This window comes from Juglans microcarpa x Juglans regia, chromosome 4S (assembly GCF_004785595.1).
Source record: "Juglans microcarpa x Juglans regia isolate MS1-56 chromosome 4S, Jm3101_v1.0, whole genome shotgun sequence".
Lineage (NCBI taxonomy): Eukaryota > Viridiplantae > Streptophyta > Magnoliopsida > Fagales > Juglandaceae > Juglans > Juglans microcarpa x Juglans regia.
The window spans coordinates 5195775-5267021 of record NC_054601.1 but is presented as its reverse complement, the minus strand read 5'-3'; the positions used below and the strand labels follow the sequence as shown (position 1 = coordinate 5267021).

The 71247-nt window shown below is 35.5% G+C and overlaps 6 protein-coding genes and 1 non-coding gene across 10 annotated transcripts; 3 read left to right on the top strand and 4 right to left on the bottom strand.

Moving 5' to 3' along the window:
- The first annotated feature begins 967 nt into the window (after positions 1 to 967).
- LOC121262885 (growth-regulating factor 6-like) lies at positions 968 to 4815 on the top strand. Of its 2 annotated transcripts, XM_041165562.1 has the most exons (5): positions 968 to 1580; positions 2353 to 2580; positions 3291 to 3675; positions 3848 to 3998; positions 4077 to 4815. In XM_041165562.1, the coding sequence occupies exons 1-5, from the start codon at positions 1217 to 1219 to the stop codon at positions 4680 to 4682; spliced, it is 1734 nt and encodes a 577-aa protein (XP_041021496.1). In that variant the 5' UTR covers positions 968 to 1216; the 3' UTR covers positions 4683 to 4815. The 2 variants fall into 2 exon arrangements, with proteins under 2 accessions (XP_041021496.1, XP_041021495.1); XM_041165561.1 differs by having other exon boundaries at positions 3848 to 4815.
- A 6630-nt stretch (positions 4816 to 11445) lies between these two features.
- Positions 11446 to 11533, bottom strand: LOC121263893. Its single transcript, XR_005940379.1, has one exon. It is a non-coding gene; the product is annotated as a small nucleolar RNA snoR8a (small nucleolar RNA).
- Positions 11534 to 20158: 8625 nt separating this feature from the next.
- On the top strand, positions 20159 to 40271 carry LOC121262813 (pre-mRNA-processing protein 40A-like). The gene is given in 30 exon segments (XM_041165424.1): positions 20159 to 20333; positions 21045 to 21107; positions 22200 to 22265; positions 22364 to 22625; positions 22628 to 22698; positions 22794 to 22991; positions 23387 to 23460; positions 23626 to 23695; positions 29436 to 29488; positions 29626 to 29683; positions 29766 to 30136; positions 30254 to 30326; positions 30675 to 30773; positions 30906 to 30974; positions 31232 to 31309; positions 31480 to 31566; positions 31689 to 31723; positions 31859 to 31964; positions 33419 to 33499; positions 33580 to 33672; positions 33738 to 33791; positions 33907 to 34023; positions 34144 to 34242; positions 35098 to 35145; positions 35221 to 35313; positions 37887 to 37994; positions 38105 to 38169; positions 38355 to 38457; positions 39164 to 39469; positions 39551 to 40271. Coding segments are annotated over 29 exon segments (3108 nt in total). The 5' UTR covers positions 20159 to 20333; positions 21045 to 21074; the 3' UTR covers positions 39689 to 40271.
- Positions 40272 to 43281: 3010 nt separating this feature from the next.
- LOC121262852 (kinesin-like protein KIN-7N) lies at positions 43282 to 48824 on the bottom strand. 2 transcript variants are annotated; one of them, XM_041165510.1, is made up of 17 exons: positions 48586 to 48824; positions 48341 to 48430; positions 47826 to 47944; positions 47616 to 47729; positions 47424 to 47505; positions 47258 to 47325; positions 47103 to 47180; positions 46818 to 46960; positions 46638 to 46740; positions 46430 to 46510; positions 45947 to 46015; positions 45810 to 45869; positions 45555 to 45707; positions 44785 to 45078; positions 44340 to 44426; positions 43960 to 44118; positions 43282 to 43867 (listed from the first exon to the last, which is right to left on the bottom strand). In XM_041165510.1, the coding sequence occupies exons 1-17, from the start codon at positions 48728 to 48730 to the stop codon at positions 43496 to 43498; spliced, it is 2217 nt and encodes a 738-aa protein (XP_041021444.1). In that variant the 5' UTR covers positions 48731 to 48824; the 3' UTR covers positions 43282 to 43495. The 2 variants fall into 2 exon arrangements, with proteins under 2 accessions (XP_041021444.1, XP_041021445.1); XM_041165511.1 differs by having other exon boundaries at positions 48626 to 48763.
- A 3498-nt stretch (positions 48825 to 52322) lies between these two features.
- LOC121262751 (MDIS1-interacting receptor like kinase 2-like) lies at positions 52323 to 55656 on the top strand. The gene is made up of 2 exons (XM_041165343.1): positions 52323 to 55158; positions 55313 to 55656. The coding sequence occupies exons 1-2, from the start codon at positions 52323 to 52325 to the stop codon at positions 55654 to 55656; spliced, it is 3180 nt and encodes a 1059-aa protein (XP_041021277.1).
- A 925-nt stretch (positions 55657 to 56581) lies between these two features.
- On the bottom strand, positions 56582 to 57034 carry LOC121262750 (basic leucine zipper 4-like). The gene has a single exon (XM_041165342.1). The coding sequence runs from the start codon at positions 57032 to 57034 to the stop codon at positions 56582 to 56584; it is 453 nt and encodes a 150-aa protein (XP_041021276.1).
- Positions 57035 to 60216: 3182 nt separating this feature from the next.
- On the bottom strand, positions 60217 to 68199 carry LOC121262980 (uncharacterized protein KIAA0930 homolog). 2 transcript variants are annotated; one of them, XM_041165713.1, is made up of 12 exons: positions 67925 to 68195; positions 67584 to 67785; positions 67420 to 67485; positions 66359 to 66465; positions 65567 to 65627; positions 64905 to 64964; positions 64743 to 64817; positions 63741 to 63920; positions 63207 to 63261; positions 62336 to 62458; positions 60806 to 61038; positions 60217 to 60544 (listed from the first exon to the last, which is right to left on the bottom strand). In XM_041165713.1, the coding sequence occupies exons 1-12, from the start codon at positions 67954 to 67956 to the stop codon at positions 60521 to 60523; spliced, it is 1218 nt and encodes a 405-aa protein (XP_041021647.1). In that variant the 5' UTR covers positions 67957 to 68195; the 3' UTR covers positions 60217 to 60520. The 2 variants fall into 2 exon arrangements, with proteins under 2 accessions (XP_041021647.1, XP_041021648.1); XM_041165714.1 differs by lacking the exons at positions 60217 to 60544; positions 60806 to 61038 and adding an exon at positions 61074 to 61662 and having other exon boundaries at positions 67925 to 68199.
- Between the last annotated feature and the right edge of the window lie 3048 nt (positions 68200 to 71247).

Below are 71247 nucleotides of genomic sequence, written 5' to 3'. Positions count from 1 at the left end.
ATGTGGGCAAGTGTACCTTTTGCCACAAGTTATACCCGAATGGACGGTAATGTAGAGAATAGAGATGGGTCTCTGAGCATAGGAGGAGGCATGGAATCATGCAAATAACCCATTTTTGAATAGAAGAGAAGAGGAGAGTATGTATGTATGAAAGGAAAATAGGTTATTATCTTTCTATTATTTATTTATTATTTGTTTTTTTTAATTTTTTTTATTTAATAGTTAAAAAAGTGATTGTTAGTAAAATTATATATTTTTTTAATTTTTTTAATAGTTAAGGATGTTAAAAAAATATTTAAAAAAAAATAATAAAAAAATAAAACATTTGAAATAAATTATGAATAATAAATAGATAATAATAATAAATAATAATCCTATCCCTACCTGTAGAAATACGTAGTTCGGAAAGGTTTGGGTGAGTAATAGGGACAAAATGAGATGAGGGCAAGAATTTCTGAGTGGCGTTCTATGTCACGTGGCCGGTGCATCTTTGTTCATGCTGTCCACCACTCGTTTGGCCCTTTTACTTTTATTTTAGATGAGTGAGAGATCTAAGAAACCGCCAGCGGACTTTGCAAGGTAACAAGCTCTATTTAGAAATGAAATGAGATGAAATGAGATTAAAATTAAAAAGTTATATAAAATATTATTAGAATATATTTTTTAATATTATTTTTATTTTAAAATTTAAAAAAGTTAAATTATTTATTTTATTTTATGTAAAGATTTGATAAAATTATAATGATAAAGTAAAATAAAATGAGATGAAATATTTCTTAAAAATAAACAAGGTCTAAAAGTTAAAAAAATAAATAAATAAATTTTTGCTATTTACTTATCAATGGTTGAAGACCATAGTCTAGACCGATCAAACATTTCAGTATTATTAAAAAGAAAATTCAGATATTTTTGTTAATCTGCACGAGATATAAAAAGAGTGTTTACTGTTTAGTACGAACACACGGTCAGTTTCTTTCCTCGGCAGCTCTCTCTCTCTCTCTCCCCTCCGCCCCGAATTATTTTATGCTTCTCAAAACATCAACACAAAAATAAAACCGGTCTGGTTTTTGAGTTTCCGTTTAAGCTTATGACTCAACCCTTAAAATGCGCCTCCACCCAACCCTTCGAGTGTCTTTTTTTTTTTTTTTTTTGCAATGACCCAATGTTCCATTTCCTCAGCTTAGTGGTTTCGTAAACTTTTGGTGGGCTTTTCTAGATGGATTTTGGGTGGGTGGGTTTTGATGGATTAATGGGTTCAGACAGTGGTTTTTCTTCTCTTGCGTCAGATCCTGAGACAAAGCAGAAGTGGCACGGAGCTGGATTGCTCAAGCAGCAGAGATCTGGTAACTCTGAAGATGACTTGAGAAGCTCAAAGCTGGCCAAGACTGATGACTTCTCTGCCTCCAAGGCGATGCTACTTCAGCAGAAAAACGCTTTATTGAGATCTAGTTGCACTCTCTTCTCTGATGGTCTGCAACAACAGCAAATGCTAAGCTTCTCTTCTCCCAAATCAGAAGTTCTTGTGGCGGAAAAGAACTCTCAGAATGCCCAGGCATTATCTGCTTACACTAGAAATACAGGTAGATATATTATGCAGTTTTAAGGTTGTATTTAATCATGTGGTGTCCGGGACATCCTTTGGGGAACTGAAAGTTAAATCAATTGTGAATATCGTTTGGAGAGTTAATGGGGAAGTAACTACTTGCATGGATCTGTTGATTTATGTTAGACTGTCGGGTTGCAAGCTTTGGACAGATTGTGTTTAGCTAAAAACCTATGGTCGTTATGTGTTATATGGGTTTTGATTACCCTGTACCGGTGGAGGGTCTTTTCGAGGAAATCTCCTAGTGGTCTTTGTTTTTAGTCTTGTCAAGAAAAAAGAGTGCAACTTTATTTTCTCTTAAAATTCATGTCTTCCTGCTTCAGGGAGATGTGTTTTCCTAATATTCCCACGCAGTAGACTTGGGCACAAAAGAAGTAAATATAAGTGAGCCGGGATAGAAAGAGCCATATCAGCAAGAAAAACCCCATTTTTTTTCGATTGGTCTTTCCCCTTCTTTTTTGGTTTTTCTCATCTTTGTTAGTACTATAACTTTCTTTTTTCGAATTATCAAAGACAAGAAATTCATTATTGTTGCAGCCACCTTAAAATAATGCAGTCAAGAAATAATTTTGTGTTCCCTGTCGCACCCCTTTCCACCCCCCTTTTTTTTTTCTGCTTTCTTTTCTTGTATCATGGAGACAAAACTTTTTCTTTGCATCTTAGTATGAAACGCCTTGATATTTTGGCTTTCTTGACCTTCATACTTCCTTTCTACCACTTATCTGATCTTTTCTGGTTTTCTTTTTCAGGCTATAGCTCCGGGAGCTTGGATGGTTCAAGCGTGCATGGTTTTTTAGCTGGAGCCCGAGGGCCATTCACTCCATCTCAATGGATGGAGCTAGAACACCAGGCGTTGATCTACAAATACATAACGGCAAATATGCCTGTACCATCTAACCTGCTCATCCCAATTAGAAAATCCCTTGATTCTGTTGGGTTCTCTACTTTTCCAGGGGGGCTTCTGAGACCCAGTACATGTAAGTTTTTTCCCTGTTCCTTTTAGCAGCTAAATAAAGCGAGATTTTGTACATTCTCCAGATTTGCATGCGCCTTAGTGTAATTTTCAATTGGCGTTTGATAATGAAAGTTGCTGAACATGGCCCCTCCTCTCTCTCGGATTTAATTAATTTAGCACTGTTCTCACTGTTCAAAATTTCTGCTTTTTAGTTGTAAATTAATTATCAGACGTATTGGTAGTGGCTTCTCCATCTTCATTTTTAAATTTAAAGAATGTCTTTAAATTCATCTATATTGGCTCATGCATCTCTAAATTTTTGCATAGTTATCAATAGTGGCTATTCATTTTTCAAATATTATTTTACTATTTTTTTCTCTCCTATCCATTAAAATTAACTTTGTAGAATTTATATTAAGATGATTTTGATACATAAAATTTGTATTAAGTTGATAATACAAAGTGGATGTTAATTGTAAAATATATAAAAAATAATAATTTTAGGAAACAAATAAAAAATAAAAAAATAATAATATTTTATTATTATTTGGTTTAAAAATGCATAAATTAATGTGAGAGTTTTTTTTCATATGCAAAATCATTTTTTAAATTTTAGATATGGAGATGCATGACTGCCAATGCACAGAAACATCTGCAAATATCTGTGTTAAAGTTCTCGTCACTGTTCTCTTCCTTGATTTTGGATGCTTTTTGCCTTTTGCATGCATCAAGTGGGATGGGGTTCTTTCCATCTGGGATTCTCGAACAACACTGACCCTGAGCCCGGAAGGTGTCGTAGAACTGATGGGAAGAAATGGCGGTGCTCACGAGATGCGGTAGTCGATCAAAAATATTGTGAGCGGCACATGAACAGGGGCCGCCATCGTTCAAGAAAGCCTGTGGAAGGTCAAACTGGCCATGCCATCACCGGGACTACCTCCTCCACCAGCAGTACTAACTCAAAGCTGATGCCTATTGCTTCATCCACATCAGCATCGGCGGTGGTGGTGCCCAGTAGTGGTGGCGGTGGCACGTCCAACAGCCTTGCCACTGCCAATCAACCACTAAAGCACTTGCCGCACGATGCATCTAATCCTTCCGCGGCCACCACCAACAGGTGAATATATAATGATTGGCTCAAGTATCCGTTCTTTCTTATTGAGCAGGGCTGATTTATATTTGCTCGAACTTTATTAGTTATAGCACTATTCCGGCATTTAATTTCTACCCGATGTTGTAGTTCTTTTGGGAGTCCAATGTCAATGATGGTTTGGTAATTTCTGTCGTAGGATGTTCGTCAACAAAGACAATATGGGTGAAAGAATGCAAGATCAACCGGGCCTCTCCATGCTATCTCCGGCCTCCATTGACCAGAAACCGAAAGAAAGCTCGTTCACGATTCAGAAACAGAAAATGACATACGAGCAACCCTCTAGAAATGTGTTTGGGCTAGTCACTTCTGATTCCCTCCTCAATCCTTCTCATAGAAGCTCCAGTCTAATGAACTGTTCATCGCAGGAGGTCAGTGACAGAGGAGCTGAATCACAACAATCTCTTCGTCATTTCATTGATGACTGGCCCAAAGCCCAGGCGGATCGTTCGGCCATTTCTTGGCCTGAGATGGGCATGCGATCAGACAGGACCCAGCTATCAATTTCAATCCCCTTGGCTTCCTCAGACTTGATCTCGTCCACTTGTTCTCCAGCCAATGAGAAACTCACACTTGCTCCACTCAGACTGTCAATGCCCGAATTAGACCCGATAAAGATGGGTTTGGGAGTGGGTAGTAGCGGTGTCCTCAATGAACCAAACCAAAGGCAAGCAAACTGGATTCCTATCTCATGGGAAACTTCCATGGGAGGTCCTCTTGGAGAAGTCGTGCATCATGGTAGTAATAGCAGTGCAACGGACTGCAAGAACTCATCTGCGCTGAACCTTATGACTGCGGGCTGGGACAATAGCCCTCCAGTAGGATCATCTCCAACTGGGGTCCTACAAAAGACAGCTTTTGGGTCTCTTTCTAACAGCAGTGCTGGGAGCAGCCCGAGAGCCGAGAATCACAAGACAGTACTAGAAGGGGCTGGTGGCCAGTGTAATGACCCCCTTGGCTCTCAACTCCTGTGAAATATTCCTCGTCCTTGCCTGCCTTGTAGACTTGACCTTTTCCAACTCAGAAACTGCAAGTAGTTTTAACTGTAATGAGAAACAGATTATGTTAATCTTTATAAATTCATAACCTGTCTTCTTTTTTGGCTCACGATTTGGGTTTGTTTGTGTTACATGAGAATTTGATTTGTTGATCACATCTTATGTTTGGTAACACTATATTTACCGATCCTGGTGCTTTGATAGAGGTGAGTATGAAAATTTCTACGAGTAGAAGGTACTTAGAGTAGAAGGTATTTAAATGCATCCTAATGACGTGTTTTGCACACCAAACTCCGGGCTCGATCACCTGCAACACAAGGAAAGTGGGGGGGTTTGGGGTTGATAAACATCTTGCCTAAATCAGTAATCTATTCCTTAAGAGAATTCTCGAATCTATGAGAACATGGAGAGTAATTTTGACTTCGTATTAGGCATTTATGCTGCTTGGTGAGGGCCTCTTTGTACATTGCGTTAGAAGTGCCCGTCTTTCATGTGGGGTGCCTTCACACCATCATCATTGTTGTGGTGTGGCCTTCTCCGATCACATCCTTGTAGCAGGTTGGTGAGTGCGGCTATCTTCCACGTGCTTTGTTAGATATAGGGATAGTGTTACGCACACTGTCAGGGACAGGGCGTTGCACTGCGATCCCTGCCTGTATTTTGTGTTAATACATAAGGGCGGTGTGGCCCTATCATTACGTGCGTGTGCAAGGCACTGTTAGAAATGTCAGTGCCCTATCACCCCATATCTACTTCCCTCTCATGTGGGCTGTGGGCCTCTTTCTCCTTCCTCTAGTTAGGGGCCCGACTATACTTTGGTCACTGGCCCCCTTTTGGTAAGCCGGGCCCAACTCGGTACAAGTTGAAAACATCATTCCACAACCAATGGCAGATCCTAATTTCTACAGGGTTGCATTGGTTTGACTAGCAGTTTCTACCCAAAAGGAGGCCATTAATTAGTGAATGAGTTTCGAACTTTTAATTCCACAATTTTACTTGTCATATCAACCAACAAAAGTGTTGTAAGTTAATTCAGAACATAATCAAGCCCTTAGATAGTTAGAAACAAATGTATAGTATTGATTTGGTGAACTAATGGCCGATGAATATTCACACGATTAGTCTTTTCTTATATCTAATAAAAAAATAGAGGAAATGGGTGGCATTTGATTGGAATGAAAAGGGAACCGACCTTCATTTTATCTTTGTTTTGTGGCTCTTTGCCTTATGGAACTCCACGGTTTCAGCGAAGTAAACAACTTTACCATCAACATTCAAGAGGAATGATGTTTTTCTTTGCCCTACATTTTGTTATCTTCACCTATATTTTCTATGTAACACATTTTAAGTAAATGTCATTATGCAACTATTTCAAATGTGTTAGATCAATATGTGATTTAAGGCTGATAAGATCTAGAATGAATAATGATATTTCTTGAAAGCAAACGAAGATAGCCCTTTTATAAAACCCGTTGGTCTCTCTTGACACCCCATCTCATCCATACCATAATCAACTAACCTCCCATCTTCCATCTCCTCCTTTGTCCTCTCATTTTTCTTGTCTAAACCTTTTTTCTTCACCCAAAATTTTGAAAATAGCCCTGAAATTTATTCATAATTCCATGTATATAGAAATTCCTCTCCCCTCCCCCCCAAAAAAAAAATTATAATTTCCTTATTTCCATATACTTTCTAAAATTTTGTAAAACTTCAATATACATAGAAATCTCTCTTTCTAATTTTTTTCCTATAGCCCCTAGATTTTGTATAATTTCTATATATTATCTATTTTCAAGGATGTGGTCACACTAAAATTAAATTAAAACTAAGATTAGGAGAAATAATAAACTATTAACATTGACCCTAAAGTTTTTTATTATACAATATTAAGTTTCTTAACATAAAATCTAAAGTGAAAATACAAGAAAAACTATTTAAGATTAATGATTTATATGAAAAGTAGTGGAGATGATTTTTCCTCTAAACTTCATTGAGTAAGAAAAAGTTTATTTAATATTTCAATTGTAGTATTATATACTTAACGTGACAGCAAAATAGATAGATTTTACATGAAATTTGATAAACTAGCTTAAATATTAGAATGAAAGATGACATTCTAAAAGATCACTTGATAGTTTATATGAAAAAAAAATTCTAAATATTTCATATTTACAAAAATAATGATGGATGAATATTATTTTATGAAATATTGTCGTGAAAAATTTGAAACAGGCATCAAGTTGTGTTTTTAAAATTTTATTTCTATGTTATTTGGAAAATTATTGAGATTTAATTTTATATATGCTTTATATTTTTGTAATATTTTTTCATTTTACATAAAAAATTTGTGCGATAGAAAAGTTGGCCCTCCTAAGAAAAATTGTTGGTTCTATATTATTCACAATTGAAATATTTAATTTCCTAGAGATTTCAAACTTTCAAGTTACAATTTTCTTAAATGAAATATATTTTTCATAAACGGACACTAAATATTTTCAGTCATATTTACCTGTTATGTTGTCCTTTAAGTTAGTTAAACCATATGTCTGAATTTATAAAAGTTAAATTGAAAGGTACGCATTAGTAATAAACCATGACTGAAAACTTGCAGATAGGATATTAAATAAATTTATAACAGCTGAATCGAGTTTAAGCAGATTTGACTCGTTTAATAAACCTCCAAATCCAATGGAAGGTAAAAGGAAAGGGAAATGCGAGCTCTGAAAAGCGGATCGCTGAAAGGAAAGCATGCAGAAAACAAAGACGAAAGGAAGGCCATTGCCAACTCTTGTAGCTATCAGACTCGGAGAGTGCGGTTCCAAAGTTCAAATTTTAAATCCACAATAATTGACGCTCCAAGTAGCCTTTGATAGTTGTCTTCTGACACTTGTCCTTCAAAGTCAACGGCTAGAAATTGGGCCTACCCAGCAATTATGCAATATGGAGAGTATAATTTTAATAATTTAAGTTAGTATGGCATTTTTGTCTGCTATAAATAAGCCCATTACTTTTTGATGGGGCAATAGAAATAAGAGACTAGAACTCAATAGATTCTTTGGAAACAAATGGGCAAACCTAAAGGAGGAGATTTGGGATATAGAAACTTTGAGGAGTTTAATTGGCCCTTCTTGCAAAGCAATGGTGGAGAGTCATTCAACAACTATCGTTCTTAGCAATTCGAGTTCTTAAAGCAAAATATTTTTACAGATCGGAATTTTTACACACAAAGGTTGGTAGTAATGCTTCTTATTTGTGAATGAGTTTTATGGAGGCAAGATTAGTCCTACAAGAGGGTATAATTTGAAGAATTGGCAATGATGAATCAATCAATGTTTTGAATACTGTACCGGAAGCCGTACCGGTCAAGACACTAGAACGAAATATTTTGGTACCGGTACCGTTTCGGGATGGTCGATATATGAATAAATTATATATAAATACATATATATAAATTATAAATAGCCTAGTCTGAATTTGAGGTCAAACAATAAGCTTGTAATTTGAAAAAATGAAAAAAAAAATTGAAAGCCGAAATATCAGCCAGTACCGGCCGAAATTTAGACCGAAACAACCGGTTCCTGCCGGTACGAAAGATATAGGATACTTGTATCGGCTCAGCGGCCGGTACGGAAAATTTCGGCCGTACCAGCTGGTACGGTACGAAATTCAAAACACTGGAATCAATGCATATATTGACAGACAAGTGGCTTTCTCGACCCTCTACTTACAAAGTACAATCTCCTCAACATGAGTTTTCAGTTGGGAGGAAAGTGTCTGATCTCATTGACAAGCAAGCATGAAATATGGCTATTTTGAGAGAGGTTTTTGTTGAAGAGGAAGTGAATTTGATTAGTAGGATCCTGGTCAGTGTGAATAATATCCAAGACAAGTTAATCTAGAGGTGCACTACTGAAGAAAGATTTCAAAAGCAATCATATCAAAGTGTGCAGAAGAGTGCTTTTTGGAAAAACATATGGAAGCTAATGGTTCCAAAGGCTACACTTATGTTAATGTGGAGAGCTTGCCATGAATCTTTACCTACAAATCAGAATTTAGTTAAAAGGAAAATCATTGAGTCTCTTATGTGCCCAATCTGTAAACTTGAACTAGAATATGTGACACATGCTCTTTGGTCATGTATTTCTACCCAAGATGTGTGGGGAGCAAGCTTAAAGTGTTTACAGAAAGTCAAGGTAGTGGAGATCCCTTTTGGGAAATTAGTAATGGACATCTCTTTAGTGGTGTGTGCATCTGATCTAGCAGTCTTTGCAGAAACTATATATTGGTTGTGGAAAAGAAGAAACAACTATGTTTTTTAGGGTAAGTTTATGGATCCAAACTCAATTGTGCAGTCTGCTACACAAAAAGTAATCAATTCCCAAGCTGCAAACCTAAAACCAGTGGGAGAAGGGTTGACAACAAGTCAAGATCTTCCTAAGTGGACTGCTCCTCCTTCACAAGTTTATAAGGCCAATTGGGATGCTTATGTGGACCAAGTAAATTGTAGAATTGGTATTGGGGTCATCATTCGAGATTGAACTGGTCATGGGGTTGCCACTCTCAGATCTTAGAAGAAACTTTTCCTAAATCCAACCATGACAGAGGTAGTAGGGGCACTTAAAGCAATAATTCTTTTCCAACAACTACACTTATCCATAATCATACTTGAGGGAGATGGCAAGACAGTGATTGATGATATTAACAGTAACTCAGATAAATGGACTTCAATAGGAATGATCATTCAGGATATCAGAATAAGCTTGGCATGATGCAACAGTGGTCGGTTAAGCACATCTTAAGAAATTTCAATAATGTGGCTCATTTATTAGTTAAGAATGCACTTAAAAGTCTCATTGGAGAGCACTATATTGGAGGGTATTCCTCCTTGTATCCAAGCTCTTATGCTTTAAGATGAATAAGAACTGTTATTCTTCTTTTTTTTTTAAAAAAAAAGAAAAAGTTACTATGTCTTTAACTTTGGAAGATATGAGAAATATGATAGTTTGTTGTTGGAATTTCATTTATCATCTTTTCAGTTCCAAAACAATTCAATTTTAGCACGAGATTTTCAGCTATAATCTACAATCAAGTTATGGGTAATTTAACTCACATATTGGCCAAACATTCTTTAACCCGCACAACTTATCTCATTCAATATTCATAACAAACTAAAAATTAGTAGTGACAATATATGATACAATTCGTGAATTTGATTTGAAGATGGAATAAACATGGTTGACTTTAATATATATAAACTTGAGTCAAAACATATTAACATAATAAGATAAGATTAATAAACGAGTCAACCCGGTATTAATATGAATAAATTCTATTTACAAATTTTATATATATTTAATTTTATATGCCTTATTGTAGTGTTAGAATATAATATTAATATTAGTATTTGACTACTTGACATATTAAACGCTAAACTTATTTTTATTAGGAAAATACTATTCCCACATAAATCTTTTACCGAAAATTGTTACCGAATTGCATTTTATTTTTTTAATTTTTTTACTTAATGATTAAAAAAGTATTTTTAAATGAATTTATGAGGATACTGTGGCTATAGCAGGTTCTTTTTTTTATTTTATTAATATGTGATTTTATTTTATAAAAATATTATTTTATTTTATATATTATTAGTTTGATATTTATAAAAAAGACATGTTGAAACGAATTAAATTGACCAATGTTTGGATTAAAGCAATAAAAGTTAATTATTAAACAGTATAAATAGCTTGTGTTGTATCACCAATTATTTATACGAATCGTGTTAAGATTTTATGGTCTAACCTATTTAATTAAACGAATCATATTTGAATGACCCATATAATCTGATATTCACGAGTTAGACAAAAACAAAATCTAGGATCATAGACACAAATGAAAAATAATACTATGTCTCATAATTTATACTACTCATTTTATCTTTTGACGTGACACTAAGATTTTAATCTTTTTTTAAATATTTTTGCATACTATTTTATTTTAAATATATATTTTAGTTTTTTTAAAAATCACACAGCACTTTACCACGTCAAAGAGTGCCACATTACCATGTCAAAGAGTGACATATAGAGTGCCATATTAACTAGTCAAAGAGGCAAAATAAGTAGCAGTAACATTGTCCAACATGAATTGCAACCCATGCAAAATGGCAAAATGCACAAGTTCAGATTTCATTGAAATACGTTACTGAATAGTGGATCATCGAGTATTAGAATATAAGTAATGTTACATATCACGTTAAACGCTGCACAATCATTTTAAAAGAGTATAATTTATTAATAAATAATTAATTTTTGTATGAGATTCTCGAATTTATTTATATTTTTAAAAAAATTATAATTTAGGAGCGTTGACAATCAACTGCAAAGAAAGTATTTAGGAGCTAGGACTGAGATCAGTGATAAAGCATTAAAAATAAGGAAACGTCAAGTTAAAAAAATAAAAAATAAAGAAATCTAAGTAATATAGAGGTGTGCGTAACCCAAACTTCAAAAAATTATTTGGTGAAATCAGGGCTTTAAACACTACCCAGGTCCCAGACGGATCAAGAAGTTGGATGAGTAAAAAGCAATAATAGAAAACTGCCCTGCGATCAAAGGCATCTCCAGTAAACTGTTCAACAAGAACACCAAAACAGGGAGAAAAACTACTAAGAATCATGAAGAAACTATAACGAAACTAATTCACAAAATTCTGTAATGAAGATAATGAAAATAAAATGGGTGGCGCTCATATTCTATGGGTGTAAACGTGTCTGTCATGCCACGGCAATGGCATTCAGAACGAGGAATTTTTATAATCATCGCAACCAACACCATGATTTTGCATATGCGAGAGAAAAAAAGAATTGAAATTTAATAGATCGCCTGGAGATTTTCATAGATATTTTGCCGTCGGAACCTGTAACTGGGAGTGGAAGCTCTGCGTGGAACGCATCTAGGTAATTCAGCTGAGATAACTCGTTTATTTATAAGAGAAGGAAACAGAGCCAGATTTCGAAACCCTAGCCGCGACCACACACCTCACATGGGGCTGGGCTTTTTAAGCTCAAAGCTTGACCCGATTTGAATATGAATTTTCGGGCCTGGGCCACTGTGAGTTATTTATGTTGGTGGGCTTAGGTTGAAAAACAGAATGTAGCCTTTTTTTTTGCTTTTTTTTTAGGAGAATATAGCAATTGACTATATGTGTGTTTATTAAAAAATATACTTAAAATAAAAGGGTGTCAAAAATATAAAAAGAGGAAAATTAAAATTTTGGGTTCCATCTATCATTTTTGTGTTTATATTTGTTTAAAAAAGCATGCAGTATCATATGATAGTGCCACGTCAAAAGACCACGAGAGTCATCGGAGCGATAAATTTAATATGATTAAGTAGCATTATTATATATATATATATGTAAAAAAAAAAATAGAGACTATAATGAAGCAAAGTAGTGCATAGGTGGATTCTTGCCACTTTAGAAAATACACAATGACGTGTTAGGTAAGCTAATGGGAACGCAACTTGAAAGTAAAGATACAAGAGTCTCGTTTATTTTTACAAATTATCTCATATCATCTCGTTTTATCTTATATAATCATTATAATTTTTTCAAACTCTCACATAAAATATAATAAATAATTCAATTTTTTTAAATTTTAAAATAAAAATAATATTAACAAATGATATTCTAACAATATTTTATTCAACTTTCATCTCATCTGATCATCTTTGTAAACAAACAAGGCCAAAGTCTTTTTCGCGGATTCATGTGCACTTGTGTTTGCACTATTGGAAATGAGAGATTCCTTATGATTTTATGACGAGGTAGTAGAGGAGGCTATAACAATGTTTTGAATATCGTATCGGACGTCGTATTGGTCAATGTACTGGAACGAAATATTTCGGTACTGGTATCGTTTCGGGATAGCGTTTCGGGATAGTCGATATATAAATAAATTATATATATAAATTATATTCTAAAATAATAGTCTATATATAAATAAATTATATATAAATACATATATATATAAATTATAAATAGTCTAGTCTGAATTGGGGGTTAAAAAATAAGGTTGTAGTTTGAAAAAACGAAAAAAAAAAGAGGCCGAAATATCGGCTGGTACAGGCCGAAATTGATGCACTGGCTATTTGGGCCGGTACGAAACGGGTATAGTACCTGTATCGGCCGGACAGCCGGTACGAAAAATATCTATCGTACCGGCCAGTACGGTACGAAATCCAAAACACTGGGCTATAAACAATTGGCTTGCCAATTTGTGTTCGAATTCATGGTGTTCGGGACTTGGTAGACATGCAGTCGTAGAGTCCAACAACAACGAGGGCAGCCAAGGCTTTTATGGTTATTGGATCAGTGGTTAGATATTTTTTGGTCCAACTGTGGAGAAGTTTTCCTTTTGAATAACAACAAAGAGTAGCTATCATGCCCCTTTCGAATAATTCTTCTTGCAGTCCACAAATGTGAACTGCTTTGCAGGCCTAAATGATGAAACATAACGTTTCATCAAGAGAAAAATGATTATGTGCCTATGAAATCTCTTCCTCGATGAGACATATCCCGTCACCCTTTCGTCGTCACAGTCGTCATAGCCATCGCCTACACAACAGCCCATCAGCATTGACATCACCGTCTCCTTCCTCAAGAGAGGACCCTCTTCGTCGAGTACCCAATCAGCCCAAGTTGCAATTCCGGTTGGCTTCAATTAGAGTACCTAGGTTGCAATTCCATCCCCTTCCTCAAGCACCTAATTGCCTTCAAATTCTCTTATCTTCTATTTTCAACAGCTTTGTTTCATTTGTTGGGTTATGATATTTGCAATTCTCTTCGTTTTTTCATTTGTTGTTTCAAATTTGGTATTCATTCTACTTGTTTGTAAAAATTTGTGAATGGGTTTTAATTCACTCAGATAATTGGTGAATTTGCCGGTTGGGCAATTTGCAAAGTTGATGGATTGCTATGTTGTTGGAAGTGCTGGAAGTAAAGAAAATGTGAGTTATATCTATTTGGCAGCTTGCCTAACTCTTAGTTTAACCCCAATCCGTCCTTTATGAAATGGCTGATTTCTTCAATTCTTTTCATAAAACAACTCAATTTTACATACTATGGCTGTGTTTGAGTATACTCAATCTCATATTTCCCTGTCTTATGATTTGGTTTCTTTGAAAATTCAGAGCCAACAAGAGGACTCTTAGAACAACAACATTTTCTTTTGCTTGAATCTTACTTCTTCATAGTCGATCTGATTTCTTTTTTTTTTTTTTTTTTTTTTTTTTTTTTTAAGATTCTATAATTCTTAGTAGTGATTGATAAATTTTAATTTTTTTCTTTACATGGTATGGCCGTATGGTTAAACTTAATGGACCTCAATGCTTACCTAATTTTCTTCACGTGAACTTTGGATGGGAAACATGTGGCATATCAAAGTCCTTGGAATTGGTTTGGGTAGAATATAATATTATTGGTAAGAGTTGTTGTCTCTGCATTGTCTTCCTTTCTCCTTCTCTCTACTCCTCTGTTTTAGCAGAAACTGGTCAGACAAAGTTCAATCTTTTTATTCTCTTTAGATGCTTTCAAATCAGTTGTGCAGGTTGGTTTACTAGTGTGTTGTCATTTTCTCTTCTTTTTAAATTGGATCATAGGGGAAAGAAGAAAAAGGATCTTAATTATCCTATTGTAAATAGAAGAGGCTGGATCTGAGTTATATATAATTATCAATTATATTTGTTAGTGTGACATATTTTTTTAAATAATTGTAAATTTTGTGCTACCAATTTATTGCATGACTTAATCCCACACGGTATCACAATGGAAAATAACTTAGTTATAAAAAGATTACATAAAAGTAAACTCATAAATTGATATGAATTGATGTGATATGTCAAATTATAAAATTAATTTTATTATAAAATATATAGATCTCATGAAATCACGCCAGTTTATTAATATGTTTTTATGTAATCTAGTTGTGTATAATTCTCTGTTACAATACTTACCATCACTACATAATAATCAGGGAGTGAAGGCCGGGAGACCTCTAACTGAATCTCCCCCAGCCCTTAATAAACAAGCAGTTCTATAGTTGAGATTTAAGAACATGTACAAAACGGAAAATGTTTATAAAGGTGATATATACAAATCGAATCCCATTTAATTATGTATCGTGTGTGATACATACAAGTCCTGCACACATACACACACATATATATATATATATATATATGCAAAATTACATACATATATATATTTAACGTGTACTTCAGTGATACTCTTATCTATTAATTTATAATATATAGTTAGAAGAAGGCTGCTCTTGTGATCCGCATTCAACAATCTGATTTATTTACACGTTTTTGGGCTCTATTAAAGGCGTCTATTTGTATGATTAATACAACAAACATCTCATCGATCGTAAAAAAAAACTTTCGAATGCTCTCTAAAACTTTCTCCCTTGTCTCTAAAACTTCATTCACAGATCCGGCTAAAGGGGTGGGAGCTTCGGCTCCCTTCCCCTCCCTCCCTCCCTCCCTCTCCTCCTTCCTCCCTCCCTTCTCTTTTATGTAGTATTTTGTTTTTGTATATTTTCAGGCAAAATAAGAGAGAATCGCAGATCTGGGTCTTCCTGCCGCCCACAGGCCAACACATGCCCCACCATGGTATTGTCCAGCCGCTGATCTTCAAGACCATCAAATGCGGCACCAAACGGAGCGGCGAGTAGCTTGCACGCGTGGGTCAAAGTTCCGATGTCGTTTGGCGCATGGCATTCACGCACCACCGGAGAGCCCTCTGCCAATGCCATGCACGGCGTTTCTGGAGTCTGTGAGTCTGGGATCTCCAAGGTCGACTGTCGGTTCTCTTCCCAGAGTGGCGCGTATACTGTACGCGCCACAGCAGCCTCTGTACACTGTTTTTTTCTTTTTGTGCAGTGTTTTCTTTGTAGTTTCTTTTGTATAATGTAGTTTCTAGATAAATAAAAATCTAAAAAAGTAGTGCCTTCAGACTTTGGTCCAAATGGAGTTGTAGTCTCCCCTCCGCGTTGACGGGTTTTGGTAGGGTTTGGTAATTGGTATACCCTACCCTGCTTAGTCGATGTATGGAGCTTTATAACCTCTGTCGTGGACAGAGATGGTAGTTTCTCTAAGATCTAGGTCTTTAGAGATTTACTGTCTGGACTAGACTATATCAGTCACGATAGTATACTGGAAAGTTACTAATGATTGTAATTAACTTGTTTTTTAAGTCAACTTTATAAGTCATCTCTTAATAAAAGGTAATATCCATTTTATAAAAAAAAAAATACAACAAACATCCTAGTCATATTTGGTCTAGTTGTCTTCGAGTCCTCGGGTCAATGTAATATTATCCTACCAATTCTAGCTACGACAAATCCAGAAGTCTCTTTCTGTGACCGATCGAACGAGTAAAGCTGATACTTGCTACAAATCAGGGTAAGTCCAAATCTCACCTAGGCTTATTGGAGAATATTCCTCCTTTGAAAAAAAAAAAAAAAAAAAAGGCTTGACTTTTGCCTATTTAACTTCCAACATGATTGGTGCATCATATGCATGATGCTCAACCTTTCCACCTCATTTCTGTTAAGAGTATGATACAATAATAAAATTTATATTTTTTTATCGGTTTAAATATTTTAGACAAATGATAATTTAACATAAATCAGAGTATATGTCTTAAATTTGAATTTTGACTTTAAATTTTATCAATTTAATTAAATATTTTACGTATTAGACCCACTCATTAAGAGAGAGTATGACCCACATATGAGAAATTAAGAATGTTAAGAATATAATACAATAAAAAAATTTACATCTTCAAATTAATCTTTTGAGACAAGTGATTTGAAATAATATTATAAATGTAAAATCACCACTTATCCTAAAAGTTTAAACTTGAAAATAGTTATTTTTTTTATTGTATTATATTCTTAGCAATTTCAAGACAGTTCCAAGTTAGATTATGCGAGAAATTGGTGTAATTAGATAATAAAATTCAAGATAAAAAACAATATTTTTCCTATAGATAATTAAGTATGACTGGAGAAGCAATACACTCCGCATTCAATATGAACAAACTAATTTTCAAGAGCGTGTCAAGAAAATTAATTCCAACCTTCGTTGTATCTTAAATCGATCCCTAGTGGACTTGTAAATGTAATTTGGTCCAACTAAATGGTTGTCAGTTTTAGAATAAAAGGATTTATTTATATATTTTATTTTTCCTCATGAAATACGTCTTTGACCCTCTAGACAAACCCAATCACAAAGACCAGCTGGACGACAATACAGAGAGTTGGTACGTATAACATCCATTAATTCAATTCCAGTACCTATATATATATATATACATATATATATACATGGACTCAGTCAGCCATCATCTACAAATTTCTCAGTCTGCCCTTGAACTTCGACCACGACGAGTTAGTTAATTAAGTACCCAAAACTTATTTCCTAACTTTTCTTTGTCAACTAGCTTAATCTTCTTGGCCAACTTTTCGCTTTGATGTAGACACCCATCAAATTTGGTCTCCTTTCCCCACCTTCATTGTCGTTTCCTTTAATTTTGTTTAACACCGCGTTTAGATATTGAGCTGATTTGAACTCTTTATAAATAATAATGAATTAAGATAATAGAGTGAGTTTTATGAGACTTACTTAAGATAAGTTTAGATATATTTAGATATTAAGATGAGTTTATATATATTTATGAAAAATTTGAAAAAAGTTGTGGATCTTGTATGTAAAGAGATGTTGAATTGAAAAAAATTATAGATCTCAAGTATAAAGATGTTTTTAGTTGAGATAAATTTAGTGATTTGAGAATTGAGTGTTTGAATATTAAAAGAAGTCTAAGGCTGTGTTTGGATGTTAAACTGAGTTGAATTGAGTTGAGTTGAGTTGAGTTGAAATGATAAAATATTATTAGAATATTATTTTTTAATATTATTATTATTTTAAAATTTTAAAATTTTAAATTTTTTATTATATTTTATATTAAAATTTAAAAAAATTATAATAATAAGTTGAACTGAGTTTAGATTTTCAATAAAGCTTAAATCTAAACCGAGCTGAATTCGATCAACGAACCAAATGCAGCCTAAAAGTTTTCCCCCACCTGCCAATCTTCACGTTTTATGTGCGTGGCTTAAGTGTTTCATGCCTAACAAGAATTTATAGAGCGTACGTAAGCGGTAAGCCTTCTCTATATATAAGAGCCTAGCAATCATAAATTCTTGTACTCGCACCAAAAAAAAAAGTTAGATGAAGAATTACTCAAAGGTTGATCAGTCGCGAGAGGCCATCCCCTTCTCAGGGGAAAAAAAGCCTGGGGTTTCCATGAGCACAAACAAAGAGTGCCTCACGGAAGGAGACTTTGCGTTTAACCTACCGCCCCCTCCTTATCGATCAGAAACTGCAGCTAGGGTTTTGGCCCATGATTTCCAAATCCCCCTCCCTCCTTGTACTTTTCAACCTCCTTCAAGAAGTTCTTCCAGAAAGGGTCTTCGAAAGCACGATCATGACCCTTTTCTGGCAGCCTACAGGGAGTGCACCAAGAGCAGTAATGGCGGAAATAGTAAGCTGCTTAAAAATGGGGTTAAATCAGGGTTCAGGAAGAATATGCTAATTGCTTTATCTTGTAAGTGGTCATGCAGTGCTCGGGATGGTAATTCAGTCAGGATCTCTCAGCTTCCATATGAGAGAGATGAAGAGAAGTGAGACAAGGTGGCACTGTTATTAACGTGTTTAGCACTTTAGACTTGTTTATAAGATATCAAAGACCAAGTTGTTTAATTTATTGTGTTTTTGGCTCTATTACTTATCTGTGACCTGTTTTGATTTGTTTGTATATATCAAAGACCGTGTTGGCGAAAATTAATTTCAAGATTATGAATTCTCTTATTTTCTCCGCGTTTCAATTCCTCATCATTTAAACACTGACTTTATAATTGATCGGAAGGATAATTTTCTTTTCATTCTCAAACACACCTTTTAATTTTTTTTTCCCCTCTACGAATCGGTCAAGAAAGAAAACTAATTAACTTGAATAGCCCTTCGTCATTCAAAATTCATGGCACAATACTTGATTGGCAACGATTAGCCTTCAAAGTCTGCGATTTTTTATTTTGTACGTTTTTGTTTTTCTTGACAAGATGTTAATACTATTAGCCTGGAATGTCGACAAACATGAATAAAAAAGAACATTGAGAGCACGGGGTAGGAGGAGGAAGGGCTCGGCCTCTAGTTCCTCCCCCGGGCGGCTTGATAGAGTGAAAATTTAAGAATTTATTTACCCGATTTGAGTTGCGACATGTTATGAAAAATAAATGGAAAATTCTATATACCATACTACTATCTTACTTTCATTTTACTAAGTAAGATATGTCATATTTATCATCATTAAATAATTATTTATTGCATATTTTTTTATCATCTAATGGTAATGAATGAGCCACATACTATTTAATATGATCAAAATAAAATATGAATGTAGTATATAGCATTACGCAAAACAAATATATATACGTGAAATACGAAAAATTAAAACAGGTAGATGATGAAATATTAAAGTCTCGTTTAGCTACGCAATTTAAATGGAATATTTTGTTAAAAGTTAAATAAAATATTATTATAATATAATTTTTTAATATAATTTTTATTTTTAGATTTTAAAAAGTTGAATTTTTTATTATATTTTGTATAGAAATTTAAAAAAATTATAATAATTATATGAGATGAGATAAGATAGTTTAATTTTATATAACCAAGCCAGCTAGGTCAAATCCAATCTTATGATGATGAGATGATCTGTATGTTCTGATTTCTGATCTACTACTTGTTTAAAGATGGTTGGAGTCGTTATTCAATCTGACCGGACACTTAATAATGGTTGAGACATTATTCATAATTAATTGTTGGAATTGAATAATCTAATTCAAATAAATAAAGACACATTTAACGTGAATTCACATAATTGTAATTCTCAATTTATATTTTTATTTCTCCATCATGTTAAACCAGAGAGGAATAGAGATTCTCTAGAGTTATTGACCGGGTTAAAATGAGAGATTTATAAAGTAGATCCCATAATATTTATTAATTATTTTAATGTAAATTTTAGTTAAACAATTATAAATATAGTAAATTAAATTAAACTTAAAATTCAATCCAAAACTCTACTAAACTCCAAAGATTCAAACTCAAATTAGAGAATCAGAGAGAAGGAGTGTCCAATTTACAAAACAATAGCCCAACAGGTTGCCCATCCAAAAAAAAAAAAAAAAAAAAAATAGAGCCCAACAGGCTTAATCCTGATGATTTATTATGGTGGCATCTCGAGTGAATTTCGCACTTCGCTAGGGATAGTCTTGGAAAATGATTAATAGAAAGAATACGATGGGCTCCAAGATTTTACACCGTATTTCTTTCCTCTCTCAAGTTTCGCCAATCCCCCAGCTCCCTCTCTTCTGCTACCCCTTAAACCCTAGCACCACCTGAAAGGTCGAGTCTGAGAGATCTAAGCCTTTTCATTCGACAAGGGCCCGTTAAAAACCTTCTGCATACTGTATCTCCTCCTCTGCCCTTGCTGGGAATCGTAAGCTCACTTTTGTTTTCTCTTTCCTTTTCTTATCTCGCATATATCTGTACAGGGAATTTGTTCCATTTGTTTGGTTGATGGGAAAATAGAGGTAAAATATTCGCAAGATCAATTGAAACTAGATGCGTTGGCCGTTGTGTATGTATACTAACGAAACCAAATAACATTTGAGAAATTGTGACTGGTTTCCTTGTTCCGACACAATGTAATAATTATAGACCTTCCATGTTGGGATTAATCATCTTTTCCAATTGGTATGAATTCGTATTATTCCTATTATTTGAAATAAGCACATCCAGACAGATAAATCTTTAACTTTTATTTGTTTTAAAAAAATTTATATATGTTGTTCTGTAGGAGTTTATGTGACACCAGTCATAATGTTATCCTTGAGGCCTTGAACCGATTAAACTAAATAATCTGGAGCCTAATGGCTTGATTGCTATGGAAGACAAGAAAATATGGCTTTCAATTCAATGGAGTAGAGAATTCTATTCTTAGACCGTCAGTCATAAGCATTCATTATTTGTTTGATAAGTAAGTTTGATATCAACAAGTGATTGGTGCAGACTTGTTTTAATTGCTTCTACACAGTTGTTAAGTCAATCACTTGGCTAGATAACTTGACTACTAAAGACCAGATGGATGCACATTGATACTATTGGCATTTGATTGGATGTTATTGCTCATGACTTATTAATTTTGCAGCTGCTTGAGGAGGCGTGCTTATGAGCTGAGATGGCTGGTAATTCTCAGTCCTCTGGTTCACAGGTAGCAAACCTCTAACTTTTGGCATTAGAACTCAAAGTATGACCATAATTCATCCAAATTGTGTGCATGTTATAATCATAGTTTGATGGCATGGTTATCCATGATTCATGAATATGCTCATCATTTAAGATATATGAGTTTATTTAAATCTCAAACAAGTTAACTGTGGCAAAGTTTTCATTGGAAAATTCCAACTGCGGTCCTTTTCACTGAGTATCAAAGTTTTAAATACTGTACTGGAGGCCGTACCGGTCAAGGCACTAGAACGGAATATTTCGGTACCGGTACCGTTTCGTGTACCATTTCGGAATAATATTTCGTAAATTATATATATACAAGCATTAACTGTATTCCAAAATAACAACAAAATAAGCCATAAACTCTATACTTCTCAATACAAGTTTTAAGTTTTAAGTTACAACTAACATAAGTTCTTAAGTTTTGAGTTACAACAAACATCATATATAAAAAAAAAAGTTACAACAAACATACTTTTTCCGAAATAGCCCCTAGATGTTTACTGAAATTGTGAAAATACCATCCAAACGCTGCAGAATGTGTACTGGAAGAAATATTTGTTTCGGCCGGTACGACCAGTATTTGGGACGATACAAAACAGAGATATTACCTATACCAGACTAGTGGCCGGTACAGCATATACCGGCCGTACTGGCCGGTACGGTACAGTATCAAAAACATCGCTGAGTATGTAGGTTTCACAGTCAACTTTATTAGCCTTCCCCAGATTATGAAAATTCTAGTTCCTGCTTGATCAAGATTTACCTTTTTCTCTTCAAATGAAATTAGTTCGAATGTGAACATGATGCTTTCTATTTTTTCATTGTATTGTGGTCAGCTGAATTGTTTATTTTTTATCTGCTCAATTATTTAATTATTTTCAAATGAATATTTGCTCTAAGAAAATCTGTTTTACTTTGTACTTGTAATTTATGGATAAAATAAGATTTTATTTGATCAAGTAAATAGGCAAAGCGCAAATACACAGGAATTTATTTCAAGGCAACTGATTTTTTTATTTTTTTATTATTTTATTATTTATTATTTTCCTTCCTGGATCTCGCTCTGGGTTAGCCCCTTCAGCATCCTGCAGTTGCATCCTTAGGTCCTCAAAGTTTTGGTTCATCTTTATCTATGCAGGTAATTTATTTTCTGGTCTATCTTTGATGACTTCTATTGTCCATTTTTTTTATAAGAGTTTGAACTTAATGTCTTATGGAAAATTGTTTCCACTATAGTTTCGGTCAGTTGTTCCAACGCATCAAGGACAGCAATTCGGTCCGTCTGCATCCCAGCAGTTTCGGCCTTTAGGACAGGGTTTTCCTTCAAATCCTGGGATGCCTGCTGCTCAAAACCAGCCATATCAGTTCTCTCAGCCGATTCAGCAGTTACATTCAAGGCCAAATCAGCCTGGTCATGCTACGCCGCCATCACAGGCTGTGCAAATGCCATATGTTCAGACAAACAGGCCACTTGCATCCGTCCCACTGCAGTCTCAGCAAAGTGCCCCCCTTTAAGCAATCATATGCCTGGCTTAGCTGGATCGGGTATGCCTATCTCTTCGTCATATATGGTAAGTTCTAACCACCAATATTTTTCTGCTCTAGGCATATTGCTTATTTTTTCCCCTACCTTTTGTACTCATATACATTCCTCTGCATTCTTCAGTTTGCACCATCTTCTTTTGGCCAGCCACAAAATAGTATCAACACATTGCCCCAATTCCAGCCAATGTCTCAAATGCATGCACCGGCTGTACCTGTTGCAGGGCAACCTTGGATGTCCTCTGTAAATCAGAGTGTAGCACCTGTCACACCAGTTCAGCAGGCTGGGCAACATCCCTCAGTTAGTTCTTCTACAGATTCTGTAAGTTTCTTTTTTGCTTTTCCTTTTTGGTTCATTCTTAGAATTTAAAATACAAAATTGCCAGGGTCACAGATTTTCTTCATGTTTTCCTTATATTTTTCCTTTTTAATACTTTTATGACGCCGTCTTGCTTTTTTTTTTATATTCTAGAAAAAATCTCTTAAGATATGTTAAATTTTAATGTCATATCAATTTGGAGGTGGCATTTCTTTTCATTAAATCCTTGTTTTCAAATGTCTTGACTCTTGTTGGCATCCGCACAGTAAATCTAACTTTCTCTTTCATCTAAGGCTCTCTATTTTAATCAGATCCTGTGTCAGTCCTCATGCATTTATTTATTTGCTTCTCTCTTTTGTGAAACCTGAAAAGTTAATAGTAATGTTTTGGAATTTCAGGCAGTAAATACTCCTAGCTCCAGTCAGCAGTTATCTTCTGATTGGCAAGAGCATACATCTGGTGATGGGAGAAGGTAGTATCTTGTTATAGCTGCAGGTCTTATTGAATTATTTAAACTTTTGACCCAATTTTTGTCTTGAAAGTTCAACAATTGGACTTTTTTTTAATCCTTGAAATGGTTGATGACATTCTGTCTTTTTATTGGTCGTTTCTCTTACTGATTAATACATTTTGTCAGATATTATTACAACAAGAGAACAAAACAATCTGTTTGGGAGAAGCCGGCAGAATTGATGACCCCTGTTGAGGTGATTCTCATTACCGATTGGTTGCTATTGCTGTATTCACTCTGTCTTCTCCTGTTACCTGTTATACATTTGATTGAAATGTTCAGGAATACTCATAAATGATGCTCTCTTTATAGATGTTGACAATTGTAGCCAGATTAATCATATTTGTTTATGCGAGTTATCCTTTTATTTGCATCTGCTTCCACTGGTTTGTAGATGTCATGGCAAATTTGGAGAAATTTAACGAGTGCTCTATATGCTCACTATGAAGGCGGCGTTTTACTTTCTCAAGGCAGGCAATGATTTTGTTATTTACGTATTGTTTATCATGTAGGATGATTTTAATCCGTAGTGTTGTTGGATGTGTTTGACCAATGTCAAAAGTAATTGTTTCCTTCCTATCACTTTTTCCTTGATTCTCCTTGTGTCATAGGATTAGGGATGTACTTTATATCTATTATTTTCGATATTTACTTCATGTCCTTGCTATTATGGCAATAATTTTTAGCTATTTCTGCTCCATAGCTAGGTGTTCTCTCTTGTATACATCCAGTGTACTTAGCCATGCCTATTGATGTTAATAAATTTTTACGTATAAAAAAAAAAGATGGCAATAGTTTTTAGAGTTATTTTCTTGTATTTCTTAAATTGCTTTCTGAATTTCTTGTATCGATCTCTAGTTCCTAATTAGGTGTATTCTCTTATATACTACCTGTGTACTTGGGCCATGCCTATTTTTGTATTAATAAAATCTTCCTTATAAAAAACTATTTGTTAAATTGCTTTTTTCTCCCTCATCACACAATTCTTTTTTAGATAACTCTGGTTTACGTGTCTGTATGCCCCACAAATTGCGGTATGTTCTACCCATGATTATGTGATATGGAAACACTCATTTTTCCATATTTTATGTTCAAATATCTGATTTGTTTCGCTATATTGATCATTTCTAATTTTGTAACATCATTTTTGCATATTTTCATTTGTTTTTGGCTTCTTTGGTGTCTAGTTTTAATAGGTTGGTTGTGCAAGTACAGTAGGTGCTATTGATTTTGGAGGTATGTGATGTGGGGTCAATGGTACTTGCTGTAACAATGTTTTAATTGTCTGTGGATTTATATGTAATCAAAACATTTATTGAAGAGCACAAAGGCTTAGCTCAAGCACATGTGATGTATACAAGAATTTTTTTTTTTTATAAAAACAGAAAGAGATACAAGAAAATATGAAAACTTAGCCATGAAATCTATAGCAGCTGCCCAAGGAAACGAGGTATTGAAGAAAAATGTTTTAAGCTCATTTATCACCTTCTCACGGTCTTCAAACTATAATATCTTTCCCTCCAAACTCACCACATTTGGTACACAAGAGCCATCTACAATTCAAGGGCTACCATATAACCCTCTCTAGTTTGCAAAGAGGTCTACTATCCTTCTAAACATAACCTAGGCCGACCCTAATCTACCAAAGGCAACAGTCTACAAGGCTCTGGCAACCATACTGTGGAGTAAAATGTGGTCTATATATATCCTGCACTATCTACACATACAACAATCAGCCACAATGACAATGACATTTCCTTAGATTCTCGTGGTGAGGATCTTCCCTAAGGTGGCTGTCCAAGCACAAGAGGCTTCTCTTATGGGTGTTTTAGTCCGCTAAATACTCTTCCAAGGAAAAGAGGTCCTACCCTGAGTTATGAGGACCTGATAGAATGACTGGACAATAAACTTCCCTTTCTTGGAGTTTTTACTATTTGGGCTTTGTAGGTTTCATTATGATGGAGTTGCATGCTGTTTGTGTCCTACGCATGCAAATTGATGTGGCTCATTTTTTTTCCCCATAGAGAGGTAGAGGATGCTATCATAGTTGAGAACCTAATGGTTATTGAGGATAAAACTTACTTATGTTGTTGCAGCATGCCCCCATTTCTGGAAATACAACTTTCACAATTTACACCTTTCATGCTCTGTAATTTTTTTGCATGGTTTAGAAGATCGTTGCGTGACTTAATACATATAGATACTACATGAAATATGGGCATGCTACGATGCATATTTTCCTTTTAATATTTAACTTACTTGCATTTTGGAGGCTATCTCGTATACTTAACTAACAGAAAAATGATACTGTCCATTGATTCCTATTGCAATATAGGAGATGATTTCTGCATATCAACTTGCCCTTGTATTGTCAATTTCCAGATGAAGATGCTGCTATTTTGCCTAAAATATGTTTTGGATTGTGTAGAAATGGTGCTATTTATGGAAATTCTCTAGTTTCTCCTATTTGGTTCATTTTTGTGAGCATAAAACCATATAAGTTGCAGGTGATCCTACTTATAGTAGTAAAAGGTCTTACAGTAACCAATAGTTCCTTCCATTGTAGCATATCTTTCTCTAGATCATAGTATATTTACTTTTTTCATTTTGTTTCTCCTTTTCTAAGACCTGAAGTCATCATAAATGGTCTTGGTTCTATTTATAGCACATTAGTTATTGGAGCTTATTCCCTCAACAACTTATTTTCCCCATCTTCATAGATATCACACATTTGTGTTTGCTAGTTCACAGTCTTGTTCAAATATTTAATAGGTTCTTTTTTACCACATTCTTGCTAGATGAAAACATTTTTGGTGTTGATGCCTTTATGATTCTCTCTTCTAGCATAGTGCTGTCATCTAGGGACTGCTTTAGCAATCTTTTCGGTTGTGTAGTGTTATAGGCCTCCTTATTATCATTAAAAAGGGTTTTTTGATAGATTATTATAATTAAAATAGGTGCAGACTTCTTGTTATGAGGATGCAAAATATGTTGTGAAACTTGGTTTTATTTTTATTTTTATTCTGCATGTTTGCAAACTCTGCCTACTTGCCATGTGTTGGCTGGAGTATAGTGTGAAATCAAAATTGACATCTACTATGTATATGTGAAATCTAAGATGAAGCTTATGACACTAATAGGAACTAGAGGGAGTTTTGAGCTGATGGCTTCATCAAATATGATGATGATCCGCTCAACAGTGATGGGGTGCTATATTAGGGCTTTCGAAGGAATATATTTTGGATATGGATGCACTCATTTGACATACATTCATTGTACATATAGCTTGAAGTTTTGTTTTGTTTTGTTTTTTTTTTTTTTAAAGTTTTGTAAGGAAAAACTATGGAAATCTATATATTTTCTATACCTAGTTTTCTCTCTGTACGAAGCCTAACCCCGTGTGTGAATAGTGATTCGAGAGAAACCCTAACCTTCCTATCCCGTCGCCACCCCGACCCACCATCGATCGGAGAGGGACATCGTAGTCTCAGACGAGGCCGATAGGCCCCAGCGTCCTCACTGAGGGCCGTCAGCGTCGGTTCCTTGCTGGCGAACACTTATTATTATTTTTTTGCTAGCGTCGGTCTTTGTGCACTTTGAATTGTCATAGAACTGATCGACAGACCCAGGCGTCTCTGTCGTGGGGCCTCCGACGTCGGTCCTTCCCCAGCGACTGGTATTTTTCTTCTGCTCTTCCGTTTCCTCCTCCGGCAATCTGCTATCTGAGCTTTTCCATTAGCCACCACTACAGACTGTTTCGACAGACTCCGGCGACCACATTGTGGGCATCCGACGTCATCCTCTGGCGACTGGAAGTTCTCTGTTATCTCAAGGATTTTTTGCAAGAAAATCCGTGAACTCAGGGCCTCCAACAGATCTGGGTTTTACCTTAGGATGAAGTGGAAGGGAGCACCAGGAACAGATTTGCAGTGGGATTTGACAATGACGAGGAAACGCGATGCGGTTTCATCCCAGTTGGAAGGTGAGAGGTGGTTGAAAGTGGAATAAAAAACTTTCGTTTTTACGAAAGAGGGAGGAAATATCTTTTGTATTTCTGAACGTAGCAAAATGATAGCTAAGTTCATGTATCTAGGGAGGACGACAGTTTCGTGGGTGGCTAAGGGGATTGAGGATTGTTTAGACCATGGGTAATAGAGTTTTTAGCATTCAATATCATGTTAATATAAGGGGTAGTTTTCTGCAGCTCTCAGAATTCTGTAGTGGAAGGAGGAAAGGTTTGTTGGTGATTCCGGAGGGCGCAAATGGCATTGGATGGAAAGGCCTTCTGTAGTCCATTCTAAGTGTCACCGAATCCAAAGCCACTTCTCGAAGTGGAGAGTTTGTTGATGGGAAAATAGTGGGAAGGCCTTCCTCAATCAAAGGTGCTTCGTACGCATCGGTGTTAAGGTCACTGGCGGGTAATCAAGCCGAGACCAGCTCAGCGGTAGAAAAAAAGGGCAAGGCACTTGTTGGAGACAAAAGACCTCAATGTGACTTCGGGAGAGTTGGAAGGGGTCTTGTGGGATGTCAAATCTCAATTGAAGAGAGTTATGGATTATGTAAGAGATCTAATGATTAAGGTGGATAAGGGGCTGGACCTAGTCGTGGGTACAAGTGTGCCAGCAAGTGTGCCGGAAAGTGTGCAGGCAAAGGGTGTGTCAACGATAGAGTCGATGGACGCTGACATCTTTGTTCATGCTAGTGTCACTATGCCTTCTGAGGGAGCTGTAGGATCTCATGCACTAGTTACAAATGTAGTTGGTCCTTCTGTCCAGGGTTCATTTGTAGTTAAAGACGGGGTAACAAATGGTAGTGTTTCCCTCTTGAGGAAGCAGTAGGGTCAGACAAAGTGGCACGACAAGGATCGTCGAGGGTGGAGCATATACACAAAATGTTGATGGATGGGAGGAACTTGTAATGGTAACAGATGGAGGGGAAAACAACCATATACCTGTCAAGCAACCATTTGGCGAGAAGGAAATTATCGATTTGTCATTGGTGCCTCGTGTGGGGGAAAGTTTAGAATTGTCATTGGTGCCTCGTGTGGGGGAAGGTTTAGAGTCGGGAGTGCAATCGGGTACTGTGGCTGGGGATAATGTCGTTCCCCTGGTTTCTCTTCCTCCGATTAATGATATAGCGGGTTTAACAGTGGATTGGATTCGGAATAAAGATAATGGGTTTCTACAAACCCTGAGACTTTCATATGGAGAACATGGAGAATATGAAGACCATTTAAAGCACTACTCATTGCAATGAGGCGAGCCACACGCTTGAAACCAAATCTAAGTTTAAGAAAAATAAGGAGTTAAAGAATCTATCTTGGGCAATCAACTTCGATACTAAGGGAGCTAGCTCAAGTCGAGGAAAGGCTAAAGGGAGGGTTTTGTGAAGACGTTCTCGTAGTGGGATGTTTGGGTAGAGGATTTTTTCACGGAATCTGGGGGATGGGGTCGGGGAGGTGTATCGATAGTTTTCCAATTCAGGCTTTGTGTATTTTGGGTAGGTTTTCATGGGCTTTTGGGTCATTAGGGGCTTTCTTGTATGGGCTAGGTGTTTATCTTGTATACATCCAGTTTATTTGGTTACTCCTATTGATATATATATATAATATTATTACTTATAAAAAAATATATATTTTTTTTCTCACAAGTTTATCTGTTCAAGTTATTATTGTAAAGAGGCTCTATGGAATTCTCTGCTTGTTTAATGGAATATGGGGTTCTCTTTATGTTAGTTAGGCAAACTAGTCGAGGAACCATGGTTCCATAACAATTTTATCATGGGCAAGTGAGTCAGTTGGAATTATCTTGTGCACTTGGGGTTTTTAACGATTACTTTTTTGCCTATTGATTTTATTTTATTTTGTGAAAAAACTTCAGCTTCTTTCTTGAATCAATTTCACCTGGCTCACGTAATTAACATTGTCATTGGAACAGAAGGCTGATGCATCGACTGTTTGGAAGGAATATACTTCTCCAGAGGGAAGAAAGTGCGTTTTACCTTCCTTTTTCATTTGCTACATTATTTTATAGTATAAGTATAGTTGGGGTCCTTTTTAATTCATCATTTACTGTTTAATGTTTGATGTATAATTGTTTTGAGCTATAATTGGCGTGGCTTTTGCAGGTATTATTATAATAAGGTTACAAAGGAATCTAAATGGACAATCCCTGAGGAACTGAAGGTTTATCATAAGTTTTTTATTATATTAATATTTTTTGGGGTTGGTTTTAGCATGGTTTTAATTATGAGATGCTTGCTTCTAGTTGGCTCGTGAACAGGCGGAAAAATCAGCTAGCCAGGGAACAAAATCAGAAACAAGTGTGAGTTCTCATGCTCCAGATGCTGCCGCTGTATCGGTTGAAACATCTGTGGCAACTGTCTCAGTTGGCTCCTCAACTACTTTGACATTAGCTGGGGTGGCTTTGAGCCCAGTTCCTGTGACACCTGTTGTTACAGATTCAAATCCTTCTCCTGTGGCGATTTCTGGACCATCAGTCGTTTCTGGTGCACAGCCTGTTCTATCAACAAGTGCAGCTGGTTTTCAACATCAGGTGCTAGCTCCTCCTCCACCTTCCGCTGTTTCAGCAAGTACTGGAGTTCCTGCTGCTTCAATAAATGCCAATTCATCATCGATGTATGGACTTATTTTAGTGCTTTAAATTTTGTATGTGTTATTTTTTTAAAAATGATTTCTTTATTGATTTGGAAAGATGGGGTTGGCTTGAACACTTATTCCTTTCAATTATTGCAGGAGCCACTTTGAAACCACAGCATCTCAAGAATTTCCAGGATCTATAGATGGAGCTTCTGCACAGGATATTGAGGTATGTTTTTATTTTCATGTTTTCTACTATGCCTAAAAAGGTATGTTTTTATTTTTCAGCGTATGTTTCTGGAAGGCTTTGATTGGTTTAGTAATTTTGATCATGTCCAAGGTTTTCCTTCATGCTGGTTGCATAGTTTGGAGAAAAGCACATCTTTTGCTTTTTCTAGAAAGTATTTATCTAAAATGAGTTCAAGACAAAATTTATCTAGCCCGGGTAATTGTTCAAAACCAGGTGCCTCTTGGTCAGCCCATTTAGAAAACACATTTTTCCTCTTGTCAGGAGTATGCTCGAGAACAAATACTCTTTATCTTTTTTCATGACATGTTTCTGTGGCCTTCCTGGCAGGAAGCGAAAAAAGGAATGACGGTTGCTGGAAAAGTTAATGTCACTGCTTTAGAGGAGAAAACTCTTGATGATGAACCTTTGTTATATGCCAGTAAGCTGGTATTGACCTATACTTTTGCTTCTTGAATTGATAATTTAGACTGAATCCACGGTGTGATTGTCATCGTCATGATTCTCAACGCCCATATCTTTCTTCTTTGTTCACTTATTTGCATGTGCTTTTGTATATAGGAGGCTAAAAATGCATTCAAAGCTCTGCTGGAATCCGTTAACGTGCAGTCTGATTGGACTTGGGAACAGGTAGATTGGCTTTAACTTTCTTTTTGACCATTTCAACTCCTAGGGGTTGGTTCAATTGGTAAGAGCCTTGGTCTTGGTGGTATGCTCCTCCAGGTCCTGGTTTTAACCTTTGGGTGCAAACAATCCCGGGTGCCTTGGGATTAGTTGGAACTTTGTTCCGGACAACCAGTGCTAATAAAAAAAAAAAAAAAATTCCCTTTTGACTATTTCTCATCTCTTTCTAAGTGCTTCTCAACGGTGTTGACTTTTAACATCAGGCAATGAAAGAGATAATTAATGACAAAAGATATGGGGCTCTGAAAACACTTGGTGAGCGGAAGCAAGCATTTAATGAGGTAAGTAGAATGTGCAACTTATGCGAATGGCTTTACTGGATTTTTTTATTATACAGAATTGTTTCTGATTTCACCTGGACTTTAGTGATTCAATCTTTACTTGCCTTTTAATTTGCAATATTACAGTATTTTTCATCTTAGTGTGACACAAATTGGTCTGTTATTTTCAGTACTTGGGTCAAAGGAAGAAACTGGAAGCTGAGGAGAGGCGCATGAGGCAGATAAAAGCTCGGGAAGAATTCACAAAGATGTTAGAAGTATGTTGTGTGAAGTTCACAATGTTTTTTTTCACCATTCGTTTATATATTGCTGCTTGATATGATACTTCTTTCCCCTCCATGACTAACATGTATGTTTTGGGGGTGTATTGTCTTTCCAGGAGTCCAAGGAACTCACATCATCCACCAGATGGAGGTTCTTGCCTCATCCTGTACTACTAGCTTTTTTGACTTTATGTATTGCCTATATGTACTGTAGTTTGTTTGTTATTATTTTTTAACTCTTAGTTTGCAAGAAAAATCTTTAAGATCTTATTTTTTCCCTCATTAGCAAAGCTGTTAGTATGTTTGAAAATGATGAACGATTCAAGGCTGTTGAACGAACTAGAGACCGGGAGGATCTTTTTGAAAGCTACATGGTGGAACTTGAGAGGAAGGTAATAAAAGGCTACTTCATTTCATAATTGTCCTTATTCTGTTGGATTTCTGAATATATTTCTTTTCAATATGCTTAATAGGTAATGAATACATGCAAACTCCTAATTCAATATACTTACTTAAAATAAGGCAAAATGATGGGCTTAATTTTAGCCGTTTTCGTAAATCCCATTGTCGTTTGAAGCTTTTGTTCTATCTTTGGGTAGAAAACTTTTAGACTTAGGTTTTTTTGAGTTTTCTGAAAGTGGTGGGACTTGTGGAATATATATTTAGATCGAGAAAATGTTTGAGATATGTTTTTATTTGGGTTTGAGAAAGTGGTGTGAAAGCCTGTATATATGTAGTAAACAGGATAAATGCAATATTCCCTTTTGCTTTGAAATCTTGATATCATTGACGGTTTTAGTGACATCATGACAAGTTTTGGGCCAGAAATCCTTTTAGGTCACAATCTCCTCCAGTTAGACAACATGTTCCGCAGAGGGAGGCTGGTCGAGGACGAGTTTTGAGGCTTTGAGCTACAGCAATAACTTGATTCATCTTAGGCCTTGGCCCAAAAGAATGGTCCATGGCTTTCTATGAATTACATGATCATTATAATCTCGACATTACAGGCTATAGCTTCTCGTTACCATAAATGTATGACATTGTGGCCTACTAACCTACATGTAGGAAGCAAAACTATATTACTAGCAATAGCATCCTCAGCAGAGAGGTTATGTGCGCGGCAGTGTTTTGTGGTGGACAAAACAGGAATTGTAAGGCATGAAAATTGAATGAGGCAAACATTGCGTGTGCATCAATAAGATGTGTTAAGTTTTCCAAATCATTGGTAATGGATATACCATGAACTTGTTTCTTGATGCACACTCTTAGGCTGCGTTTGGATATTGAACTGAGTTGAGATGAAAATTGAATAAAATATTGTTAGAATATTAGTTTTTAATATTATTATTATGTTAGGATTTGAAAAAGTTGAATTGGTTATTATATTTTGTGTTGGAATTTGGAAAAGTTGTAATAATTAGATAAGATGAGTTGAGATAGGTTTGGGATCCAAACTGGCCCTTAAGGTTGTGGTGTTGTTAACTGGTTAGGTCTTATCGTGCTTAGGGACGATAAAGAACTAAAATTTTACCATGTAAGCACTTAATGCTTTTTTTTTTCAAATATTTAAATCTTAATTTATTAGGAGAAATATTTTTTATTCCAAAAAATGTGAAACAAGACATTAAAAGGTTGTGGGTAGAATATTCATATTTGCTGGGTGTATGGGTTAAGAAAGATACTGAAGATAAACTTGCTATCTGTGCTGTCATGAAGAAATGGTTGACTACCTTGGCTTGCTCAGTTGCATTTTCTCTTTCATTCCCTTGTCATGTGGATAGCCGAAGAGTGTTGTATGTCCCAAAGCACACTGTATTTCTGTTTATGTCTCTATTCTTGAATGCAGGAAAAGGAAAAGGCTGCAGAGGAGCATAGGTGGAATGTAGCAGAATACAGGAAATTTCTGGAATCTTGCAATCTCATTAAGGTATGCCATAAAAATATGGCATATGCAAAAAATTTGCGTAGATTCTTCATTCTTCAGGCATTATTTGTTTCTTATTATAGGCACATACCCAATGGAGAAAAGTTCAAGATCGCTTAGAAGATGATGAAAGATGTTCCCGTCTTGAAAAACTGGACCGTTTACTCATTTTCCAGGTATTTTGCCTCATCTGTGCTTGATGATGTCTTCTTGATTTATATGCTGACATAGGTTATGGTAGGACTATATACGTGACTTGGAGAAGGAGGAGGAAGAGCAAAAGAAAATACAGAAGGTAGGATCCCATCTTTCTGGCCGTGAGATCATAATTTATTGATTTTTTCTGGTATATTTATCAGAAAATCATGTTCTGATATATGTTGTCATTTTCATATGCATCCACATATAAGGAGCAATTGAGGCGCGCTGAGCGGAAGAATCGTGATGAGCTTCGCAAGCTGATGGAAGGACATACTGCTGCTGGCATTCTCACGGCTAAAACTCACTGGCGTGATTATTGCTTAAAGGTGCCCTGCCTGGTTCCGTTCTTTGTGAAATAACTGTAAATAGGTTAAATAAGAGAATTTGATTTAATAGGAATTGCTTCCGGATCAGTATTTTGTTTTGTATCTATCCTTTGTATGTAGATTAAGGATTTGCCTCAATATCAAGCGGTTGCATCAAACGTTTCTGGTTCCACACCGAAGGATTTATTTGAGGACATCGCTGAAGAATTAGAGAAACAAGTAAGTTCTCATATTTAATTTTTGAATGCTTATTGTTTATTTGTGGACGTCGCTGTAGAAAATTGTAAAATTGAAATATTCAGGGAGAGTGTAACCTCATTTTGTTCCTGTCAAGAATCTCAAATAAACTCTTTTAGGTTATCATCACAATGTCTCAAAACTAAAGGAGGCTGGCTGCTCACCAAAAACAGTAGGAGTGCAACTCAAGTACACATGCAATTAGGATAACCCAGATTAAACAGAAAAGGAAGTTATCATACCTGGTTTGTGCTTTACCATGAAAGCAACAGGTTCAAAACCACAATAATTTCCTTTTTACGTTCTTTTTTTAGTAACACTTGTGGCCACAAAAAACTTATGGCGTTGATTTTAAGGTATTAAACGTCTGACCAAAGTGTGCGTGCCTTTGTTTCTATCTTGTTGATCTGATCTGGCTGAACAAGATGATTTCTTTGGTGTTATAACTTGGATTGAGCTTTGTGTGTATTGTCATTATTAGTACTGTTCTGGTCTTGATCACATCTTCAGGAATTAGTTATTCATGCTTCATGTTGCGTTGTTGATAATTTTTAGTTTATTATTTACTTGATAATGTGTTCAGCTGCTAGCTGCTCCTCAAAGCTTCAGTGTTTATTGCAATAATTGCTTGATTTAAAAAGAGAATTCATATAATATACGGGATATCTGAAACATATTCTTACAAAAATGAAAAGGAAATGTACTTGATCCGTTCTATTTGTCGCTGATTAGCTTCCTTAACATTTGGTGTTGTATTTTCTGTTTTGCCTGAGGTAACTGTGAGCTGCAATGCTTATTGTTGAATATCTCTAACATCATTTATTTGCATATGGACAGTATCATGATGACAAAACACGTATCAAGGATGCAATGAAGTTGGGAAAGGTAGGACGCCAAAAACTTTTTATTGTATCTTCTCAGGGTATATTTTGATTTCAATTGCATTTTTTTTTTTTTCAGTTTACCTTGTTATCAACATGGACATTTGACGACTTTAAGGCAGCTATTCTTGAAGATGTTGGCTCCCCACTGATATCTGATATCAACTTAAAGGTTTGTTAACAAAAGAAAAAAAATATTTCCTATTAATATCTGTTCCTTCTGATGTTTGTGGTGTCTGAAAAGATCATAATATGCAGTCATATGGTCAGTTTAAATGTATGGTTCAATAGAACTAATTTGTCTTTTAATGGGATAATATTAAATGGAACAAATTCGCATCTAGAGGAGGTTTTCAAGTTCCCTGACAATGTTATCTTTCTTGACTTCGAATTTTTTCTCCAGATGGACATTGTTCCCGTGGCAAAGTTTTTATTTTTCATTTCTACGTATCTAACCAAAAGCTAGCTATGCCTGCTTTGAATTGGAAGAGTCCAATTTCTGTCAAAAAGTTAGTCTCTTGACTTTTATTCTTCTGATAAGCAAATCCTCTAGTCAAAGCTTAAAGGATGTGGATATCTTGTCCCTCCATGAGTAATACTAGGTACAAGCCCCACACATGCCCTTTGTAGAAAAGAATAAACTTTTTTAACTTTTGTTTCATGATATACTAATATATGTGCTGACCCAGGCAAAGATAAGCAATTATATCTTTTTGATAAGTCGCAAGTGATCCTTTATTTAAAAACAAAAAACAAAAATAATATTAAAAGGAGCACATGCAATTTTTTGCTATGTATGTTTGTCTACTGCCTACTTTAAATCTTGAACAACCTGTTTCCAAGCCCCACCCCAAAAGTAATGGTCTGCTTGGATTAATGGTATTTTTTTTCTATAATGGTTCAAATGGTTCTTGTTGTAGCTGATGAATTTTTTTCACCGTGTACTATAAATGGGACTTCCACTTGAGAATTCTGTAATTAGTTGGTTGGTAATTTTTTTATTGTTTAGATTCTTGCTAGATGATACGGATATGTGATATGCCAATTCTAGAAAATCTAAGATATGATATCATGGACTACATAAATTAGATAATTTATAAAATTGTTTAAAATGTATAAATGCTACTTTTTTGTTTATACTGAAACCAGTTTTGACGATAAATTAACAAAAGGTGTCCTTGATTAGTGATCCATGTTCTAAATTCATAAAATTTGGATTCCAAAATATTTAAATTTACCATATTATGGATAAAAAGCAGTGGACAGTGGGTAACCATATATCTGCCCTGTGCATGTTGAAACCCCATTGTTTTTACCTGATAGAATTCTCTCCCCCAATGTATCCATCTTGTATGAATCATTATAGACTAGGGGTGTAATTGGTCTGGTCCATCTCAGGGTCACGGACCAAAATTTTCAGTCCACATTTTTTCCGGACCGGGCTGATTACCCCAAGGACCGGGCCGGACTGGACCGTCGGTCCAATTCAGTCTGATTCGGTCCATATGAGCTAGGAATTTTTTTTCCTCTTTTCCTTTTTTTGATAGATAAATTAATCCAAAAAATTAATTAAATTAGTAAAATCAAAATTTAGTGAGCTCTTTAAGGTGGATTATGTAACTAACTCATTAAAAAAATAATTAATTATATTTATGATGTTAATAGTTACTTACTCAGTACTTTAGTAGAGTATTGATCTACTTATAATAATATATTATCATATGATTTATCGTATGATATATTAGTTAATTGATAATATACATTATTTTACATTTTATATGGTCAATGGTGATAGATTAGAGAAAATTACATAATTAACTTATGCAAATACTATATAAAATAATATATTATATATATAGAAAATATTTAAAAAAATTATATGTAAGTGATTCGGTCCTGTCCGGTCCAAAAAGACCACACCCTGGGACTGGACCGAATTTTGGAGACAACATGGACCGAGACCGGGTAGGGGTGAATTATGTCCTGTCCGGTCTAGACCGAACCATTCAGTCCAATCGATTTTTCTGGTCCGGACCGAAAAATTTTCACCCCTACAAATGATGTCATATCAGGTTTAAAAAAAGGATTTGTCTTTGATTCATATCTTATACACGTCTTTATCAAGTATTATCAAATATGAGTATGGTGGTTATTTGAAGTATCTGTGCTTTCTAGAATTTTACCACATGAGATAATAAGTTTTTGAAGCCAATATCAACTAACTTACTGTGTCATACTGTTTAAAAAAAAAAATATCCACAGCTGCTTCCCTGTCTAGCTTTTATTTTTATTTTTTGTGTACTGATAGTTATTACAATGATTTGTCCTCTCCCATAATCTCCGTTCATTTTAAGGAACTGATGAATATGTCACTTGGTTACTGCTTAAGAACTAACTTGTACTATATTTCTTCCTGGCAATGGATGCAATGCTGTCGTTTTGAATCTGTTGTTTATTTGTGTAGACTTGATCTTAAGTGCTTTACATGAGGCCTTTATTACTGCTGTTTTCACTAATTGATGCTCTGTTATAAGCAACATTGAGTCCATTCCCAGTAAGAGTGGCCGGGGTGTAGAGGCTTTTGTATTGTACAGTTAAATTAGCCCAAGAAACCTTGCTAGTGGTATCTTTTCAAGCTGAATCCTCTTTGGCATCTTTTTGATAGTTAACATGCATGGTATGTAGTCTATGCATGAAATTCGTCTCTACAATGCATTAAACTAAATTTTTAATCACTCTTTGAAGTTTGTGTTTGAGGAGTTATTGGAGAGAGCCAAGGAGAAGGTGGAGAAGGAAGCTAGAAAGCGTCAACGTCTTGCAGATGACTTCACTAAGCTATTGTACACTTTCAAGGTATGGGGAGACTCATTGAATGGGAATTGATTGTTCCACTTTGCATTGCTAGGCTAAGTATATTGCCTTGGCTATCCCATCTAAGTTCTGATCGCTGTGCAACTTTATAGGAAATCACTGCATCTTGTAATTGGGAGGATTGCAAACCACTCTTTGAAGAGAGCGAAGAATATAGGTATCACAACATCACAACAACCCCCCCCCCCCCCCCCCCCCCCCCCCCCCCCCCCCCCCCCCCCCGCGTTTTCTCTGGAACATGTTTTTCAGTTAGTGGATAATGTTATTGTTATGCTAGTATATTTAGTCTTCAGTTTTTTTTTTCTTTTTTTTGTTAACTTCCTTTGACCGTCCCTTCTTCAGATCAATTGGGGAGGAGAGCCTTAAGAGGGAGATTTTTGAGGAATACATTGGACAACTACAGGAAAAGGTTAAAGAGAAGGAGCGCAAACGTGAAGAGGAGAAGGTATGCAAGTCTTGTGTACATGCCTAAGTCGTCGGTGTCATTCTATCTGTTTACTGGATGTGGCTGTTCAGATTACTATGTCCATGCACACAAGCCATCTACATCCATTTGGAATGAATTTTTTTGGAACAAAATTGAAATCTCTTGTATGATCTTTAGTTTTTTTCATTCTTTACGATATGTTATGTATTGGAAAAAGGGAACTGAAACACCAAGTTACATTGAGCAGAGATGCTACAAAGCATTACCTGTTGCAACTGAATATATGACCCTTGCTTTTTAACATTTTGAAAATGTTAATTAGTGACCGTCTCTTTCTAGTGCCTAATCTGAGAAACTGATTGTTGGGGTTTGTTACAAAAAAAAATATATCATGATGTGCATGCAAGTCTTTTGGTGGGTTTTTTTTTTTTTTTTTTTTCATGAATGACTTCTTTCTTCCATCTCTTTTTATAAAAATTCTGCATCAATGTTTGTGTAAGATTCATTATGCTTTTATAGATAAGTAAAATCACATTAAAATTGTAAAGGTTGAGCACCATTTTACCTCTTTACTCTTAAGCTGATTGGGAATCTGATCGTATGTGCCTGCATCCTTGGGCATTTTCTTAGAACTTCACCTTGCAGTGTAAATGATACTCCTTGAAAAACATGTAGTTGTTCAGTGATTTTGAAGCACTTATATGGAGGTTCTAATTCTTTGCAGGCCAAAAAGGAGAAGGAGAGAGAGGAGAAAGAGAAGCGGAAGGAGAAAGAAAGAAAGGAGAAAGATAGGGAACGTGAAAGAGAAAAGGGAAAGGAACGAACTAAGAAGGATGAAACAGATGGTGAAAATGCAGATGTGATTGACAGTCATAGCTATAAAGAGGATAAGAAAAGAGAAAAAGACAGGGATCGGAAACACCGGAAGAGGCATCAAACTGCCACGGATGACGTAAGTTCTGACAAGGATGAGAAAGAAGAGTCTAAGAAATCGCGTAGGCATGGCAGTGACCGCAAAAAATCAAGAAAGGTAAGTGGACTTTAATTTTTAATAATTTTTAGAAAGCATTTATAAATAAGGGTTTTTACAATTCCTGATGTTCCTTGGCAGCACGCATACTCACCTGAATCAGACATTGAAAACAGACATAAAAGACATAAGAGAGAGCACCGGGATGGTTTTCGTAGAAACAGTGGATACGAGGAACTTGAAGATGGCGAGCTTGGTGAGGATGGTGAAATCCAATAAGGCAGTGCCTGATATCTTTGTTTCATTCGAAGAGTGCTAAATTGACTTTCTGATGGTTTATTATGTAATCTGCAAGCACTTTCTGATAGTTATGAATGAAAATAGGGCTAAGCATGCTTCAGCGACAAGCTGTAAAATGCAAATGAAGAAGACGTCGATATCTCGGTTGGATGGTGGATGAAGTCTGTCAAGCAACTTATCCTGGAATTTTTTTAGTTAAAAATGATCCTGTGGACTTTATGAGAGGAATTTGACTGCATGCAAATGTCTTGATGCCGCTTTTGTACAAAAATGTTTATGGGGTTATTTATATATTCATTTTCAATTAGAAGGAAAAAAAAAATTGCAGTGCGGCCTTACAATTCAAATAACGATCATGAAAAACTCAAGGATCATGAAACACCAAGGGTGGTAATTTGTATTAGTTGGTAGGGCTGTACAAAAACCGACGGACCAGCTGAAACCGGAAAAGAACCAGTCGGTGGCAGTATAAAAGTAAGGAAATTGATGTCGGTTCGATTTCAATTTGAACCAAACCCAAACTGCTATACTGGCTTATTATATATATATATATATATATATATATATATATATATTATTTTATATGTATAAAAAAACAACGTTGTTTCATAATTACGAGTTTTATTACCAAAAAAAAAAAAAAGATAAACAGTGTCGCTTGGATAAAAAGCTAGACGACGCTGTTCCATTCTGGGATTAATAACCCCTCCTTTGCCTTCTCTCTGGTTTTCTCCCCTGCAGGTTTGCTTCTTTCCACCAATGACACAGTCCACTGTTCCCCTCCTTCACAAGGACATCGACGAACCGCACCGATTCACACCGAGATCGAGGTTATCGGTTTTCTCTCCCCTAAGTGGTCGATTTTAAGCCTCTCCAAAACTTGTTGGTGCGGTATCAGTTTTGCACCGAAACCGCATTGGCCACGTCGATTTTCAACCCTATTCGTGAGTCTTGTTTGTATTGTCTTAAATCATGAGCATTAGATTATACGGATTAGGGCTGTAAATGAACCAGTCTACTCGATACCCCGCTCGGTACTCGCTCGGTTAAACTCGAATCGAACTCGACTCTTGAAAAAAAAAGCTCGTTCGTTAAAGCAGATAACCGCTCGAATTGTAAATGACACATAACCGACAAAACTCGACTCGACTCGGCTAAAGCTCGTTAAGGCTCGCTCGTTTATACTCGAGTCGACTCGTTAGCCCGACTCGATTAAAACTCATTCATATATTGATAAATATATACATATACATGTATATATACACACACATATATGTAGTAACTAATAATATAACCATACCACTTTTATAATTAAATATATAATATGTAATCTAATTACTTATGTCTATGTAGTGAATATATACTTCATAGGTATATTTTATAATTTGTATAATAATTAGTAGATAAAATTTAATAATTTTATATACTAGTATATGAGAACTATATATGAAATAGATATATGATATCATGTTAAGTGTATGTATTAATAATATATGTAGGCATATAATATATTGTTATTTTAGATAAATATCAACTAGTTAGATATTAATTATTTATAAATTTTTTAAAATTTTATAATTTAATAGAGGTTCTACTTGTTAGTTGTATAAATTCAATATTAAATTTTTATTTATTTATTAATTATTAAATCTTATTAAAAAAAATACATAGTTCGAGCTCAAGTTGAGCGTTTAGCGAACGAAGAATAAAAAAAAATCTCGAACTCGAGTTCGAGTATATTGAGTCGAGCCGAGCTCGGCAAGCCAAAGACCGATTTGGCTCGACTCGTTTACAGCCCTAATATAGATTAACTTAAATAAGATTAATTTAATTAAACGGATCAAGACTCTAACACGATCTATGTAAATGATAGATGATACGATTTAATCCGTTTAGTAAATAATTTTTATTGAATTAATCTGGATAACCTATTTATCCTATTTCAATCAATTTTATATATATATTTTTCCTGTAGAAGAGTGGGGAGGGACGGCCAGTGTAACTTCCTCCTCTAGGTGTGACCACTGACCATAAGGGCTACCACTCGCTACGACACGTGTGGATTGAGCCATAGTTACTAACCCCTAGGATGGGCAGTTTGTCACCACAATCCCACCAAAGTGTCAACATGCAAAAGCTCTAAAGACTTTGGTTTACAAGTTTTATTAACGCAAGTTGTTTTGAACATGTGACCTCGGGCAAAAGAGCGAAGAACGATCCCCTAACGTTTGCCAACAACCAGTTTTATATAAATAAATTGAGTTGATCCGTACATTTATTTTTAACTCATTAAAATTTTATATATAATATAAAGGTAACTATATCAATAATTCGTACTCACAATATCATTCATGATAAAATATTTTATTATCAATATCCAAACTAATAATATATAAGAAAATTAATATTTTCATAAAAGAAAATAACATCAACAAAAAAGCTTAATAGTTTGAGGAATTTAGTCATAGAAATTAATATTACTTATTCTCAGCAACAAAAAATACATAAAACTAAACATTTATAAAATTTAAAAATAGAATGTATTCATACCATATGAGTTAGTTTCATTATTGACTCGTTTATTAATCATGTCATATTGGGTCAACATGTTTTGATTTAAACATATTTGTATCAAATCTAAACTCGCTTATTTCATATCATATTTATGTTGAATTTACCACCCCCTCCGAAACACCTATAGGGTCTAATACATCGAATCCTATGTTAAAATATTTTAAACTAATATATTGAGGGTACTTGAGTTATGCTTATTCATATTAATACAAACATTTTTACTTACAAAAAAAAAAAAAAACTCATATATTGAGTGCTGGAAGCTAAAACCCATGTGATAACGCCCAGTGATTTACTTGTCCTCGATGTTTTCTACTTACATATTACATTAGGACAGCTCTATTTGAATGCATAATAAGCATCCTAAGGTTCATAAAAAAACCTTTTAACGGGGCTCAAATTATACGCCTTTTACAAGCATTAAAGATTTGAAGACTTGTGACCTTTAACATCCAAGCGGTTTGGGTACAGAAACTATATATTGAGCTCTGAGGCGAAAGCTGTACTAAACTGTTTAATTTATTTTTCAGACTTTTTCTTTTCTGTACTTGGGGGTTCAAAACCTTCAAAACATTCTCCTTCTGGTCAGCGACCAGTGCAAGTTTTCCGTAGAAACCATCTGTCGCAAATGATCTCTTTCTTCTTTCAAAAGTTAAAACTCTCTTTCCAAACTATCATATCTTTCCTTAGAAACCACCAGGAGCTGGTTATTGAGATCTAACTTTTTCTCCAACCCACGGTTTCTTCTCCCTGGGTGTGGCCCTCAGACATAGAAATTAGATTTATACACGAGAAAGCAACCTATGATGCTCTCCATAAGTTTTCAGCCAGTAGTAATTCTCTCTCTCTGGCATGAGCTTGATGATATAAGAGTTTTCTTTTTTAAATCATTTAAATCATGCACTAATATCACTCTATACGCTACAAGAAAAACCAGGAAGACAAAAGAGTGGGATGCACACGAAACTAGAAAGATGCACCAAAGAAGCACCCAGAAAGGAAAAAAAGATTTGATCTTTCAATTTTTTCAGATACAAAAATTATCGAAGGGAAACTAAGATGAGACAATGCCCCACTGTATTTCCTGAAATTGAACAAAAATCTAAGCACTTTTCAAACTTGAGTTACTTATTTGCTCATATTCTCATACTATTCCAGAAAGCCACTTATCGTATGACTCAGTCAAAATAAATAGAACACATAATTAAAGAATCAAAATGCTGAAAAATTTAAATAAAAAAGTCCTAACAACATGATGGAGAATAAAATCATAATTAATGCATGAAATCTTGATAATTGTGACCAGGCAACTACCTTATTTTCACAGCTACACTGTTTAGCCTCCAGCTGTTCATTCTCAGCTGTTGGTGTTTGCGATAATACCAGGGATGTAATTGTGCTATTCAACTTCTCATAAAGCACTTTACGTTGCTCTTGAATCAAAGAATTGTTCCCAGTGAAAGGAATATGGTCATCCATTCCCATTGAGAAATGAGTTTCCAAGGTCCTAAAAAGGCACATACCAATTTCACTTGTGCTCGATAGCAATTTTGCACTTGTGGATTTCTCATCAAACACAAAACTCTGTTGAGATCACAAAGAATAAGCTAAAACGTCATTTGAGAGGCAAACCTCATATAAAGTTCAAAGATGCAAATATGAGACATAGATTTGACCTGCATTATTGACAAAACATCCCCATAGATATCCTTGCAATTTGCCACAGATTTACTTAGCCTTTTCGGCATTTCTAGTATAAGTTTTGCTTCTTTTTGGAGCCCGGATATGTCATCCATTAGTCGATGGTTCAACAGTATTTGCTCTGCGTGCTCTCTCTGTAAACAGGTGCATGTAATCAACCATAAAAAATTGCAATGCATGCTTTTCTTGTTGAAGTTTGGACATATCGGCTTACTTTTGACTTCAATGAAGCAAGCAAAAGATGGTACATTGCCACAGAAATTTAAAGAATTTAGGCATTTTCATTGCCAAAAAATGGATTTGAAAATTTTGTAGCAATTAAGAAGAATGCGTCAAAGTAATGGTATATACTAACCTCCAATTCATTCCTCTCTTCAGTGGCAATCAGCAACTGTCTTTTGAGATGTTGGACCTCTTGTCTATAATTCTCAGATGAACGAGCCTAAGACAATGTAACGAGTCAAACCAAAAGATCCATAAAAATATTAGCTTCAAACAGAAATACAAAATCCTACAATCATGAAAGGCATCACTACCGTAGCCATATATTACATAATAATTTGTCCAAGTTTGTAATTATTCAGTATTTCATTATCTCCTTCAACCAAAGAATTGTTTGTTCAAAATCCTCCCAACCATGTTAGATAAATATTATTTATTTACGACGGCTGACAAATAATGAAGCCAATGAGCTTCTAAATATTAAATTTCTGTTTATGCTAAATGAAACAGAATATAGACTATTTACAACCAACATGAATTAATCAATTTTAGGGAAAAATAAAGCAATATAAACTCACAGGAGTAGCATCACTTGAAGGAAACGATTGAACTTTTCTTGCAGGAGTCATTTGAAGTGAATCAAGGTCAACTATGTGACCTTTATTGATTCTCAGCCATGTGTCTTCATCAACCACATTGCTAAATGTATCTGGAAGAGGGCTATAATCAGGGAGCATTAAGTAGCTTGAGCGCTTGACTACAAAGGCTTTAGGAGATGCCTTGAAACAAGGGGTTCTGCAAGTATCTCCATGACACATACTATTGCTGTCATTGCATTCTTGCTTAAGGCTTTGTGTCACAGAATCCTGACCCTACCGGTAGATGGAAATAATGAGATCATCAACAACCAAATCGAAATGTGAAAGTATATAAATTAAGAATGGAAACATTATAAGAGTGTATATAAACACTCTTTTCATGAGCATTTGGGGAGAGGGAATAAGGTTGCACAAATGTTATATCTCAACATGCTAGGCTTTTCATCAGGTTTAGATGTTTTATATCAAACAATCTGGGTGTCTTCTGTGGCTTGCAATTGAGTATCTAAGTCCTTCAAGGAAGACATTGACTTGGTAGATAAAGCAAAATGGTAGAATAGCCAAAATTGGTTAAAAGGTTGAGAAAAGCAAAGTAGAACCTTGGCTTGGAGAATTTGAAAACACTGGGAAATGGAAAAAGCATGTGATTAAAAAGCAGCTACATATTATTGCCTTGTTTTTATGAATAAGAAAATTAGCTGCATATTATTTGGTAAAATCAATATCATGGCCATTATTTGCAATAGTACCTGACCAGATTTCGCGTCAAAGCCTGACGAAGTGACAATATCGCAAAGATCAACAATTTTCATCTGCTGCTCCCAAATGCTTTTATCATGTTCTCTGTGTGATTTCCTCTCGTCTTCCAGTTCCATCTGCAGCTTCTCCCTCTCTAATTCATGCTGAATAATGGAAAATAAGCAAGAAATATATGCCTCTATAGGTATATAGTTTATGCTTCGCTAAGTAATGGTTATCATTTCAGAGATGAAAAGACAACCAACCTTGAGCAAATCATTCCACAAAGTCAAGATCACTTGCTCTAGCACCTCAGCATGAGATCCCTAAAAAAGATCAACTTTTTTAGTTTATTTCTAACCTCTTCTCTGTAACACTAACATGAACAAAAAAGGATCATCACCTGAAGCTTCTTACGAAGATCCTCGATCTCTAGTTTTTGCCGCTTCAACAAGGCTGCATCTGTCAATATCTAGGACAATACATACTTGTCACTAGATTTCTTAGAACCATCCAATTGAAGGGGAAGGACTAAAATTTAAGCTCTGTGATGGGTAATAAAAATGCCAATAGCTGCCCAATGATACTTTTGGACCATATCCTTTTGTTTGATTCATTGGGAATTCAAGGGTTAGCTAAATAATGAAAACTGAAATAATTAGTGCCACAAAAAATAATCATAATGACCTGACAGAGAAAAGACTAAAAACTGGAATGATGTTACATTTATCTCTCTCTTGAAAATAAGGTAAAGGGATCCTAGCTTTTTCCGAGACCATTACGCATACACCAAAGTTTTCTTTCCAACAAGCTTAAAAAAAGGCTCACATTGGCCAGATCACAGATTCATAAACGTAAAATGTACTAAAAAAAATAGAGAACATACTTCGTTCACTTGAACACAATTAGTGATGCACTTGGCTCGACTAGCAAATTGGAGAGTTCCCTTCGTTTCCTCAATGTGTACCTAAATGTGTTGTTACATACTATGTTATGAACCAAAATTGATGAACTAAGATGTACCATGCCAAAAGAGTAATACTGATAAGCAAAATAGATGAACATAAGAAAATAAGAATCAGATAGTTGACCACCTCCTCAGGTGCTATAGTGCATATTATTGAAGTCTTAGCATTGCCACCGAGAGCAGGTTGAAGTATGCGGGTTAGCTTACTATTGCGATAGGGAATATGACCCCTGAAACAAAACATTTCTTCAAAACGACATTGTTGTTGTATAAAGCTAAGATGACTTACTGAAAGAAAAGCAAATACCTCTGTTTTGCACCATCACTTAGTTTGTTGATCACATTACCCAGAACCATTAAGCTCTTGTTAATGTGCTTTCCTTCCTTTAGTCGTACTCCACTGGCTCCAGTTTTAGCAATCCGTTCAGACCCAGCTAAATCTACCAAGTTCTTTGTTTCATGCAGCGAAGAATTAATAAATAAAAGGTAAAAAATAAAAGATCTCAAATTGGAACATCATCCAAAACATGAAAACAGTATATGGAATAATTTTTAAGGAATTATAATGCAGCATAGTGGACAGATTACAAACCAAGACTGAGACACGTATAGCATCACTAGTTGAGTAATCGCGGGAAAAATTGGTGTCCTTCACTTTGCTTTCAATCATCTGCATATACAGAATAAAGTTGAATAAAAATTCCAATTTTTTAAGTGGAGCTCTAGAACAACACGTCAAAAACATACCATCCTGAATATCGTGTGAGATCTACTGCTACGAACATTCATATTAGTCTCCCCAAAGTGCCTATTAACTGGAAGACATGATTTTCAAAATATATATAAGAAATATATTTAACTAAATGAACGTGTAAGAAACCTAAGCCCAAGAATTTAAGCTTTCATGTCAAACCTTCTCCCGAGCGTATGAGCTTTAACACTTGTTCAGTGTTGTTAACAATTTCCTCCCGCAGTCCTGCAACAAATACGCCACGCTAAAAGCCAAGAAAAATTGGTGATCACATACATCAAAACAAACTATAATAAACTGTCTAACTAACAAACTATATTAAACTGTAAACTGTCAATAGCCTACATAGCCTACCTCCAGATTCTCATGTATTTGCAATTTCTTGTTCTCTACAGCAAAAAGATCATTAATTTCTTCATTATAAATTTCCATGTAGGAAACTCGAATAAGAAACTCACGATCAGAGATCTGAAATTATTAAGTACCAACAGAAGGTAAAAGTCGAAAGGTCATATCAGAAATAACAAGCACATCAACTTCAATAACATCCATGGACCTGCTTACCAATTGAATTTTTGCAAATACATCTTTAACTGCCCGGTGAATAATCCCCGGATCAGTTTCAGAGCCACTCATGGTGAAAGTCTTCCCGCTGCTGGTTTGGCCATATGCAAATGCGGTACCTATTGAAATGCTATTGGTCACCTTCAACACGAATATCTATATGAAATGGCTTAAATAAGTAATCAAGATATTCCCCTTTTCATGCATTTCACGTTAAATAGATACAGAAAACACTGCCGGCGATTAGCATTACAGAGAACACCCGCGATACAGCAGTACAACATGAGAAAAGTCAAGGAGGTTTAGAAACATGTGTAACTGACAAATCCCATGGCACGCATCAATTACTTTGATAAGGTACGCCAAACATCAAAATCTCCCTGTATAAAATATTCCAATTGACCGACTAAAGCCTTTGCTGCTGTTAATTTTTCATTATCACGAATCTTAGAAGGAGCGGTATACTATTTTCCCTCATAGCAAATTCCAACAAAACCTTGAAACAAAAGGGATACCATTAAAGCCTTCAACTGCGGCGTGCACGATTTCCTTTGTAAGAAGCTCATAAACCCTAGCATTGGTGCAACTTCCGTCGCATACGTGATCTGCTAAAGAAAAGAAAATCGCTATGATACAAACTCTCAAGAAAATATCAAAGAAACGAAAAGAAAACTAAGCGAGCACGTATACTCCACAGATATCCACAGATACATACGCGAATAAAGGTATAATATCGAGAGATAAAGAAGGGGAGATGTACCGAAAGCGTAAGAGAGGCCAGAGATAGGGGTGCCGTGGACCTTGTGAAGAGAAATGCGATTTTCTTCAACCTTCCAGTATGTTCCATTGGAGAGTTCTGAGGGTACGGTGGGTCTAACTCGGACTCCGACGCAGATATTCTCCATGGATTACGACTCTCTCTTCCTCCGCTCGCTCGCTCTCTCTCGGAGATTTGGGGTTGGTGGTTTTTGTGATGGAGTGGCTCGCGGGCGGGGCAGTCTTCTTGAAAGCATTTCAGATTTTTGAATATGTTCGTAACTTCATATGTTGCCATGTTGGTAACTTGGTTTACGGAATCACCCTCGAAACTAATTTAATGGACAATCATGGATGTGTATTGTGTAGGCCCGTTGTAGACATGGTGGGCTGGAAATTACGAGCCCCGAATCCAAGGTTCCGACCGTAAGGTATTTGATGGACCTAATAATGGGCCTTGAACTGGGCTCTATATTTTTCCAATATTCGAACGTACGAGGGGATCAAAGACTATTTGGACTACAGTATAAGACATAAACGAGAAAAGAGTAATGTTAGATATGGTTATTTTTTTTTTTTGAACCAAAGAACTTCATTCATTATGAAGAAAATATAAGTGCAATACAGAGCACAAAACTAACAACCAGACTTAACAAACAAATACATCAATCCCGTAGGAAAAGTTCAACATCAACATCCAAACTAGCTTTAATAAAATCTGGAGGGTAGTGCCACCATTGAAGAGTGCTCTCCACCACTCGTGCATGCCTAGCCAATTTGTGTGCTATCCCATTTCCCTGCCGTCCAACATGTAAAACATCATAAGATTGGAATTGAGATAACAACAATTTTATCTCCGTAATAATAGGACTGTAGCTAAACTCTTCAATAGAGTTTGACTGAATGGTCTCAACTACAACAAGTGAATCTCTCTCCAAGATCAAGTGAGATATACCCAAGTGGGAAACAAATTGAAGGGCCCGTAAAGCTGCCATAGCTTCAACATACTCTACCAATAGGATACCTTCTTCCAATCTAGACATGGCCATAATCAGGCCTCCCTTATCATCCCTTAATACAGCACCCACGCTAGATCTGACTTCCTGGTAGAAGATTGCTCTGTCAAAGTTTAACTTCAGCTGCCCAAAAGGAGGAGGTTGCCAACACAACTGAGTTTCAGGCTGTACCACTAGCATGCATTGCCAAACCAATAGAAAACAATCAACAAAGGAAAAGCACCCCTTCACAACATCAGTGACTGTTTCTAAAGAATTCTGAAAAATCTTTAGATTCCTAAACTTCCAAACACCCCAGGAAACAATAGCAAAGCAAGAAATAGCATCGGGATCATGTAAGTGTTGTGCAGTTCTTTAAAAAAAAGTGAAATCTATTATTAAAAAATTATTTTTTTTCATATAAATCTCATATTTACTCACTTTTTAAAAAAGAATGTGCTACGTTTGCACACTTTATGATTGCAAAATTTGAGACCAATTGAGTAGCCGATAAATGGGTCAATTTATAAGCAGTTTGGTTGGCAATCTAGGCCTCGAGGAAAAGACTATTGAAAGTCTCAACAGCATGTACCATGAAATGTGGAGGTCATAGTAGGACATACAAAATCTGAATAAATGATAGGGGAGGATTCAAGCCCAATGATAAGTATTCTTAGGATTTGGGCAAGAAGCGGCAGATTTGGACGATGAACGACTAATCCCTAGGTTGGGCGAGACAACTTATCTCTTGGTTGGGCTGGGAGACTTATCTATTGGTTAGACAATGAGATTTATCTCTTGGTTGTGCAATGAGACTTATCTCTTAGTTGGACAAGGAGAAATGAGTGATATTCATATCTTAATTATAATTTTGGCTACAAGTGACAAAATCGTGAATATGACCCCAATCCGGAAATCTCTATTCGGCCCCAAAATCAACCGTCTTTACCTCCAAAGCTTCAATTTTAGTCAACTCTTTTATTTTTGGTTAATTTTCTTTTATGGTAATGTTTATCTTTAGTAACGATTTTATTCCGGATTCTTAGTGTAGATTTTAGACATAGCTATCTTATTCCGTATTATATTGTTTGGTCTTAATTATAGTTTTACCATTTTTCGTTAGCTATTTAAGCCCGACTTGTGGGCTTCAAAGATTATTGATTTATTTTATAGTAAAACCCTAATCTCAGAGTTTATCTCTATTTGTAATTTTTCTCAATCTCAATCTCTAGTTTTTATTGTTTAGCTAGTCATTAGAATAATCTCTTATTCTGATCCGGCGTCAATTAGTTGATTTTTGGGATAAATGTTGAGTTAATTACATGGTATTAGACAATATATTCTCACTTTGAATCATAACTTTACGTTTCACCCCTCTACTTATTAAATAATTATAGTTATTATTTTTTATATATTTTATTATAAATTGTTTGACCAAATCGGCTACATATTTTAATGTTATTATATGGTCAGTCTGCTCAATTATTTGGAGACTGCAGATCGGCTCAAGTTATATACTCCCTCGTGTGGAAGTTTCATAGAAACCCAAACATTTTTGTTTTTCTTTTTAGACGAGCTACGTGGACGTCAATCAGTAGCGACGGCGATGGGTAAGCAAGCGTAGGAGAAGTATACATTAAGGTAGATTTGGACGGTGGATTGAGATAAAAGTTTAAATTAAATAAAATATTATTTTTTAATATTATTATTGTGTTAAAATTTTTAAAAAATAAATTATTTATTATATTTAATATAAAATTTACAAATTTGATAATAATTACATGAATTAAAATGTGATAAACTTTCATTTCAAACTGTACCTAATGGTCAATTGTAGTCTTGGGAAAGACGAGCTAGCAGGCTGCAAGGAAAATAACGGCCAATTAAACTCTTGCTGCTGTCTATTAAAAGAAAAATGGAGGTTGCCTGGAAACATAGATTTAAGGAAATAAATCCGATATATTATGCTGTCATGATCAAACCGTCACTGAATAGAAAATAAATGGAAGAATATTAATAGAAATTAAATTAAAATCAGTACTATGATTTTATCTTCAAATGTGAAACTTTTTAAATTCTTGCCAAAAAGAAATATTTATTCGGTTCAAGACAATGACATTTATCGTTTAATCGGTATATAAATTTAGTTATTATTCCGTATCGAACAGGTTTGCATGCTGACTAATATACCTAGATTGCGATATATTTTACGTACGGAGGAAAAAAGATATATAATAAGTCATGAAATAATTAAGATGATATAAAAAAATACAAAATGCAATTGTCGAACAATAGTTCTTATCATATTATTGGTCAATTCATGTTTTGTCTAACGTGCCGGCCAGGCCTGTCGCGTTAGGGGTTTGCTTATCAATCACATGAAGAAAGACAATAAAAGAAAACAAAAGATCATTAGATCTAATTAAGGACTATGGATCGAGGATGTATATAACGAAACAATTGCTCTAAACTGTTTAACTCCCATGGAGCACTCGCTCTCAGTGATCAGATGTCAATGTCTTATCTGTCTAAATTATTGGACAACGTCCTACGTGCATGCAGCAAGGAAAAAAAGAGGAAAGAAGAAGGAAGTTGTCATTGGGGAATATCCTGTGAACTGGAAATTAGGGACGAAATATATATATATATATATATATATGTATGTATATATAAACTCAATCAATGAAGCCATGAGTAGGATATATATGCTCATCACATGCATCATTCAATGCAACACAAAATCAATATGGGATCATCAAGCAGCTTTGAGAAGGTATGCTCTGATCTGATATTAGTTGTTTGGTTTGTTCTGATCATTGTGGTTTCATCAATGCATGTTGCTTCTTCAACCTCTTCCTCTAATGAAGAAGCTGATGCTCTTCTCGCATGGAAAGCCACCCTGCAATACGAGACCCAGTCTCATCTATCTTCCTGGATTTTCCCTCCCGACAATGCCACGGATTCTTCTTCTACTCGCAATTCAAGCAAAAGTCCGTGTTCTTGGGTTGGCGTTGTTTGCAACTCCAGTACTGGAAGTATCGTCGGAATAAATCTTAGTGATTCAAGCTTAAGTGGTTCACTCAAAGCGTTCTCATTCTCATCTTTCCGTAATCTGGAATATATTGATCTCAGAATGAACTCTCTCCTTGGTAACATTCCACCACAGATCAGTTCTCTTTCCAAACTCATCTATCTCGATCTGTCCGCCAATCAGTTCTCGGGAAAAATCCCACCAGAAATCGGTTTGCTCTCAAACCTTGAGGTTCTGCGTTTGTGTAAAAATAAGCTGAACAACTCGATTCCTCAAGAAATAGGTCAGTTAAGGTCTCTTGGTGAGCTTGCCTTACATAGCAACTCTTTAGAAGGTCCTGTTCCTAGTTCTTTGGGTAATTTAAGCAAATTGGCTTACTTGTATCTCTATAGCAATTCACTGTCTGGTTCCATTCCTTCTGAAATTGGAAACCTTTCGAACTTGCTTGAGCTTTGCATGTATGCAAATAGTTTAACTCGTCCCATACCTCCAACTGTTGGAAACTTACTAAGGTTAACAGTGCTGGACTTGTCTGCCAACCAACTTTCGGGTCCCATCCCTGCAAATATAGGGAATATGGAATCTTTGAAGAATCTGAGTCTTGCAGCAAACAATCTTGTTGGTTCTATCCCAACATCATTATATGAATTAGGAAATCTTAAATTCCTGTATCTCTTCCATAATAACCTTTCTGGCCCCATTTCGGAAGCCATTGGAAACTTGAAGTCTCTTGTCTGTCTCCTGGTGCACGACAATCAGTTCAATGGTTCCTTTCCAGCTACAATTGGTAGCTTAAGCAAGTTAGAGGTTTTATTCATTCGAGACAACCAGCTCTCTGGCTCCATTCCTCGAGAGGTCGAGAATCTCATGAGGTTGACTGTATTTCGAGTAGCAAGAAACCAATTCACTGGTTACTTGCCACAAAATATTTGTCAAGGTAGATTGCTTAAAAGTTTTACTGCAAACGGTAATCACTTGATAGGTCCGATTCCTGAGAGCTTAAGAAACTGCTCAAGTTTGATTAGAATTCGTCTGGATGGCAATCAACTGACTGGAAATATATCAGAAGTTTTTGGAGAATATCCAGACTTGGATTACATAAACATCAGCAACAATAGCTTTTATGGTGAACTTCCACCAAAATGGGGAAGGAACTCACGGCTAACAAGTCTATTGATCAGGGGGAATAATATTACTGGTAGCATACCACCTGAGCTCGGAAACTTAAGTAAACTGCAACACCTCGATCTTTCTTCAAATCACTTGGTTGGAGAGATCCCAAAGGAATTTGGAAGGTTGACTTCTTTGGGGTGTCTTGACTTGAGTCATAATCAACTTTCAGGCGGCATGCCTTCGGAGCTCGGGTCCATGATAAAGCTTGAAAGGTTTGACCTGTCCATGAACAAATTGAGCAACTCAGTTTCAGGATGTGTAGGGAACTTCTCACTACTGTTCCACATGAATTTGAGTAACAACGAGTTCAGCGGTGGAATTCCGACTCAGATGTGCGAGTTAGGTCACCTTTCCGAGCTGGATCTGAGTCATAACCATCTCACAGGAAAGATACCGATGGAGTTCAAGAACTTGCAAAGCTTGCTGACAATGAATATCTCCCACAACAATCTCTCTGGCATCCTTCCTAGGGCTTTTGAGGCACTGAACGGATTGTTAAACGTCAACATATCATACAATCAATTCTGTGGCCCCATTCCCAACAAGACAGCTTTTCTAGATGCTCCGATTGAAGCATTAGAGGGGAACAAAGGATTGTGTGGCAAGGTCAAAGGCCTGCAACCTTGCAGCCAATCACTCAGTGCATGCAAAAATGCTCCACCAAGTGGCCGCAGGATCTTATTGATCAAAATAATATCCTCTTTATTGGGAGTAGTGATACTTCTATTTGTCATGATGGGAACGTGGAGATTTATAAGAAAAAGGAGAAACTTGCAAAAAGCACAAGACGAGACTTTGATATCAACCTTTGACGGGAAAAAAATGTACGAAGAAATCATTGCAGCCACGGGGGATTTTGATGCCATGCATTGCATTGGGAGAGGTAGATGTGGAAGTGTCTACAAAACTCATCTCCCATCGGGTGTTATTATAGCTGTAAAGAGATTCAACTCATCATGTGAGGAAAACTATGTCATAGATCGAAAAGGTTTCTTTAACGAAGTTATGGCATTAACACGAGTACGACACCGAAACATTGTGAAACTGCATGGTTTTTGTTCAAACGCACGACACTCGTTTCTGATTTACGACTACATTGAGAAGGGAAGCTTGGCCGGGATCCTAAGCAAATTAGAAGAAGCTAAAGAATTGAATTGGAGTAGAAGGGTGAATATCGTGAAAGGAGTGGCGCATGCCTTGTCATACATGCACCATGAGTGCTCACCTCCGATTGTTCATAGAGACATAGCCAGCAAGAATGTTTTGCTGGATTCTGATTATGAAGCTCGTCTCTCCGACTTCGACACTGCCAAGCTTTTGAATCTAGACTCATCCAATTGGACGGGCTTTGCCGGCACATATGGATATGCTGCACCAGGTAAAACTATATATATAGCTTACATATATAGCAGTCTATTTTAACATAAGAGCGCATGCAAATTAAGCATATATAAATACAAAATAAGAACGTACGACGTCGGCCTCGATCCACCTGGCGGCCTAACCCCAAAACGTTTTCCAAATTTTGGCAGAACTTGCTTACACATGGAAGGTGACCGAGAAGTGTGACGTTTATAGCTTTGGAGTGTTAGCACTTGAAGTAATCAAAGGAAATCATGTGGGTGATTTCATTTTCTCTGCAAGGTCTCCGCTTGCTAATATACAGCTGAAGAATGTCTTGGACCAAAGACTTCCACCTCCCACTGTTCCAGTTGCGGATGAACTAACAAAGATTGCAAATGTTGCAATTTCTTGCTTACGTGAAAATCCAAAATCTAGGCCAACCATGTACATGGTTTCTCAGGTGTTATCAGCCTCAACGTCTCTGCAGATTTGTGGCCGAGTTACACGTGGGGATCGGGATCAAATTAATTAGAAAGGATACCGTACGTGTCTACTACGGATGTGGTTCAAGGAAAATCCAACTCCCGACCCGATCGGCCCAATCGGCCAGTGCCACTCATCCCCTGCTGGGCAGCTACTAATCAGTTTATAATGCATATGAACATTGAATACTTTTTTCTTTTTTTATGAAATCGTAGTTTATCATCATGAATATGATCATGGCATAAAGTTGTATCGGTCGGACCGAATTGCCCCTTTTTAGGCTTAGCTTTCGTAGATGAGCTTAGAGGGTGGCAGTCGCCAGTCGGTACGTAGATTAATCAATTGCACAAAATATATTATTGTACAAAACGATCAAAATTAAAGTTTTTCTTCTTAAAATGATGGCGCTATTTTTTAGTTGTTAATTTACGCACAATTTTTTATTTATTTTTATTTTGTGTGGATATATGTGATTCTTCTATATATTATTTGTATGTGTGGACATATATTATTTATCTTTAATTTCGATCATTCAAATTATTTGTATAAATACTAGTTTTTAACGAACGACATTATATATATAAGTAAAATAAGAATACTACATGTCTGATATTTCGAAATTAAATACTTAATAACTCCTATCAAACAAAACATGTTATATATATATACACACCACACATTCATGCATGGCTGACAAAATATGATGCTCGTTAGCCTTTTAAGGCTTTAAGCTCCCTACATGTAATATTAGTTGCCTGAACTTTACCATGCATGCAGTGGCAAAACCCTTTAAAAAAGAAGGGGGGATCGAAGACAGAGCGAGAAAGCTCGATCGATGTGTATTTAGCTTTTTTCTTTGCCTTTGGGAGGGAGAGGGAGACACAGTACTAGAAGAGAAAGCTCTAAGCTGATCTGAATATTAATGGAGTTTAAGCTTTAATTTTTATTATTAGGTTATAAACTTTGATTTCTATTCAGGATTTCATGCTTTTATATGGTGTTTGCATGGTAAATAAAATCCTGTATAGATTCGAAAGTTTGTCACGGAGAGTCATGGACTCAAATATTAACTCTTGATTATTCTCCCCTATCGCGTGACTCTGACGTAAAGCTAGGCCCAACTGGTTCTTCAATTCTTGATTCTCCATTTTCAATTGGTTCGCTTTGTCTTTAAGGTCGGCAAGATGCCTCTTCTTTCGCCAGCGTGACCGTTGGGCTGATTCCCGATTCGATTTCATGCGCCGAAGCTTCTTCTCATCATTAGAATAGATAGCTCGGAACGAGTCTTCAGAAGTAGTACTGGAGTTTTGACCGACTGAATGTCTTGAGGGAAAGAAGGACAAGAGTTTTTGGAGTTCATCTGTCGTGAACCCAGTTTCTTTGGAAACTGGATATCGGAATTCGACCGGTTTTCGGGACAAAACCATTGCTAAAGGAGTGAATATAATAGGAGGAAAGGAAGGAAGGGGAAAAGGGAAGGAAAGAGGTGGAGGGGTTGGGTATTTATGCAGGGTGGAAGAGCAAACGTGGGTCCATGTAAACAAAACATTTTGTAGGAGTGGGGCTACTTTTGTCTGCTTAAGAGTTCTTCCCTTCCTCTTCATTACACCACACACGTGTTAAGAAAATTTAAAAAAAAAAAAGATAAAAAATAAAAATATGAATATGATGAATAGAATTTTTCAGTAGAATAATTGCACTACTTTGATGGATTAATGGGAGAGATTAGGTTAACTTAATCACGAAGAATCATAGAAATTAGCAGCAAATTATACACATTAAGAAAGGTTGTCAAGCATATTGCAGCCAAGTTCTTTGTGAGGCCTAATAAGCTTGAAAACTACACGATGGGGTCGGTTACCTAGAGGAAATTAGGACGAAAAGCTATTCATCCGATAATTTGGAAAAATGTGGGGGTGGGGGATGTGTGTAATTAATAACATAGATGTTGCATATGATAAGTGTAGGAACTGTGCAGAGAACTTGGCTAAATAATCCGAAAAATATAATCATCTTCCTTTATTTGATCACTTAGACTTAGCCAAATGCAAATACATCTTTAAAATTTAAAAGAATATAGATAAGATGATCTGTATTGGAGTAGTCAAATAATGAGAACTCTAAATTTGAGCTACGGTATTTCCAAATCTATCTTCATATTTAAAGAAAAATGATATTTTATTCCAAAATATCATATCAACTATTTTATATGAATACATTATGCCTTTTTTTTTTTTTACTTCACATTTCTGGTCCTATAATCTACTCCTCATTCCAGGTGCCCACATGAATTCAAGGCTGCAAATGATTTTGGCTCTCTCTTGATTTTGGCCATATTAATTACATGCTGCAATTAGGTCGAGGAAAAACTTAGTTGGGAAATAATAATTTAAGTAAAAATTAAATGATTAATTAACATATGGTTAGTGTAGTTGTAAAATATGAAAAAAAAAATTAAAAATATGGATTACCGATTACCTTGTTTTTAAGTATTGATTGTTCTAAAGTATCTGGAAAAAATGGCAAATGTTCTGAAATAGCAATTAACATAATGTTTTTTTCATTCCGAGTTTATCATGCATCTTTAATCACGTCGATTTATATAGTATATTTTAAGTAGTTTTTTTTTAATATCAATAACTTAAATATAAATTTAACTGATATGCACCATATCAATCGCCGTATAATTAGAGATTAAAAAAAAATCAATTATAAAAATAGCATTATATATTAGACTTCATAAAGGCATGTGAATTCAATATTCTTAGGGTACATTTGGAAACTAAATCTAACTCAACTCATCATTAAAACTTTTTTAAATTTTGACACAAAATATAATAAAAAATTCAACTTTTTCAAATCCCAAAATAATAATAATATTAAAAAAATAATATTTTAACAATATTTTATCATCTCAACTCAATTCAACATCCAAATGCAGCCTAAAAGTAGTAAAAGCAAATTACATTATTATCCTTAACAAGTCACTTGCAATTGCACAGCGAGAGTAAAAATAAAAAAAAATAAAAAAAATCCAATAACTCAATTATATTTAAATAGGATTCATAGTTTAATGACCAAAATTGCATTTTAAGTTTTAACCTAAGAAAAAAGAAGGAAAATAAAAAGAAAAGGTAAAGTTGTTGCACAAAAAGAAAAGAGATATTAATCAAATGAATGGTTACTTTAGTACTAACATTCTGCATCTTATATAAAGTTCTTTTGCTCTGCGAACTAAAATTGCCCAAAATAATAATGAAAAGAACAATAATACTGGCTTTCATTGAGTTACAGCTAGGGTCCTGTTTGTTCTCTAAAGTAGGTTAGATCTACATGATTTCACTCGCTGTATTTAAAGACCAACTCTTTGGAGAGATTGAAGGCTTTTTCGTGGCTTTGAACATGGCATACACTACTACCATTGTTGTCTTGTAGTTTTATTTGTTTAATAATAAGGAATATTCCTGGTAATTTACTGGGTAGTTTTCTTAGTTGGCAGTTGGTCTTAATTGTCGTTGCACGTTAGCATGCATGCCCGAGGACACAATAAGTGGGGTCTAACATGGACGAGTACTTCTATTATTATTATTATTATTTTTTTTTTGAAAGTCTAATGCGTGGTTAAAGTGAAGTTAGAATCTTGTCTTTCGATCCCTTCTTTCTGTGTGCTACTTTCAGCTGATCAAGGTGAGGTTTTTAATATGGGAAAATGATACACTTACAATCATTTTTTACAACTTTTATACAATCATGTTTTAAATGGCAAATATTTTTATAAAATTACTTCACACAAATACACTTATTTTAACATATTGTTGTATAAAAATTGTAAAAAAGTGTTATGTATTCATGTATCATTACTCTTTTGAATGGGCTGCAAACAAAACTAGCGTAGGAAAAAATGTTGTCATTTATTCTGAATTTTGTACTAACTATGCCCTTGATAAGTTTCGAAAGAAATATAGCATTGCCCTTGATAGTGATGTCTTGTTTATGGTTATCAAACTGCCATTAAAATGCTTTGCAACTCCCATGTTTTGTTTCCTTTGTCAGCCTTCCGCTCCTGAGCGACCACTTTTCACGCAACGTACCTTTCCCTATCTTGGTCTTAAAAAAATATATAATTATTAAGCTGCTGTTTCATGTTTGCTTTGTTTGTGCATCTTTGTAACGAGGAAAAGCATTGCTGCTAGTAACTATCTAAATGTTTGACGCTTTATCACAATCATTAACTCAGGTGGCATTTGAGTAAGAGGGTTTGAACCTCAAAACTTCTCGACCAACCATGTGATGTGGGGGAACATACCGACTTGCCAATCTAGGTAGTTCGAGGGCTTCCTTTGTGTTTTCTTGTTGCTGGACTTGTGGCGTCCGTTGCAATAGATTAGGATGGCCAACACTTTCAATATAGAAGCACACCGAAATGATAAAATACACAAAATCAACAAGAAACAGGTTGAATACTTGAATCACTTGCCTCCATTTGATAATTCTTTAAAAAGATGCGAATGATAGCCTCGTTTAATGAAAGACAGTGGAAAGTAAATATATATAGCCGGTTTAGATCATCTTAAAAAATATCACCTAGTTTCTCAAACGTTGCATTTTAAAAAATCGTTGAATTTTTATACAGAACACCAATGAACAAAATGCCACCTCAACATCTTATTTGTTTCAAGTCTACAATATCACAAAGCCTGATTTTGGGGACTTGTTCTGATGCTGAATTTGTGGACTTTAAATGGAATGATCGAAAAAAATACTTGAACAAAAGTCCTGTGACAGTCAATCCGGCACCAGATATGCACAACACAAGGAGGGGATAACTCCATGAAAAATACACACATACTTGCCAGCCACGTATAACTTCCATTGCTGTTCAGAATTTTCAGCAACGGGTAAACACAAGGTCCTTACAAGTTCACATGAGGAGTCCCCTGCGTTTGAAATCACAGCATTAGATTAGTGATTCTTCCAGGCATGCAAAGAATGATAGATCGCCACCTTTGAGGAACTCAATCCAAAAGATCAAGATCACACACTGGAATTTTGGGATCTAATATTTCTCGTGATGCTAGGTGATCAGGTAAATACACCGAAGCGTGGGCAAAAACTAAAAACTGCCCCTAACAGGCAAACAAAGAGGATTTGACAGCAACAACGCAGAATAGAAAGCAATTGGAAAACCAAGATTTCACCTTAAACAACAAGTCGCGAGCAATGTACTCCCAGGGCAATGAAATGGACATTAAGCAGCATTTCAGAGGTAGCATTTCTTCGGCAGAACTCAAGTGTGTGGCTGTAGCAGCTGCGTAGGCATGTTTTGCTGCCACTGATGCAACAGTTGCCGCTTTACGAAAAATTGAGCCAATTCCAAATCTTCTACTCGATATAACAGGTGAAAATGGGCCTGAGTCTTGCTTGCTTTGATCTGATATTGTACTTCTGGATTCAGTATATCAAAAAATCTTTGAATAGACCCTTCACTTCATAATATAAATCGTTTGAAAAACACAACACCTACTTCACAAAACCAATCAGGAAACCAAGAATAACATGTGTTCTATGTACGGATTGAAATGGGGTGGATTTGGAATGGGAAGCCTTCCAAGCCTGAACCCCATTAGAATATCTATCTCATTCAGAACCCAAGCCAAACTTGAGTTGGTGTGTAGAGTATGAACTTGAAACAGATCACAATCAATAATGGAAAACAGAAACCCAATCAGCCTGCCCAATAGTCATGCCCAGAACCAAAAAATGAAAACTAGGATCTGCAAATAACATTCCACGTTGAAAATTAAAAAAGAACTCAAGAAATTCAAATTGACAACTCGTGTGGTACCCATGGTTCATTAAAAAAGGCTGCAGCCACCACTACGAAGAAAAGACCCTTCTGCACAAAAGCAATGAATGCTGGGCTGAGAGGAAGGTCAAAAATTGCCCAAATTCCCTGTAAAACTCGCCACAGTTTCCTATAGGCTTGCCACATTTTAAATTAGGTTTCCTCAATGAAACCCATTAGAATCAAGTTGGGTAGCATATCCAGGGACACCCAAAAGGTTTCAACTTTCAATCCTTAGTTCTCTGTAAGAAGCAAAGCATTTAGGACAAATTTCAAAACCATATCTGTCAAACATATGAAAAAGAAGGCAAGAAATGAAGATCTAATTCTATGCTGCTACTATTTTTCTTTCGCACCATCCAATTTTTTACTCACCTTGAAAGTGATAATCAATGTAACAAAAATAATTAGAGTCCCACTGAAAACCTTAATAAAAACATGTACTACTGATGAATGCAACGTTTCTTTCTCAGGAAGAAAAAGAGGTTTGTCAGTGACTTGGTGACCATTACAGGTTGAGAAATGACAAACTACCAACTAATTTACTACTCTTAAACTACTATTGAATAAAATAGTATTTTTTTGAAATTTGATTTTGATTTTGATTTTGATTTGATGTATCTAAAATTTGAAAAAAATATATTTTATGAGGAAGTGGTAGATAAATTGTAGCTGGGTTGTTACCATATCATTGCTCTTAAAGGTTTGCCTGTGTCTCTTGTATAAATCATAGGTACTTGGTTGAGCCTTCTGTGCTTTCTAATTAGGATTTCTTACTTATAAAAAAAATTAAATAAAAACAGAGAGAGAGAGAGAGAGAGAGAGAGAGAATGTAACAGGGTTTTTAACATTATTAGATTTATGCAGAGAAAAAGGTTCATACCTACAACACCAGAAACAGCAACTTCAACTTCCCCACGTCCACCAGGACCTTTCATGTATAGTCTGTCTGTTTTTCCAGGGGAATGTCCAAGTGACAGAAAGTTCCTGAATCGAGACTTTCCAGCTGTATAGGAGAGAATAAAATGTCAAAAACAAAGGCTATTCTGAAAAGTGAAGCCTAATCGGAGATCTAGCTGCATAAGTCAGACAGAATTTTACAACGCTATATTTCACAAATGATTACTCTTGTGCACCAAAGTCTGCAAATTTTTTGATAGTCTCACAATAGAGCCATAGCTGGTAAAAGTGCAAGAATGGATGTATCCACAAAATAATATAGTGACGTGTAAAACAAGCATCTGAATGCATCAACATTACTACTACCAAAGACAACTAGTGCCATCCCAAGTTTTTGGGAATAAAACTTAACCAAAGGAAGAAAAAAAAAAAAAAAAGACATTCCAAGGCAAAATAGTCCATCCTTTCTTCCAACAGTTCCTGGTTGTCCAGATGGATCTTCAATCCAAATAGATTTTATTTAATCTTGGATTAGACTTTAAGCAATGAAAGATGAAATTTCAAATGTAACACCAGAACCAAAGTCGTATCCAGCATACTTACACCGGTTTCCCTATCAATAATTTCCCATGTACAACATTTGAAAACAACACAAATATATGCATGAGCTTCAGCTAAAACTAAAGAACATTATAATTTATAAATAAATAAATGACTAATCTAAAAGGCAAAGTCAGCATACATAAAATCTGAATGAAACTACAGATTCACAGAAAGAAGAATTCTCAATTCAAGTGATTAATCTTTTGAGGGGGGAGAGAGAGAGAGAGATAGTACTTTGCAGGAAGACGTACCATCATATGCGTTGCAAACCATTTTATAGCTCACAAATCCCGAGAAAAGAGTAAGCTGCAATCACTGTGACCATGTTAAATGAGTCTTCCAAGCACCAAAATGAGTGCTTGTGTGTACAAGGCATGCCATCTTTATATATATATATATATATATATATTTAAAGAAAGCTTGTGTGTACAAGGCATGACATCTTTTTTGTCCAATAGCAGTAAGTTGCTGGTTCAGTCCTAAGGAAGGTGAAAGCTTGAACTTCTTAAGAGGAGGTCAACTTTGATTTTGTGAGAAAGGGGGTGAGGGGAAGGGTGGTTGCAAACACTAGTCAATCGCAGTTATGTAGGAGACCAATCCTTCAGCCTCAACATTTGGTGTACATCAGCATTACAGACTATCTTTGGCAGGTCAATAACAGATGTCCATTAGAGAAAAGTTATGCACGGGCAGCAATCAAATATATCCTGAGCAGGAAAAGCATCAGCTCAGCAAGTCGGATCACTGGTGGGGCAAGAAGCTGATAATAATATTAATATGTATACCTTAGTACTTTTGGTTAAAGTCATATCAACTCTCGAAGATGAATTATTGCGGGAACTGCAATCTTGTAGCTCCTTTTCACTAGAAGATGTTGCCGCATGATTTGCATCATTACTAGGAAATGCTGCCCCATCATTAGCATTGAGGAGTACACAAAAGCAGTGGTCTGTCTCTGTCAAGACCTGCATAGATAGCCAAATAAAATCACAAGATAGAGTAAGGTATGTAAGTGGATCATATCAGGTAGTGATCATATTGCAAATCTCCCATTATGGAAAAGACCTTACATTCTTTCTGTCCTCAAGACAAGGACTTGAAAAAGATGATTCAAATGTTAAGGAGGAAAAATGATAATTACATGGAGCGGTGCCAAAAATCTAGCAGACTCAAATTTTTTGCATAGCCGCTCCCAAACATGCATAAGGGAGTGTTGCAGTAGGTTAACAGAAAGTGTCAAGACTTTTGGGACATAAACATGGATCCTAAAGATATACACCTCAAAATATGTGCATGTTTTTTTTATTAAATGAGAAACAGATTCATGTCAAAGACATGTCTAATAAGATATATCATTGATTTCAGTAATTGTCATTTATTTGCTTTTTCATTCCCTTCCCTCAATTTTGAATTTGAGGATATAAACAACTTAGGCAGATGGACTCGTAAGAATATTAATGAATATATTGCTATAATTTGAAAAACCAAAACAGGCCTGCTTTTGAACCCAAATGTATCTACCACACGATCACACAATGAAGTAAGAATCTCCACCTCCCAATCATGTGTACGCCTCACAGTTAAACTCAGCATACCATTGATAAGCGACCTCAGATTAAAGTAAATGATCCATCGCTAAAGCTTCCTAGAGATGAACATATTATCCAAGTAAACTAACCTAAAAGCCTTATCTCCACACCACACACCATACCATTAATACAATAGCAACTTAATATAAAATTTATTAAATTAGTATGACACTGTATGCACTTAAACAAGCTCATTACCATTGCATCAAAAGTAGAATCAAAGTCATCCACTGCAAAACAGATATCTGGATAGGCAGGTGTTGTCTCCACTTCCTAGACACACACTTGCAACAGTGTCAGAAATTTAAGTGAAGGCAGTGCAAATCAAGAAAATAACATTTTTCACATACACATACTTGCCTTTTTGGAATCCAAAAGAAAGTTGACACGACTTGGAGATGCATAAACAGTTTTTACAACCTGCAAAGATGCCACAAGCCATACTTCACTAGCATACATGAATTAAGAACAAAGTTTGGTGGTCTACAAGACACTGAAGTTGAGCTAACATGATCTCAGAATTAAAGTTCATCTGACAAAACACTTTGCTACAGCATCCTTCTGGTTTTTCAAGAGAAAAAATCGAAATTCCTAGATCAGGGAAGCAACAATCCATGGCCACGGCCCACAGCCAACCTGGGGCTGATCGAAGGATAAATATGATGACCGCATACATTACATAACCACAACCTAAATCTTCCACAAAGAACTAGATTTCCCAGCTCAGGACAAATGATTAAAACAACAGCATAAATAAATAATGTCCATGCTTCTCTCATAAAAAAAAAAAAAAAAACAAACACACAATGAGCAGGGCACTCAAATATACAGAGATGTCTTAATATCTATTTTCTCCTTGACTGCAAATTCAAGAAGATTGTACTTCTCACAAAGAGACTTCATTACAGAGGTTAAAATTATTTTAAAAATGGAAAGGAAAATAAATAGCCTAACAGAAAAAACTACCTCCTCTTGACAATAGGTGTACAAAGGTCTACAGCACTACTTAAGGCCGCAAATACCTTATATATAGGTAGCAATGGTTTATCTTGCCCAGCTTGATGATTCTGAAGGTCCTGATGACTGAAAAAAGAACAAAATTTAAAAACCATCTTTCAGATTCTACAACTACAATATATTTCATGCAGAAATAAAGGAAACTGCAGTTGCAAGCTCCTACAAAATATATCAGTTAGCAACTGCTATTTCTTCCTTTCTAATATCTCCTAATTTATGGGTATATTCCTTACCAATATTTCAGGACATTCATATTGGCAGAAGGTGAACTCACTCCTAAAGAATTGGCAGATAATACTGGTATGACTAAATTCAACCTTCAGAGCTAGAAACCAATCTATTGCCACTAAAGCTGTAACTCAATTCTGAAAGAATATTATGATCACTGCAACTCAAATTCTTTACTCCCCTAAAGATCTTTATGAGCAATACAATCCACTCAAAAATAGGAAGAATCGTAGAAATTGATTTACTAATGGCAGTATCATACATCAATTAGATGGCAGCAACAAGGAACTGCTACATAAATCAATTGCACCATGCAGTGTAGATACAGCAATAACACCGTTTCAAATTATAATGAGTATGATGCAGGAAACTACAAAACTCCCAACCAGGGTAACACGTGAAATGAGAGTATTACTGTCATAATTGAACAATGAAAGTCATAGAAGCCTATGACGTTATTTGCAAGAGAATAACAACACAAGCAAGCATATAGAAGTTGAAAGCACAAGATGTCCAATGCAACTTCGGGAACAAGATATCATGCAAAAGATGTGAAGAAGAAACATTACCTACAAATTGCTACTGTCACAGTGAATGAAGTGTGAGCAATCAAGTTCAAGTAAAATGAGCGCCTCCAATCCACATCAACAGAACTTTCTCCGACTACCATATCCAACTGGTCGATAGATGTAAAGAGAGTTGTTTTATCGAACTCGCGAAATTTGATAGGTTACCGAACACACAAATCCAATCAATGATTAAATTTAAGCAGTAAAAAGTAACATAAACCAATTGCCTAACGGGTGAACCGTCTCACATGTTAACCCTAGTTGACAGCCCCAAAAATGAAAAGCAGTAGGCCAAAAATAGCATTATTTAATGCATTTAGAAAGGACATAAATGCCAATGACGCAACCTAGAATAGAGCAGAGTTGCCAGAAAGATCAATGTACTTAACCCCTACAAAGTGGAGAATAAGGTTTTTTTTCAGTTCCATATTTTTGTTGTGTCAAACTTTATTTTATATTCCACTAGGTTTTCGTTTATCGTCTACCATGATGATACCAGATCTTCTCTCTCCAATACACAAGTTTCACCTGACTTTTGAAGCTCATAAATTCTACATTGATTTCTTCACGCCATAGTTAAAAGGTATATACCTTTTGTTCTTAATTCTTTTTACTTCTGAAAATGGCACATAATTTCAGAGTATAGGACATCTCATAAACTGTACGCTAACAATGATGAAATAGGCATGTGGTCCCAACCATTTGTGTGCAAGCTACATACCACCATATTAATTTCTTATATTTTCTATATATTGCTTAGTCCGACACATATTCTAAAAAAAAAAAACTAAACTAAACTGAAAATTTCCACTGCAATTATCATTTTCAGTGTCGCAACAGTCTCATAAAACGAATATTAAGATTTCTGGCACCTGTAATTAACTCTTAGCAAACAATTTTTTTTATAAGTAACTATAATGAGTGTTATTAGCAAGATAATAACACATAAAGGAACTCAACAAGATCATCAATATGCATTGGAAGTCATCCATAAAGGAACTCAGTTTAGCACACAAACACGGAGGCATAAAGCTCAAAATGGTTTTTGATGCCGCTTTTACCTTAGCCGCCCACCTACGTACAAAGTAAGGAGCAACAGCTTCCATGACACCATATCCTTGCGAACTCTGCAACCACAAAAATTGAAAGAATGCAGGTTAACAAGTGGAAGGGATTTTAACCAAATGAATTTCGTTTCCGGGGGCGGGGGAGCAAAAAGGCATACCAATTTTCTGACGAAAAATAGAAGATCGTCGTCCTGTCGTCCCCTGGACTCCTTGCCTAGAACAAAGTATAAATCGAAGACATCATGCCAAAAGCGCGGATTAAATTCGACGTCTTCGGAAGCATCGTCGTTAGGCGGTTCGTCCGCTACGGTTCTCCCTAACGAGTTCGAGTGCTTCTTCACCATGCTCAACAATTCGTACCTATCAAACAAACAATTTCGAACAGGCTTTTTTTTAAATAAATTTTTTAAAACACGAATTGAATGAATTGAACTCGGAACGATTTGTGATTGGGAAATAAGGCAATGAAGGAAAGGTCGGGCTGTATAGTTCCCTGTACCTGGAAGGCATCTCTCCTCCATCTCCGAGCATATTTCAAATGTTTAGATGCCCGAGTGTCACTGGTGGTGTAAATTGAGTGGAATTAAACTAAATTCTTCGTCAAATCAGACCATGATTTAGGGTTTATGCCGGAAAACTTTTGGACTAGCTCTAGCTGGGGCAAGAGCAATGTTCGATACTACTACTCGCCGATACAACGTGGCAGTAAATTTTGTCAGTTTTGGGAAACAACTGTATGCGACAGAGCCAGAGGCTGGCACAGAGTAGAGAATCATTCTTTCTATGTTGAGACATCAACTCACCTCAATTCATTTTAATTTATTATTATAATTTTTTTAAATTTTAATATAAAATATAATTAATAATTTAATTTTTTTAAATTTTAAAATAATAATATTAAAAAATAATATTCTAATAATATTTTATCATCTCAACTCAAATTAATTTAACATTCAAACACATCCTTTTATGGAGAAATGATTTTGTGTGCAAGGGTGCACGAATTGACTTTTTAGGAATGAAACCGGCTTAAGCTAACACAGACACTTGATTCAATAAAAACTGGAAAACCGATCGGGACGGTCTGAGACCGTCTGAATAAAAAAAAAATCGTTGAATCGGCCGCTAGGTTATATATATATGTGTTTTTTATATATATAAAATGACATCGTTTTACTTACTTCAGTAAAATGACATCGTTTTAAACCTGCCATTTACAAAAATATTAAAGTGAAACGACATTGTTTCACTTACTTAATACCCTTGCGTCCCCCTCCTCCTCTTCTTCTTCTTCAGTTCTTTTCCTCCAAAATGATTCTTCTCAACTCTTAGACCCTCTCTCATGCACAACCGCCACCACCCACCTCTACGAATCTTTCATCTCTCACGCCGTGCAGCCTCTGCCTCCAACAATCCATGACATCAATCTCGTCGTCCTCATACCTCTGTGATTCATCTCGCCACCCATGAAAAATTTTGGGAGTTCAAGTTTTAGATAATGGTTTTGTTACATCGTGATAGATAGTATTGAGTTCAAACTTTTGTTTTGTGGATCGTGTTTGGGGAATGGTGATGGAAAAACCGAGATAGATTTCTAATTTTTGCCGTGCCGTGATGTTGTCTGGTGATGGGAAAATTGATACCCTACCTGCTGAACTGACACAATAACGACCATTGAACTCCGACCTATTCTCTTCCTCCATATCGATTGGTTTCGGTCGAGAATAACGTATATTCTAGGTATTAGTGCGGTTTCGATTTTGGACCAAAACCACACCAATACCTTCGGTTTTCAGCCCTAACAGACACCATGGATGTATCGTTAATTTTAGGTATTAAGTTACTACACATTAGATATAACCATAAGTGAGTAAGTGAGATCTATTATTAACAAATTATTATTTTTATATAAATTTTGAATTTATTTATTTATTTCAAAAAGATTGCGTAATGTTTACACATTCTATGATAATAAATATCATTTCTCTTAAATTATTATATTATATGCTTAAATGTAAAATAATTAAATGATAAATTTTAAATTTATTTTTAAAATTAAATTATGATAGGTAAGCATTTTAATATGTGTGTGCTCAACACAGGCTTGATAATAAAATTTATCTTATCGAAATATGACCGAAAGGTGGTACTCTCATTTTATTTTAATATTTTATATAATTATAATTTCTTATATAAGTATTACTTTTGATTTATATAATAGAACAAAAATATCATGAGTCTCGTATTTTAAAATATCTTAATAATTATAAGAAAAAAATTATTAATTTAACTTGTCAAGAATATCATTTAAGAAAACTAAAAAATGTAAAAAAAAAAAAAAATTATTATTAATAGTTATCGAATTGGAGTGTTCTTAGCATGACCCTACATTAGTACTTAACGTGTTACAAAATAAAAATTTTGGATCAGGGATTGCTTCTGGATTAGGCAGCGTATCAATTCACCTATGAGAAAGATAAAAATATCTTGTTTGCGGGCCCGAGTTTGTCAGCAAAATCGTTGCGGGGTGGGAACGGGGAAGTATCAAAGAATGACTGATGACTTCCAAGAAAAAGAGGTATGGGCCACTGCAGGGCCCAAGATTAATCCGTTCAGTCTTGATAGGTCCACTAATTATGGTCTATAGAAACCACATGGTCAGCAAATCCAAATCCGAAAAACCCACTTGTCAATTCACTTTTTCCTGCAAAGATCTTTCAATTGTGGTTTCAATATTTCCCATTCATAATTTTTGTCCTATAATTCTATATATAATTGTAAAGTATATAAATATTATTTAATTACTTTAAAAAAAGTATAGTTTATTATTAAAAAATTAATTTTTTTATATGAATCTCATATTTTATTCACTTTTTTTTAAATGATTATACGGCGATTACACAATTTACAGTTATAACTATATTTTCTCATTTTTGTATAGACGTTGTGACAGACAGATACCATGATGGAATACACCTGCTAATACGTCCAATGTACTTGCTGCAATATGATGAGAGGTTATTCCTCCCAAAATGAAAGTATCAAAACTTTCTACACCCCACGTTGGATTTATAGTTTGTACCATTCTGATTAGTTCATAAGGATCGGATACTTATATTCCATAGCAATACAATCCCGTTACACGAAATGCGCCAAGCCCATATATAACATACAATCGGTTAAGCAGAGACGAGGGATGGCGTCTAGATTTATCGGAGGTACAAGGAAACTTGGATGGAACAACAAGAATCATAGCTTGTGTGGAACACACCCACTTCTCTTTTCCCTGCATTCTTTATTGCCGAATTATACCTTATTCACCCTCTTTTAGAGACAATTATATATTCTTCTTTTATTTTCTGTCCGTTAACAAAGGTGGATATTTTAGAAATGTTACTGTGTGGTTTGAAATAAACCGATAGAGTTGCTCTATTGACGTTGCATTTCCACGTGGTTTATTAAAAATGAAAAATATAAATATAAAGGTAGAAGAAATTTAAGAGTTCAATCTTTTTTTTATTATATTTTAAAATTCTATTTTATTTTAAATATATATTTTTTAATAAGATACGTGTCATCAAGCGGAACATGAACTCCAACAGTATATTTGGCAAAGCTCTAAACATATATAGCTTTGGATTCCCCGCTGTTGATCACAGTAATTCGGAAAAATAAAGTTGAAGAAACTTTTTGATGATGACGACCAAAACGGCAACATCATTAATCGGAAATCATGGAGCAAAGCTTTATTGAATATTTAAAGCGCCTTTAGTACTGGTTTACTTTTGCTGCAGTCGTCTTGACATAAAATACAAATAAAAA

Excerpts from the sequence above, each read along its gene's own strand:
- LOC121262885 (XM_041165561.1), top strand. The coding sequence starts at position 1,217 with ATGGATTTTGGGTGGGTGGGTTTTGATGGATTAATGGGTTCAGACAGT. Across the intron at positions 1,581-2,352 it reads TGCTTACACTAGAAATACAG|GCTATAGCTCCGGGAGCTTG; the intron begins GTAGATATATTA and ends TTTCTTTTTCAG. Across the intron at positions 3,676-3,847 it reads TCCGCGGCCACCACCAACAG|GATGTTCGTCAACAAAGACA; the intron begins GTGAATATATAA and ends TTTCTGTCGTAG.
- LOC121262852 (XM_041165510.1), bottom strand. The coding sequence starts at position 48,730 with ATGGAGAATATCTGCGTCGGAGTCCGAGTTAGACCCACCGTACCCTCA. Across the intron at positions 46,741-46,817 it reads AGTGATGGTGCAAAACAGAG|GGGTCATATTCCCTATCGCA; the intron begins GTATTTGCTTTT and ends GTTTTGTTTCAG. Across the intron at positions 45,079-45,554 it reads TTGACGCGAAATCTGGTCAG|GGTCAGGATTCTGTGACACA; the intron begins GTACTATTGCAA and ends ATCTACCGGTAG.
- LOC121262751 (XM_041165343.1), top strand. The coding sequence starts at position 52,323 with ATGGGATCATCAAGCAGCTTTGAGAAGGTATGCTCTGATCTGATATTA. Across the intron at positions 55,159-55,312 it reads ATATGGATATGCTGCACCAG|AACTTGCTTACACATGGAAG; the intron begins GTAAAACTATAT and ends AAATTTTGGCAG.
- LOC121262750 (XM_041165342.1), bottom strand. The coding sequence starts at position 57,034 with ATGGTTTTGTCCCGAAAACCGGTCGAATTCCGATATCCAGTTTCCAAA.
- LOC121262980 (XM_041165713.1), bottom strand. The coding sequence starts at position 67,956 with ATGCTCGGAGATGGAGGAGAGATGCCTTCCAG. Across the intron at positions 63,921-64,742 it reads ATTCTACTTTTGATGCAATG|GTCTTGACAGAGACAGACCA; the intron begins GTAATGAGCTTG and ends CTATCTATGCAG. Across the intron at positions 60,545-60,805 it reads CTCGCGACTTGTTGTTTAAG|GGGACTCCTCATGTGAACTT; the intron begins GTGAAATCTTGG and ends TTTCAAACGCAG.